The sequence below is a fragment of the Scyliorhinus canicula genome, chromosome 2 (genome assembly GCF_902713615.1).
Source record: "Scyliorhinus canicula chromosome 2, sScyCan1.1, whole genome shotgun sequence".
NCBI lineage: Eukaryota > Metazoa > Chordata > Chondrichthyes > Carcharhiniformes > Scyliorhinidae > Scyliorhinus > Scyliorhinus canicula.
The window spans coordinates 245,618,249-245,688,836 of record NC_052147.1 but is presented as its reverse complement, the minus strand read 5'-3'; the positions used below and the strand labels follow the sequence as shown (position 1 = coordinate 245,688,836).

Below are 70,588 nucleotides of genomic sequence, written 5' to 3'. Positions count from 1 at the left end.
GTGCAGTCTATTGCTTCCTGCACTCATTGGAACCCAGAGATAGTTGTGAAGCCCATGAATCCCTGAGCCTGGCTATCCCAGTCCATTGCAAATTTCACAGAATGATGGGCCCTCCTGTAAAGAGCATTCACCACCTCCTGAATGCTGTGATGTGTTGGTGACTGAGAAATTCCACACCGGTCCCCAGTTACTCGTTGGAAAGACCAAGATGCAAAGAAATTGAGTGTTGCTGTCATCTTCAGGGCAGATTTCAACAGTGCTAACAGGTGTGCATTGTGGAGAAATAGATAAACAGTCTGTGCCCTAGCCCCATAACTCAACTGTGCCCTTCACCTGTGCCAACTTAACTGGTGTCTAACTTTCTGGCCTTAAAGGTCCTAATACTACTCCCAGGTGGTTGTCCAGATGTACAGCAGGAGAGGAGGCGGCCTGCTGTGACTCCAGCTCTCCGACAGGGGTCCCCGTTGGTGCACGTCTCCTGGGGCAACCCGCCCTGGATGGGCCCGGCCGCTATTGGGCATCCCGGGTGGCGTGGTGCTGCCCTGTTCTGCCCGCTGCCCACCAGATGCACCAGGGACAGGAGGGGTGGTGTCCGAGGTGCTCCTCCTCCTCCCTCTGGGTGCCTGATGGCCCTGGGCTACTCCATGGGATGGGGGTGCAAGCGGAGCTATTCCCTGAGGCCCCTCCCCCCTCGCCACCTAGTGCTGCCAGTCCTGGAGGCTCGATCAGGATCTGCATGTTCACAGCCATGGAGCACAGGGAGTGGGCCATTTCCGTCTGGGACTGTGCCAACATCCTGAGGGTCTGTGCCACGTCAACCAGTGTCTGGGCCACCTCCCTCTGAGTCTGGGCCATGTCCCTCTGGGTGTAGGCCACCTCTCTCTGGGACTGGGCCACCTCCATCTGGGACTGGGCCAACCCGCCCAGTGTCTGCGCCACGCTGGCCAGTGCTTGGGTAATGCCGCCGACAGTCTCAGCCATGGGCGTCTGTGACTGGGCCACGCTGAGGAGCGCCGCTGCAATGCCCAGGTGGCTCTGGCATATGGCTGCCTGTGAGAGAGCAGCCTTGTATGGGCCTCAGCCCCCACCTGCACAGAATGCCCCAGGCCTTGCGCACTCTGACCCATTTCTGACACCGTCGCCCCCATTGCCTCCACCACAGACACCGTGCGGTGTCGGTCTGGGCGGCACACATGACTGGCACCACCCGGTGCTCCTGTACGTGGATGGCTCCTCCACCTGCGCCCACAGATGCTGGAAGCTGGCCGTCATCCCCTCCTGTAGTCCCTGGGCTCATATTGCATCTCCACTGGGGCTGGGACTGGATGTTCCTGGAGCCAGGACCCATCTGGTCAGCAGCTGTTTATTGTGGCCAGCCTTCACTCCGACCGTCCGGCACCTCAGCTCTGCTCCTTACCTCCCCCCTGCTGTACCGAATGCGATGTGTGGTGCGGACCATAGTGTCCCAGGAGCCTCTTCACTCATGTGCCCAACTGAGGTGATGGTGGAGTGTATTAGAGATAGATGTAACAGGGACGTCCGGCGCCAGAGAATTTGGCAGCCGGCGTCGGAGCGGCGGGGTGGGATTTATGCCACTCCCCAGGGATTCTCCAATCAGGCGGGGGGTCGGAGAATCCCGCCCCATGTGGTTCCAGTTGAAAGTGGATGTTAGGTTTGAGGTGATAACTAATATTTGACCTGTTTTTGATGTGGGTGATGATGTTGTGGGTAAGCTTGGGTCTGCGACATCATATACCTGTGTGTATATTATGACATCTCCCCCCCTTTTTAATTTAAAAACAAATGTGTATAGGTCAATAAATAGAGTGAGTGTGTGTGTAGGAGCCTTACAAAGTATGTGAACGTATTTACATGGGAAGGTGTCTAGTGCAGATAGAGGGCAGATAACAAATTAGGAAGAAACAGTATGTACAGAATGAAGATCGCACTTGCAAAATTTCAGCAACTGACCAATAATGTTATTTAGGAACTGAGTCACTGTTAGGTATACATTGATAATTTAGTGATGTTTAGTCAAAGTAGGGGCTGGTTTAGCTCACTGGGCTAAATCGCTGGCTTTTAAAGCAGACCAAGGTAGGCCAGCAGCATGGTTCAATTCCCGTACCAGCCTACCCGTACAGGCGCCGGAATGTGGCGACTACGGGCTTTTCACAGTAACTTCATTGAAGCCTACTCGTGACAATAAGTGATTTTCATTTTCAAGTTGGGAATAAAAGGCTGTAGATGCTAGTGAAGTTGTGGGTGCTGTGTTGCTACAGGAAGACAAACTTGGTATTGAGAGCCTGTGAGGTATTTTTCAAGGAAACTGAACCCTCACCAGCAGAAGTATTTTACCACTGAAAAAGGGGCATTAAAGTTTTTCATTGGCATTATAACATTTTGAAATTTATGTTGCCAGGAATTCAACAGAACCAATCATACATACAGACCATAATTACCTCAAATTTCAGGAAGAGTTCCACAATGGGAAAGCCACATTATCTAGTAGATTTGTTACTGCAATTGTTTAATTTGAAAATCATTCAGGTGGCTGGGCGAGGAAACATCATTGTTGACGCACTGTCAGGAGTGTAAAAGAGACTATTGTGAACCTTGTTAGTAAATACTTATGTCAATGCACATTTTTAATTTTTTGAAACGTTAGATAAGGTAAAACTGATAAGTAATGGTTGTGAGATGAAACCGTCTTTCAAATTATGATATTTAATTTGAAAAAAGGGAAAGGTGTTAAGAATTGAGGAAAATTAAGGTTAAAAAATGAAATAGGGATACAAAAGAGAAAGGGAATGAAAGTGGGCTGATAAGTGCAGCTGTCTGAAGGGAGAATTCACCCCCCCCCACCATCCCTCTCCACTGGCACGCGCACTCTCCAGCTCATACCCCCGCCCCCACAGGTATGGGGAAAAAAACTCCCCCAATGGAGAAAAGTTTGGCGACTGGCACTTCCCCCCTCAGTACCCCTTCTCAGTTCTGCCAGCCTGCCAGGGGCAATGCCCAACCTTGGCCCTCAACCCTGGGGCTTCCAGGTTCCTCCGTTCCCCAGTATGCTCATCACAACTGGTAAATCCCGCTGGCTTGATGACACACTGCTGGGGAGCAGGGGGTGGGGGACATCACGCAGGGCTGGAAGGTACAGCACAAAGCCTTTTAATGATATGTAAATATATTTAAATTAATGGAAATAAGCCCCATGCCCAGAAATCTGACCACGTCACTGGTGGGTTATGGGGAAGATCTCATTCGGAGATCTTGCTGGTGCAAATCATGTTATGACCCTCTTGCGAGAGTTTGTGGACGTAACAGGATTCGCGCAAGTGTTGAACCAGCCCGTTAAACCGTGCTCAATATGTTTCCATTTTTGAAGTGGAAACAAGACGTCACATAATAACGTTAATCACTAGAATTTAAACATTCTGGGCAGCACGGTAGCATGGTGGTTAGCATAAATGCTTCACAGCTCCAGGGTCCCAGGTTCGATTCCCGGCTGGGTCACTGTCTGTGTGGAGTCTGCACGTCCTCCCCGTGTGTGCGTGGGTTTCCTCCGGGTGCTCCGGTTTCCTCCCACAGTCCAAAGATGTGCGGGTTAGGTGGATTGGCCATTCTAAATTGCCCGTAGTGTCCTAAAAAGTAAGGTTGGGGGGGGGGGTTGTTGGGTTACGGGTATAGGGTGGATACGTGGGTTTGAGTAGGGTGATCATTGCTCGGCACAACATCGAGGGCCGAAGGGCCTGTTCTGTGCTGTACTGTTCTATGTTCTATTAGAAGCAATTGCTTTATGTAGAATGTGAAATTCTCTGCGCAAACCATGGAAAATAAATGATTGAAAAAGGAAAACATTAAAAGTAATGGGGAATGAGAACAAATTGAATTAAATGTGGAGTGAACCACTTGATGGGTTGAATGGTTGTGACTAAAGTCAAATACGCAACCCACAAACCAACTGCCAGAAACACATCTGGAACACCCCCGACAATTACCCACCAGGTGATCATCGCACCCTATTGATATGCAGGGGGTCTACTGTGAGTAGCCCAGATCGAGCCAGACTCTCGGGCACCCAGCGTTTCTGCTATTACGTTATATGGGAACAGGTTATGTGCAGACCACACGACCAGTGATGGGACGCTTGGGCGGGCTCAGGTGTCCTGTCAAACAGTCATCATCAGGACCATTGGGTGCTGAGACCCCCCTCCCGAGGCATTATTGGCAGAAAGCAAGAGGAAATGGCAAAAGGGCACGAAGGGAGGAGGGTCGACATTAATTCTTACCAACTTTTACAGATGCACCACAGAAAGCATCCTGTCTGGCTGCATCACAGCCTGGTATGGCAACTGCTTGGTCCAAGACCGCAAGAAACTTCAGAGAGACGTGAACACAGTACACTCCATCAGCCAAAACTGTCTCATCCACTGACTCCACCTACACCCCTCGCTGCGTGGGGAAAGCGGGCAGCATAATCAAAGACTCCTCCCACCCGGCTTACTCATTCTTCCAACTTCTTCCATTGAACAGGAGATACAAAAGTCTGAGAACATGCACAAACAGACTCAAAAACAGTTTCTTCCCCTTTGTTACCAGACTCTTAAACAATCCTATTATGGACTGACCTCATCAAGAGGACAGCCCTGTATGCTTCATCCGATGCCGATGTTTATGCAGTTACATTGTGTACCTTGTGTTGCCCTATTATGTGCTTTCTTTTGTTTTCTTTTCTTTTCATGTACTTATTGATCTGTTAAGCTGCTTGCAGAAAATTACTTTTCACTGTACCTCAGTACATGTGACAATAAACAAAATCCAAATCCAAATCCAAAATCAGGCACCAGAGGCATACGAGCAGCGAAGAATCCAGGTAGAGGAAATCGAGACATCTGAGAAGGAAGGATGGAAGAAGCTGCCAGCGAGACTCACCTTCGTGATAACGGACCAGAGGGACACAAGAATCAGACCCACAGTTCAATCAAGCCAACTCTGCAGATAGGGGCGGCATTCTCCCCTACCCGGCGTGACGGAGGGTGCCGGCATTCTCCCCACCTTTGGGGGCCAGCCCCGCGCCGGAGCGGTTTGCACCAGAAGACTGGCGCAAAAAACCGGCGCCCCCGGCAGCGGGGCTGGCCGAAAGGCTTTCAGTAACGTCAGCGGCAGCTGGCCGCTGACGTCATTGCCAACGCATGCGCGATGTGGGGTTCTCTTCCTCTTCCGCCATGGCGGAGGCCGTGGTCACCATGGGGGCACCCCCCGGGGTTCGATCGCCCCCCCCCCCCCCCCCCCCCCCCCCCAGGACCCCGGGGGCCTGCTCGCGCCGCTGATCCTGCCATTCCAGAGGTGGTTTAAACCTCGGCGGCGGGAGAGGCCTCCCAGCGGCGGGACTTCGGCCCAATCGGGTCAGAGAATCACCGCAGGGTCCTCTCCGATCGGAGTGGCGAGATTCCGCCGCCGCCACTTCCGGGTGGCGGAGAATCTCTGCCACAGCGGGGGTGGGATTTTAGGCGGCCCCAGGCGATTCTCCGACCCTGCTGGGCTCGGAGAATTTCGCCCAGTATAACCGAATTTTGGGTGTTTCTACTTTTATATATTGTGGGATAAATTTATGGATTAATTGGATGTTTAATAAAGATTATTGAATTTATACTTGTGTTTGTCCTTTGTTCTCGCTATTAAAAGACACCAAGGTAAAACCTTTGAGTCAGTAAACTGGTTGAAAGTATCTAAATTGGACAGATAGAATGGGCGGGATTCCCCCGCAATTGGCCGCATGGCATAACGCCAACGCCAAGAGCAGCGCAAACCACTGGTGGTGTTGGGCCACCTGGAAGTTGCAGAATTCGGGGGCTAGGCCGGCGCCTGAGTGTTTGGTGCTGCGTCAACCCACGCCGATGGGCCGGCGTGAGTTGGCGCATGCGCAGACCGGCCGGTGTGTTCCTGCGCATGCGCAGGGGGGTTCTTCTCCACAATCGCCATGGTAACAGAGGCCGACGCAGAAGGAAAGAGTGCCCCCATGGCACAAGCCTGCCTGCACATCGGTGGGCCTCGATCACGGGCCAGGCCACCGTGGGTGCACCCCCCTGGGGCCGGATCTCCCCGCACCCCCTGAGGACTCACCTAGCCGGTCCCCAAGCCAGGGAGTGCCGTGATGGTCCAAGTCCATTTCACTCTGGCGGGACTGGCCAGGAAATGACGGCCACTTGGCCCATTGGGGCCCGGAGAATTGCCGGGGGGGCCGCCCTGACCAGCGTAAACCCCACCCTGCCTGAAAACAGGTGCCGGAGAATACAGCAGCCGGCGTCGGAGCGGTGGGGTGGGATTCACGCCGTCCCCCATGTGGTGAATTTTAAACCTAGTAATTCACACTGTGTTGTATCATATGTATTGTGTCCTTGTGGGCTCTGTATACGAGCTGTTGCGCGGCTCTGCCCATAGGGGGAGATGAGGAGTTTGTACTGGGCTCCACCCTTGGCTCTGCCCATGGATCTGCCCATGGCTTCTCCCACTAACCGGAAGTATAAAGATCTGCAGTCGTGAGCCTGCTGCCAGTTCATCTCGTCGCAGGCAGGCTCAGTTGTAAGACTATTAAAACCACTGTTCACTTCCAATCACGTGTCTTGTGAATTGATGGTCTCATCAATTTAATAGTCTTAGGAAACTTGAAGAAAACGACTATGGAATCAGCCCTCAAACCTGACCGACTAGAACTTGATCCGCAGGCTGCAGAGGCGAAATAAATCTTTCTACACTGGCTCAGATGTTTCAAGGCCTACCTGGCTGAATCAAGCACCTCAGAAACTACGGAGGAGCAGAAACTCAGCCGACTGCATGCAAGGGTGAGCCACCATATCTCTACTCAACTTAACAGTACTACCTCATATACAGAGGCCCTGGCCATGCTCGATCGAATGTACGTGAGGCCCATCAATAAGGTCTACGTGCGCCACATTTTTACGACCCGCCACCAGCGCCCCGCGGAGTCGTTGGATGAATTCCTGCGCAATTTAAAAGCTTTAGTTCGGGACTGTAATTACCAAGCTGTATCAGCCGACCAGCATATGGAGCTCGCTGTCCGAGATGTGTACATGGCAGGGCTCAGGTCAAACTATGTGTGCCAGCGGTTGCTTGAAAAAGGGCCCCAGAACTTGGAGGACACTGTAGAGTTAGCTACAACCATGGAGGTCTCGTTCCACAGCCGCACCTCGTTGCCCGCGGACCAAGCGACCCTATCCTGGGCCCCCGACCAGCGACTGTCCCAGGCCTGCGCCACATGGCCACCCACCCACTATGCAGCTCCAGGGTGCCATTTTTGTGGGCAGCCTCAACACCCACGGCAGCACTGCCCGGCCCGCAACACGAACTGCAGCAGCTGCGGTCGCAAAGGACACTATGCCCGGGTCTGCCTGGTGAAGAAATCCCCCTCTCCAAACCCTACCGCAGCCCAGAGCACTCACTTCCAAAACGCGCAGGCCCCGAAATGCTGCGGCCTGTATGGCAACTCTGCCCCCACCCGACACGTGCGACTCATCGGGGCCGCCATCTTGGGCACCATCTTCCTCGCCGTCATCACGTGCGATCCACGGGGGCGGCCATCTTGGGATCCATCCTCTTCAAACTCTGAAACTCACCTCGAAGACTATGACCTCAGCGGACAGTCATAACGGGGCCACTCCAGCACAGCTGAATGAGCTGCCGACTACCCGCAACTCAGCGCGGTCATGTTGGACCAGTCGGGTCCGAAACACCTCCGCAACTCTATGATGACCGTTAAAATAAACAGGTACAGTACGCCGTGCCTCTTCGACTCCGGGAGCACCGAGAGCTTCGTACACCCAGATCTGGTAAGACTCTGTTTGCTCCCTATTTTCCCTGCACGGCAAACTACTCCCTCGCTTCGGGCTCACACTCTGTTCACCTCCAAGGGTGCACCGTCGCGACCCTAACGATTCAGGGTGCCAGCTACTCGAACTTCCAGCTATATGTACTCCCCGAACTCTGCGCCCCACTCTTACTGGGACTCGACTTCCAGTGCAACCTCAAAAGCCTCTCACTCAGCTTCGGCGGGCCCCTACCTCCACTCACTATCTGTAGTCTAGCGACGCTAAACATCAACCCCCCTCCACTCTTTGCTAATCTCACTCCGGACTGCAAACCCGTAGCCACTCGCCGCAGGCGGTATAGCCTGCAGGGCAGGGTGTTTATCAGAACCGAGGTCCATAGGCTTCTGCGTGAGGGGATCATAGAGGTCAGTAATAGCCCCTGGAGAGCTCAGGTCGTGGTCATCAAGACCGGGGAAAAATTCCGAATAGTAGTGAACTATAGCCAGACCATTAATCGGTTCACGCTCCTTAATGCATACCCCCTTCCCAGGATTGCAGACATGGTGAATCAAATCGCCCAGTATCGCATTTTCTCCACAGTGGATCTGAAGTCTACATACCACCAGCTCCCAATCCGCCCGGAGGACCGTCACTACACGGCGTTCGAGGCAGATGGCCGCCTCTTCCATTTCCTCCGGGTTCCCTTTGGCGTCACGAATGGGGTCTCGGTGTTCCAACGAGCAATGGACCAAATGGTGAACCAGTACGGGCTGCGGGCCACGTTTCCATACTTGGACAACGTCACCATCTGCGGCCATGATCAGTAGGACCACGACGCTAACCTCCACCGATTTCTCCAGACTGCCCAGAAACTCAACCTGACGCATAACACGGAGAAATGCGTTTGCCGCACGACCAGGCTAGCCATCCTCGGCTTTGTCGTGGAAAACGGAGTCCTGGGCCCCGACCCGGACCGTATGTCCTCTTACAACTTCCTCTCCCTCATTGTCCCAGGGCCCTCAAAAGGTGCCTGGGAGTTTTCTCATATTATGCCCAGTGGGTCCCTCAGTATGCGGACAAAGCCCGCCCACTATTTAAGGCCACACTCTTTCCTCTGTCAGATGAGGCTCGCCAGGCCTTCACCTGCATCAAGGGGGACATCGCCAAAACGGCCATGCGGGCGATGGATGAATCCATCCCCTTTCCAGGTAGAGAGCGATGCCTCAGAGTTCGCTCTCGCAGCCACACTAAATCAGGCAGGGAGGCCAGTCGCCTTTTTCTCCCGAACCCTCTCCGCTTCGGAACTTCAACACTCCTCAGTTGAAAAGGAAGCACAAGCCATCGTGGAAGCTATACGACACTGGAGCACTCCCTCGCAGGTAGGAGGTTCACCCTCATCACTGACCAAAGATCGGTTGCCTTCATGTTTGGCAACTCACAAAGGGGCAAAATTTAAAATGATAAGATACTACGGTGGAGGATCGAACTCTCCACCTACAAGTACGATATTATGTATCGACCGGGGAAGTTCAACGAGCCCCCAGATGCCCTGTCCCACGGTACGTGCGCCAGCGCACAAGACGACCGCCTGCAAGCTATCCACAATGACCTCTGCCATCCGGGGGTCACCCGGCTCGCCCACTACATCAAAGCCCGAAACCTGCCTTTCTCCACCGAGGAGGTAAAAGCCATCACCAGGCATTGCCCGATCTGTGTGGAGTGCAAACCGCACTTCTATAGACCAGACAGGGCCCACCTGGTAAAGGCCTTCCGGCCTTTCAACGCCTAAGCATCGATTTCAAAGGGCCACTCCCTCGACCAATCGGAATGTGTACTTCCTGAATGTCATCGACGAGTTCTCCCGCTTCCTTTTTGCTATCCCGTGCCCCAATATGACCTCCCACACAGTCATCAGAGCCCTTCACAGTATCTTCACCCTGTTCGGTTTCCCCAGCTACGTACACAGCGACAGGGGTTCGTCCTTTATGAGCGACGAGCTGCATCAGTACCTGCTCGACAAGGGCATCACCTCGATCAGGACTACCAGCTACAACCCCAGGGGGAACGGGCAGGTGGAGAGGGAGAACGCGACGGTCTGGAAGACCGTCCTACTAAACCTCCGGTTCAGGAATCTCCCGACCTCCCATTGGCAGGAGGTCCTCCCCGACGCGCTCCATGCAATTAGGTCCCTCCTATGTACAGCCACCAACCAGACCCCTCACGAACGGCTATTTGTTTTTTCTAGGGGCACTACCACGGGGGTTGCGCTCACAGCATGGTTGAAGACATCGGGTCCGGTTCTCCTCCGGAAGCACGTCCGGACCCACAAAACTGACCCACTCATAGAGAGAATGCTCCTACTCCACTCGAACCCCCAATACGCCTTCATCGAATACCCTGACGGCCGTCAGGACACTGTTTCCCTCCAGGACCTGGCGCCTGCAGGATCCTACTCCGACACTACTTCCGCCGAGGTACCCCTCACACTACACCCTGCACAACCCTCCGCGCCCTGCGCCCCCGCACGTACATGTTCACTGCCCGTGCTCCGCGCCCCCGCGCCTATGGGTTTCCGGCGCTCCCCATCGCCAGTCGAACCAGTCGGGTACGAAGCTCGGACCGAATCACCCCCGGAGTTGATCCCAAAGGATGACTCGGCCGCCGGGGCGGCTCAATTTGTAGACCCATCACCATCGCCGGACTTGAATTTTTTACAGGGGGTGAATGTGGTGAATCATAAACCTAGTAATTCACACTGTGTTGTATCATATGTATTGTGTCCTTGTGAGCTCTGCATACGAGCTGTTGCGCGGCTCTGCCCATAGGGGGAGATGAGGAGTTTGTACTGGGCTCCATCCTTGGCTCCTCCCATGGCTCTGCCCGTGGCTCCACCCACTAACCGGAAGTATAAAGATCTGCAGTCGTGAGCCTGCTGCCAGTTCATCTCGTTGCAGGCACGCTCAGTTGTAAGACTATTAAAACCACTGTTCACTTCCAATCAGGTGTCTTGGGAATTGATGGTCTCATCACCCCAGGGATTCTCCGACCCAGCGGGGAGTTGGAGAAATGCGCCTGATGTCCTTCACAAAAATGGCATGATTAATTTGTCCACCATATTAAAGAAGGCCTTGGCGATGTAGATCATCATGTATCTGAACAGGAAGAGGAACCTGGGCAGTCAGTTCATTTTGACAGTCTGCACTCTCCCCACCATCGTGAGTGGGAGTCGGTCCCACCTCTGAAGATCTCTTTTGACCAGAGTTGCCAGGTTCCCTTTCTGGATCCGTTTCCAGACATGGGCTGTTTGGATCCCCAGGCAGTGGAATTTTATTTTGGGCTTGTCTGAACGGTAGTCTCACCAGCCCTGCCCCCCCCCCCCCCCCCCCCCCCTCCCCACCCCACCCCCCCACCCCCACCCCCGGCCATGCAGGTTTACCGGGAAGATCTCGCTTTCGCTCAGGTTGAGTTTGTAGCTCGAAAAAGCTCCAAACTTAAAAACAGCTTCATGATTCCTTACATTCTGGCCTGAGGGCCTGAGATGTAGAGGGTAGGTCATTTGCATAGAGTGAGACCCTGTGCTCTCTGCCCTTCTCTGGATACCCCTCCAGTCTTTCGCCGATCTGAGGGTGATTGCCAGTGGATCGATTGCTGGAGCAAACAATAACGGCAACAGTGGGCATCCTGTCTCGGGCATTAGTGCAGTTGGAAGTACTTAGAGCTGGTGGTGTTACTCTGTAAGCTCGCTGTGAGAGTTCAGTATCGTAGTTTCACCAAGAAGGTGAACCCAAGCCCAAACCACTCCAGTACCTCTAATAGGTATTTCCACTCGACTCTATCAGAGGCCTATTCTCCATCCAGGTCATTATCATGTTCATCAGGCACCCTGATGATTGCCTGCTTCTTCAGCTGGTAAGCCAGCAAGTGGCTGGCTTCGTCACCAAGTTCGTAGAAAGTACCCCGTGTCTGGTGGAGTTGGTGTACTGCTTTCTACATGGACAGTCCCATCAATTGCGGAGTTGCAGCCGAAGAGCCAGAGGCTAAATGAGGAATTGTCAACTAGCATCCAGCACCTGCATGCAAGGTTGAGGACTCTAATCCCATGCAGGAGCAGGAGGTGGTGCCAGCTCTGTGTGCCACCCAGGCGAACACTGCATGGGTGGCATCCACGGTGGAGTCCTTGGGGCGAGGGTTTTGGTTATGGATCAGGCAGAGGCCAAGGACAGCGTTCCATCTCGCAGGCACCCATATGTCGGAGCCACCTGGACGTTGCAGCGGTGCTCATGACCGTGGCCCAGTCACAGCAGGCGATCGTTGAGAGCGTCAACGGCATTGCCCAGGCGCTGGCCAACATTGCACAGTCAAAGAGGAAGGTGGCCGAGTCCCACAGTCACTGGCTGATGTGGCACAGACTCAGAAGGTGGTGGCACAGTTGCAGGGTGATGTGTCAGTCCCGGATGGAGATGTTCCACTCCGTGTGCTCCATATCCGTGAGCATGCAGACCCTGGTCAAAATGGCAGAGGGCCTCCAGGACTGGCAGCATCAGGTGGCAAAAGAGCCTCCTGGGAAAGCTCCGCTCGCACCCCCATCCCATTCTAGCCAGTAAACCTCGATTAAATGTACAGTGTTAGGCCAAAGTAAAGTAAATGACAGTTCCAACTGAAAATGTATTGTAAGTTATCTTTATTTTAAAATCAAACTGATAATGTGGCAGAAATTCCAAAAGAGAGCAAATTTATTCTGTGGCAATATCAAACCCTGCTATCTGGTCTTCGATTAATCAAATTAATTACAAGAAAATTATACCCTTGACACAGGAAGAAAATGTGGTATGGAATGGTCACGTGTGTGATTCAGCAATTCACATTCAATTACATGATAAATTTATAAAGCTCCAGTACTGGACCCAAAAACTTTAATTTTTAATCTAAAAAAGAAATATTTTATAAGTTTGAGGACAATTTAGTCTATTAATTCAAAGCGCAATTACAGGGCGGAGAGGGGGCATGGTGTTCAGCACTGCTGTCTAACAACACCAGGGATCCGGATTCAATTTGGTGGGTTTCCTCCAGATGCTCTAATTTCCTCCCACAGTCCAAAGATGGGCAGGTTAGGAAGATGTACCATGATCAATGTTGTGGGGATAGGATGGGGGTGTTGGTCTAGGTAGGGTGCTTTTTGAAGGGTTGGTGAAGACTTGATGGGCCAAATGCCCTCCCTCTGCACTGTTGGGATTCTCTGCATCCTACTTATAACATCAATAAATCTGGAGCAAGGATATATAATCATTCAGAAGATTTTAACTGAAGTTTGTTGGTTAATCGTCAACTGTTTAAAATCAAATCAAGGGTCAACCACTATTGCGCACATAATCCTGTTCAAAATAATTTGCCCATTTTCCTCTTTTATGAACTGAGGTTGGCGAATTTGTTGAAGAACTGCATCCTTCTGATCTGCTGAGACAGATTTCTTGAAATGTGCGATGTGTGTGATGAAATCCAACAGATGTTCCCCATTTTCATTCCCTTCAATGAAACACTCTGTGACATCCATGCCAAAAGAAAGTTTGCAGATCTGATACTTCATTCTCAATTCATCAAGCACTTTTTGGACATCAGGCACAAAATGATCGCCGGCAAGTTCAAAACTAAGTGAACGGAATCTGGTGTAATCTGTTAAGAACAACATTTGAACAGTGTTTGTCAATAATTACTTACTTAATGAAACTGGGAGAGTGTATAATTGTTGGTGAATTATTTGTTTATGTTATGATAGTGTTTTATAAATCAATTTTGTTTTGGTGTAACATCTGTATGGCATGTTATCTAAAAAGTGTTAGTGCATATAAATCTTCACTGTTTGGAATACATTAGGGAAGTGTTTTCTATTGTTCATGGGACATGGGTGTTGCAGGCTGTGCCATCATTTATTGCCCATCCCTAAGTACCTTTCAGGGGGAAGATAAGAGTCAACCAATGTGGGTCTGGAGTCACATGTAGGCCAAAATGGGTAGGGGAGGCAGATTTCCTTCCCGAAAGGACATTACTGAACAACATGGGCTTTTCCATCAATCGACAATGGTTCCATGGTCATCAATAATTCCAGATATTTTATTGAGTCCTTCATCTGCCATGGTGGGTTTCAAATCCGGGACTCCATATCATTATGCTGGTTCTCTGGATTACTAGTCCAGCGACCATACTATTATGCCATCCACCTCCCCTGTGCCACAGTGGAATTGTTTTCCGAGTGGTGTGTTTTTGAATGATGTGGAGATGCCAGCGCTGGACTGGGTTAGGCACAGTAAGAAGTCTCACAACACCAAGTTAAAGTCCAGCAGGGTTATTTGAAATCATAAGCTTTCAGAGCACTGGTCCTTCATCAGGTGAAGTGCTGGCAGGTTCACAATCACAGCATATACTGGAGACACAATTGCAAGATAATTATAGATTGGACTGTGAAGAATGTTTGGAATGTGCATCTTTGCAGGAACAAACAGTGTGAGTGGAGTGAGTGATAATCACAGGTAATCGAGGTGTGAATTGTCTCATGCCCAGACGAGGCCGTCCTCATGCGTGTAAGCCTTGGCTACCAGGTTCTGCTCACTGATTCTACATTGTCGAGCAATGCCAGAGCAAGAGTAGGAAGGCAGTGCAGGTGTCCCCTGCGGTCAGCTCCCTGCCAAAGAGATATACCGCTTTGGATAATGTTGAGGGAGATGGCTCACCAGGAGAAGGCAGCAGCAGCCAGGTTCATGGCACTGTAGCACTGCGCAGCAGAGCAGAAAGAAGAATCGCAGGGCTACAGTGATAGGGGACTCAATCATAAGGGGAATAGACAGGCGGTTCTGCGGATGCAATCGAGACTCCAGGATGGTATGTTGCCTCCCTGGTGCAAGGGTCAAGGATGTCTTGGAGTGTCTGCAGGACATTCTGAGGGGGGGGGGGATGAAAAGCCAGCTGTCATGGTACACATAGGCACCAAGGATATAGGTAAAAAAATGGGAGGAGGTCCTACAAGCTGTATTCAGGGAATTAGGAGTTAAACTAAAAAGTAGGACCTCAAAGGTAGTAATTTCAGGATTGCTACCAGTTCCACAAGCTAGTCAGAGTAGGAATGTCAGGATATATAGGATGAATGCGTGGCTCGAGAGTTGGTGCAAGAGGAAGGGATTCAAATTCCTGGGGCATGGGAACCGGTTCTGGGGAGGTGGGACCAGTACAAACCAGATGGTCTGCACCTGGGCAGGACTAGAACAGATGTCCTAGCCCCCCTAGGTGTTTGCTAGAGCTGTTGGGGAGGGTTTAAACTATTGTGGCAGGAGGATGGGAACCGATGCAGGAAGTCAGAATGTAGTAAAACAGGGACAGAAACAAAGGGCAGTAAGGGGGAAAGTGTACGCAGAAAAGCCATAGTCAAAAATCAAAAAGGGTGACAGTGCAAGGTACATTGACTGAGAGGAGCTCAGTGAATAGGCCCAGTAATACTAAAAGGAATAAAACGGGAAATAAAAACATAAATGATAAACGACATGACAGATTGCTACATGAAGATATGGGTTCAACGACAAGGAAAATTAGGAGAAAAGTTAAGAGGAAATATAACTTAGGAGAGGTTACAGATGGAGGGTGAGAAGGTAAAATCAAACACTAGTGTTTTGTGCTTACAAAAGGGGATTACAATGGGATGACAGAAGAGCCAGCTAAGGTAGACTGGGAGCAAAGACTTTATGGTGAACAAGTTGAGGAATAGTGGAGGATCTTCCAAGCAATTTTTCACAGTGCTCAGCAAAGGTTCATACCAACAAAAGGGAAGGATGGTAGAAAGAGGGAAAATTGACCATGGATATCAAAGGAAATAAGGGAGAGTATCAATTTGAAGGAAAAAGCAGACAAAGTGGCAAAGATTAATGGGAGACTAGAGGACTGGGAAATCTTTAGGGGGCAACAGAAAGCTACTAAAAAAGCTGTAAAGAAGAGTAAGATAGATTATGAGAGTAAACTTGCTCAGAATATAAAAACAGATAGTAAAAGCTTCTACAAATATATAAAACAAAAAAGAGTGGCTAAGGTAAATATTGGTCATTTAGAGGATGAGAAGGGAGATTTAATAATAAAATGAAATGAAAAATGAAAATCGCTTATTGTCACGAGTAGGCTTCAATGAAGTTACTGTGAAAAGCCCCTAGTCGCCACATTCCGGCGCCTGTCTGGGGAGGCTGGTACGGGAATCAAACTGTGCTGCTGGCCTGCTTGGTCTGCTTTAAAAGCCAGCGGTTTAGCTGAGTGAGCTAAACCAATGGGAGATGAGGAAATGGCTGAGGAACTGAACAGGTTTTTTGGGTTGGTCTTCACAGTGGAAGACACAAATAACATGCCAGCAACTGATAGAAATTAGGCTATGACAGGTGAGGACCTTGAGAGGATTGTTATCACTAAGGAGGTAGTGATGGGCATGCTAATGGGGCTAAAGGTAGACAAGTCCCCTGGCCCTGATGGAATGCATCCCAGAGTGCTAAAAGAGATGGCTAGGGAAATTGCAAATGCACTAGTGATAATTGACCAAAATTAATGAGACTCTGGGGTGGTCCCAGCGGATTGGAAATTAGCAAACATGACACCACTGTTTAAAAAAGGAGCTAGGCAGAAAGCGGGTAATTATAGGCCAGGGAGTTTAACTTTGGGAGTAGGGAAGATGCTGGAATCTATCATCAAAGAAGAAATAACCTGGATGGAAATTGTCCCATTGGGCAGATGTAGCATGGGTTCATAAAGGGCAGGTCATGCCTAACTAATTTAGTGGAATTTTTTGAGGACATTACCAGTGCAGTAGATAATGATGAGCCAATGGATGTGGTATATCTGGATTCCAGAAAGCCTTTGACAAGGTGCCACACAAAAGGTTGCTGCATAAGATGAAAATTCATGGCATTAAGGGTAAAGTAGTAGCACGGATATAGGATTGGTTAATTTTTTTTTTTTTAATTTAGATTAGCCAATTATTTTTTCCAATTAAGGGGCAATTTAGCGTGGCCAATCCACCTACTCTGCACATTTTTGGGTTGTGGGGGCGAAACCCACGCAGACACAGGGAGAACGTGCAAACTCCACACGGACAGTGACCCAGAGCCGGGATCGAACCTGGGACCTCAGCGCCGTGAGGCGGTTGTGCTAACCACTAGGCCACCGTGCTGCCCTAGGATTGGTTAATTAATAGAAAGCAAAGATTGGGGATTAAGTGCGTTTCTCTGGTTGGCAATCAGTAGCTAGTGGTGTCCCTCAGGGATCAGTGTTGGGCCCACAGATGATTTGGCGTTGGGGACCAAGGGCAATGTGTCCAAGTTTGCAGACGACACTAAGATGAGTGGTAAAGCAAAAAGTGCAGAGGATACTGGAAGTCTGCAGAGGGATTTGGATAGGTTAAGTGAATGGGCTAGGGTCTGACAGTTGGAATACAATGTTGACAAATGTGAGGTTATCCATTTTTGTAGGAATAACAGCAAAATCTGGGATTACCCCAGTGAATCTCCTCTGCACACCCGGGACTGCACAAACAGGGGCTGGTTTTGCTCACTGGGTTAAATCGCTGGCTTTTAAAGCAGATTAAGCAGGCCAGCAGCACGGTTTGATTCCAGTACCAGCCTCCCTGGACAGGCGCTGGAATGTGGTGACTAGGGGCTTTTCAGTGTAACTTCATTGAAGCCTACTCGTGACAATAAGCGATTTTCATTTCATTTCATAGATTAGCATATCTCTTTATACTACAATAAGTTGAAGCTTCACTCCAGAAAAATAAGCAGAAAAATCTCGTGACAATAAGCGATATTCATTTCATTTCATTTCAAAAGGGGTTATTATTTAGATGATAAAATATTAAAACATACTGCTGTTGGTTTACAGGTGCAACAGGTGATTAAGAAGGCAAATGGAATTTTGTCCTTCATTGCTAGACGGATGGAGTTTAAGACTAGGGAGGTCATGCTGCAATTGTATAAGGTGTTAGGGAGGCCACACCTGCAGTATTGTGTTCAGTTTTGGTCTCCTTACCTGAGAAAGGACGTACTGGCACTGGAGGGTGTGCAGAGGAGATTCACTAGGGTAATCACAGAGCTGAAGGGGTTGGATTACGAGGACAGGTTGAATAGACTGGGACTGTACTCGTTCGAATTTAGAAGAATGAGGGGGGATCTTATAGATACATACAAAATTATGAAGGTAATAGATAGGAAAAATGCGGGCAGGTTGTTTCCACTGGCGGTTGAAAGCAGAACCTTGGGGAATAGCCTCAAAATAAGGGGAAGTAGATTTAGGACTGAGTTCAGGAGGAACTTCTTCACCCAAAGGGTTGTGAATCTATGGAATTCCTTGCCCAGTGAAGCAGTTGAGGCTCCTTCATTAAATGTTTTTAAGATGAAGATAGACCGCAAAAAATCAGCAATGATCTCATTGAATGGCAGAGCAGGCTTGAGGGGCCAGATAGTCTACTGCTGCTCCTAGTTCTTATGTGTGTCTTGAAAGCTGCCTTGGAGAATGTTGCCTGATGATCGGAGGCTGAATGTCCTTGACTGCTGAAGTGTTCCCCAGCTGGAAGGGAACACTCCTGCCTGGCAAGTGTTGCGCAGTGTCAGTTCATCCATTGTCATAGCGGCTGCATGGTCTCGCCGATGTACCACGCCTCGGGACAGCCTTCCCTGCAGCGTATGAGGTTGCCAGCGTTGGCCGTGTCATATGTACCGGGTACCTGGTGGGTGTTGTTTGCACGTGTTAAGGTAGTGTCCGTGTCGATAATCCAGCATGTCTTGCAGAGGTTGCATGGCAGAGTTGTGTGGTACCGTGGTCGCTGTTCTCTTGAAGGCTGGGTAGTTTGCTGCGAACAAAGGTCTGATTAAGTTGAGGTGGCTCTTTGAAGGCAAGTAGTGTGCGGGGCTGGCCTTGGCGAGATGTCCGTCGTTATTAATGATATGGTGAAGGCTCCAAATTAGATGTCGTAGTTTCTCTGCTCCAGGGAAGTACTGGCCGACCTCATGCACAGCAGGAAAGGATGTCCCAAGGTGGGGTACACTGGTGAGACAACAGATGAATGGGCACCGCACAACAATCGCCAGTTCCCTTCCAGTCGGGGAACACTTCAGCAGTCATGGACATTCAGCCTCCGATCTTTGGATAAACATTCTTCAAAGCGGCTTTCAAGACACACGACAACGCAGAATCGCCGATCAGAAACTGGAAGCCAAGTCCCCCATGCATGAGGACACCCTCAACCCGGATCTCGGCTTCATGTCACATTACATGCAACCCCCACCATACTGCGTAGGATTGCAGAATCCTCCAAAATGTCCAAACAATTCACGCCTTGATTACCTGTGATTATCACTCACTCCACTCACAAGACCATAAGACATAGGAGCAGAATTAGGCACTTGGCCCATCGAGTCTGCACTGCCATTCAATCATGGCTGATATTTTTCTCATCCCTATGATCCTGGCTTCTCCCCATAACCCCTGATCCTCTTATTGATCAACAACCTATCTATCTCTGTATCAAAGACACTCAGTTATTCGGCCTCCACAGCCTTCTGCGGCAAAGAGTTCCACAGATTCACCACCCTCTGGCTGAAGAAACTCCTCCTCATCTCAGTTTTAAAGGATCATTCCTTCAGTCTGAGATTGTGTCCTCTGGTTCTAGTTTTTCCTACAAGTGGAAACATCCTCCCCACTTCCACTCTCTACAGGCCTCGCAGTATCCTGTAAGTTTTAATAAGATTCCCCCTCATCTTTCTAAACTCCAATGAGTACAGACCCAGAGTCCTCAACCATTCCTCATATGACTAGCTCCTCATTCCAGGGATAATTTTTGTGAACCTCCTCTTGACCCTTATCAAGGCCAGCACATCCTTCCTTAGATACGGGGCCCAAAACTGCTCATAATACTCCAAATGGGGTCTGACCAGAGCCTTCAGCACCCTCAGAAGTACATCCCTGGTCTTGTATTCTAGCCCTCTCAACATCAATGCTAACATTGCATTTGCTTTCCTTTAAAAAAATAAATAAATTTAGAGTATCCTATTCTTTTTTTCCAATTAAGGGGCAATCCAAAGAGGGTAACTGTACACGTTTCCACATTGTATGCCACATGAAACTTCTTTGCGCACTCTCCTAGCCTGTCCAAGTCCTTCTGCAGCGCCCCCCCCCCACCCCCCCCCCACCCAGCTTCCTCAATAGTACCTGTCCCTCTGCAGATCTTTACATCATCTGCAAACTAAGCAACAGTGCCTTAATTCCTTCTTGCAGGTCATTAATATATATTGTGAAAATTTGTGGTCCCAACACAGACCACTGAGGCACACCACTAGTCACCGACTGCCATCCTGAAAATACCCCTTTATCCCCACTCTCTGCATTCTGCCAGTCAGCCAATCCTCTATCCATGCCAGGATCTGACCCTCAACATCATGGGTTCTTACCTTATTCAACAGTGTCCTATGCGGCACCCTGTCAAAGGCCTTCTTGAAACCAAAATAAATCACATCCACTGTTTCCCCTTTGTCTAACTTCCTTGTTACCCCCTCAAAGAACTCTAACAGTTTTGTCAGACATAACCTCCCCTTGACAAAGCCGTGCTGACTCAATCCTATTTTACCATGCACTTCCCAGAATTCGGCAATCTCATCTTTAATAACAGACTCTAAAATCAATGGCTGAGGTCAGACTAACCGGCCTATAATTTCCCATCTTCTGCCTCCCTCCCTTCTTAAACAGCGGTGGTACATTAGCCACTTTCCAGTCCTCTGGGACCCTTCCTGCCTCCAGTGCTTACTGAAAGATCACCATCAATGCCTCCACAATCTCCTCAGCTATCTCTTTTAGAACCCTGGGTGTAGTCCATCCAGTCCAAGTGATTTATCCACCTTCAGATCTTTCAGTTTCCCCACAACTTTCTCCTTAGTAATGGCCACTGCACTCACCTCTGTCCCCTGATTCTCCTGGAGCTCTGGCATCCCACTGGTGTCTTCCACCATGAAGACTGATGCAAAGTAATTATTCAGTTTGTCTGCCATTTCTTTGTTTCCTAATTTTACTTCTCCAGCCACATTTTCCAGTGGTCCAATGTCTATTTTTGCCTCTCTCTTGCCTTTTATATATTGAAAGAAACTCTTCCTATCTTGTTTAATATTACTCGCTAACTTGCACTCATATTTCATCTTCTCTCCTCTTATTGCTTTTTTATTTGTCTTCTGCTCGCTTTTAAAGGCTTCCCAATCCTCTGGATTCCCACTAATCTTCACCACTTTGGATGCTTCTTCTTTTGCTTTTATACTGTCGTTGTCTTCCCTCATCAGTCATGGTTGACTTATCCTCCCCTAAGCTTCTTTCCTCCTCCTTGGGATGAATTTCTGTTGTACCTCCAGAATAATCCCTATAACACCTGCCACTGTTGTTACACTGTCTTCCATGTGAGACTCTTTTTACAATCAACTCTGGCCAGCTCCTCCCTTAAGTTTTTGTCGTTACCCTTATTTAATTATAATACCGTTAACCAGCATCTCCATCTCAGACTGCAAATTCCTTTTCTTGGGATCAACTACCAACCTGATTTTCCCAGTCCGCTTGCATATTGAAGCCCCCCATGATTATTGTAATACTGCCTTTTTACAAGCATTTTCTAGCTTCTGATTTATTTTCTGCCCCACATCCTGACTACTGCTTGGGGGCCTCTACATAACTCCCATCAGGGTCTTTTTACCTTTGCGATTGCTCAACTCTACCCACAGAGATTCTATGCCTTCTGATCCTATATTGCTCCTTGCTACCAATTTAACTTAATTCCTTACTAACAATGCAATCCCACCCCTTTTGCCCATCTGCCTGTTGTTCCAATAGGACACATGTCCTTGTATATTTAATCCCAGCCTTGATCCCCTTGTGACCATGTCTCTGTGATGCCCATAACATCATACCGGCCAATTTCAATGTGTGCAACAAGCTCTTTAACCTTGTTCAGTATACTGCAGTCATTTAGGTACAACACCCTCAGTCCTGCATTGGCCACCTCCCTTCTCACACTTGTCACCTTTTTTTGCTCTACCTGAGGGTGATGTTGTTCTTTTATTTCTGTTCTGTATTTCCCCTTCAGTTATGACACCTTCTAAGCTAATGTTCTGGTCCCCACCCCACTGCCATACTAGTTTAAATCCTCCCGAGTGGCTCTGGCAATCCTCCCAGCCAGGATATTGGTGCCCCTCCAGTTTAGATGCAACTCGTCCTTCTTCTACAGGTCCCACTTTCCCCAGAAGATATCGCAATGGTCCAGCAAACAGAAACCTTTCCTCCTACACCACCAGTTCAGCCACGTGTTTAGCTGCACTATCCTCCTATTTCTAGCCTCACTGACACGTGGTACAGGAAGTAATCCCGAGATTACAACCATGGGGGTCCTGCTTTTTAGTTTACTGCCTACCTCCCTGAACTTCTGCGGGACCTCATCACACTTCCTGCCTGTGCCGTTAGTAGGACGACCTCTGGCTGCTCCCCCTCCCCCTTGAGGATGTCCTGTGTTTGTTCAGAGACATCCTTGACCCTGGCATCAGGGAGGCAACATACCATCCTCGAGTTTCTTTCACGTCCACAGAAGCACCCATCTGTGCCCCTTACAATAGAGTCCCCTATAACTATCGCCCTCCACACGGTTTATCCCTGCAAAGACCCACATCCAACTATTCATGGCATTACAATCTATAACGTGCAGACTCTGCACAGGCAGTGACCCAGCTGGGAGTCGAATCTAGGACCCTGGCACTGTAAAGCCACTGTGCTACCTCTATGCTACGATGGGATGGTGAATTGGAATGAGGAGGTATGGAGCAAGGTTCTTCACAAGGTCAACTCCACGTGCTCCTGTGCTTGACTTAGTTTGATCCAATTCAAGGTGGTGCACAGGGCTCACCTGACCAAAGTGAGGATAAATCACCTTTTTCTCAGGGTGGGCGACAGGTGTGCGTGGTGTTCTCTGGAGCAGGCTAACCGTGCTCGTATGTTCTGGTCGTGTCCCAAGTTATTAAGCTTTTGGATCGCTTTCTTCAACACCAGATCAGAGATTCTTCGTGTTGAACTGGAGCCTTGTCCGCTGGTGGCTATTTTTGGGCAATTGGGCCCGCCGGTGCTGCAGACAGGGTGAAGGTGGATGTTGCTGCCTTTGCCTCGTTAATAGCCCAGAGGCGGGTTGTGCTTGGGGGGAGGTCTCCTACTCAGCCCAGTGCCTCATCCTGGTTGGGTCACCTAATAGAGTTCCTTTATTTGGAGAAGGTCAGGTAAACCATTAGAGGAGAGCGGTAAAAGGGTACCTCAGATGGCAGATATTCTTTTCCGTTTTTAAAGAGTTAGTCACCGTCAGTTGTTAAGGGGGTTTTGGTTAAATATTGGGGGCTTAATATTGGATGCGTTCTTGATTGTTGATTGTGCCCTGTTTACATTGTAACTTGAAACATCTGTTTTATATTGTATTATTTTGTTATTATGTTATTTTGTTATAATGAAAAGGTTTTTAATAAAAATATATATATTTTTTGAAGTGTGTAGGGGACAAGCTACCCTTGGTAACATGGTAATGGGAACTGAACAGTAGGACCTTGACCAATTGAACTCTCCACTCAGCTGATTAAAGATCAGAGTTAAGTTCTCAGCAGTATCCATGGATTTGGAGCATCAGCCATTATAATCCATTGTAAATAATCTGTTCATCTCATTTGAATTCGTTGATTAATATTCATCATGAATTCATCTTCATCGAATAAATGATCCTTGTTTTGCAACGTTTAAATAGTCTGTGTGTCCCAAACTCATGTTACATGAGCCATCTCTTGTCCATTGTTATTATAGACATCCTGGAATTGCCCGAAAACTGCACTTATTATCCCAAGTGCGATTGAAGTTAGATTTTTGGTCAAATTCCACATGCTCTCTGTGAACATATTTTAGCTCGGTTACTGAGGTAGTGGGAAGTGAGTCAATGCAGGAAATTTTGGGGCTCGTAACTTCTTCAGAGTGGGAATCTCCGGCAGAATATCACTCTCAACAGACTTACCCGCGTTGGGATTCCAAAACTCCTGTCTCACCCAACCTTCCCCACTCAGGCTGGGTGAGACAGGAGCAGCGAAACGTGCTCCCAACTGCACTGGTGTGTGTAGTGATATGCATAAGCAATTGTACAAGTAAACATGTTTGACCTCCAACCACTCTGTGGCAGTCAAGTACCATGTGACACTGCAACCTCGGGGGAGTCTGGAGAAGAAATTGTCGTTGTTAGTTGTGTTTTGTGATTGTTTCAGTTGTTTTTTTAAATATAAATTTAGAGTACCCAATTCATTTTCTCCAATTAAGGGGTAATTTAGCGTGGCCAATCCACCTACCTTTCAGATCTTTGGGTTGTGGGGGGGAAACTCAGGCAAACACAGGGAGAATGTGCAAACTCCACACGGACAGTGACCCAGAGCCAGGATCAAACCTGGGACCTCGGCACCATGAGGCAACAGTTGCTAACCACTGCACCACCGTGCTGCCCTGTTGTTTCAGTTGTTAATATTTGTTTCCAACCCATGTTTTTGTTATACAATAATAGATTTGACTAGTTTAGAACTAGACATTCTTTGGTGCATTGACTCAATCATTGCCCATGCACTGGAGTAACTGGGTTACAGGGAAGAAAGACACCAGCTGCCAAAAAGGAGATGTTTAAAGGGATAATTTAGAGAGAGAAATTAAGTTTCAAAGTTAAGTAAGTCGGAACAAAGGCGCAGGAAGTGGCGGTTGGGTGTCCGGGTTAGACGGGGAACAGGAGAGTTGGATTGGAAAGGGGGGGCTGGTTGGGTAAGATTCTGGGGTGGAAGTCAGGTCAGGTCAAACTCGAATGGGGGTTGGAGCGGAGTTGGGACCAGCCAGGGAAGTGGGGGGGTCAGTCCGATAGGTATGGGTGAGGGGTATTGACCTGGGAGGAGGAGCGGGGTGAGGTGGGACCATAGGGGGTGGTTAGTCCAGGAGTGCTTGGGGGGCAGTGGGGTGGGGGCGGCCGTGGTCAGACTGGAGTGTAGGGGCTCAGATCAGGTAGCTGTATCATGCTGGGTGTCATGTGTGCGGGAGGTATGCCATGAACGGTTGGATCTGGGTTTTCTAAATCATTACTAATCATTACTCTGGAGTTAGAAGTGATTTTATTTCCTCTCACTCTTTCAGAGTAACTATGAGGGTAAAACTGGCAGAACCATTCGAAGAATGCAATTAAAATCACGTCTGTTGTTTGCTGCCCAGCTCACCGTATTTGTCCATAGAAAGTTCACACTTCTGGGCAAATGATGGGTAAACCTTTCATGGGAACCAACTCAGGGACCTGCTGAATGCGACACTGGGGATCAGGAAGTTATGCACCCATGTGTTGCTATAGTCACAAGGATCCCTCAATCGTCTATGGAAGATCCAGTCAAAAGAAAGGATATCTTCCGCCAATCAGAAGATCAGTAAACTGGGGAATGTGTGCGGCAAGACGTGACAGAACCTGTGAAAGAAACTTTCATGTATCCTTTGAAGTTACTCATTAATGCTTATTTACTCATGTAGTGTTACTTTCAGCACTATCTACAACTGCAGGAGAGTTAGGCTCTTGATACAATTTCTCTCTCCCTTGCTTTTCCTTTATTCTTTTCCCATTTTGTATGAGGTGAAACAATGTTGGTGGATCATCCTTCAAATAAAGCATTATTTTTGAATTTGGTGGCTGTTTTACAGCTGGAAGCCCTTCCCATCACTAATCCACACTCTTCAGATGCATTTATTGTTTTTAATACAGAATAAATATATATTAATGGTCAATCATTGGGGCCAATCTCTTGGGATCTTAGTTGCTGATTTACAGTGTTCAGTATTGACAGGATAATAATCTGGGGTCCCGGGCTTGAATTCCACCACAGCAGGTGATGGAATTTAAACTCAGTAAATTATCTGGAATTAAAAAGTCTCATGATGACCAAGAAGCCATTGTTGATTGTTGTAAAATCCCATCAGGTTCAGTAATGTCCTTTAGGGAAGGAAATCTGCCGTCCTTACCTGGTCTGGCTGACATGTGACTCCAGACCCACAGCAATGCGGTTAACTCAAAAATGCCCTTTGAAATGGCCTAGCAAGCCACTCAGTTGTATTCAACTGCTACAAAAAGACAATCAAGGAATTAAACCGGACAGACCACCTGGCATTGAACCGGAAATGACAATGGCAAACCCAGCCGTGCTGACCCTGCAAATCATCCTTACTAACATCTGGGGGCTTGTGTCAAAGTTGGGAGAGCTATCTCACAGATGAGTTAAGCAATAGACCGACATAGTCATACTCACAGGGCCATACCTTACAGACACCGCTATTATCATTCCTGGGTATATCCTGTCTCACTGGCAGGGCAGACCCAGCACAGTGGCGGCACAGTAGTATAACGTCGGAAGGGAGTTGCACTGGGAGTATTCAGCATCAAAACTGGACTCCATGAAGCCTCATGGCTTCAGTTTAAACATGGGCAAGGAAACCTCCTGCCGATTACCACGTACTAGCCACCATCAGGGCAGCATGGTAGCACAGTGGTTAGCACAGTTGCATCACAGCTCCAGGGTCCCAGGTTCAATTTACGGCTTGGGTCACTGTTTGTGTGGAGTCTGCACGTTCTCCCTGTGTCTGCGTGGGTTTCCTCCGGGGGCTCCGGTTTCCTCCCACAGTCCAAAGATGTGCAGTGTAGGTAGGTTGGCTATGCTAAATTTCCCTTAGTGTCCAAAAAATGTTAGGAGAGGTTACAGGGATAGGGTGAAGGGGTGGGCTTGGGTAGAGTGCTCTTTCCAAGGGCCAGTGCAGACTTGATGGGCTAAAAGGCCTCTTCTGCACTGTAAATTCTATGATTCTATGAGCAGCTGATGAATTAGTACTCCTCCATGTTTAACACCACTTGGAAGAAGCACTAAGGGTGGCAAGGGCACAGAATATGTTCTGTGTGGGGACTTCAACGTCCATCACCAAGAGTGGCTTGATAGCACCACCACAGACCTGGCTGGGTCCTAAAAGCCATAGCTGCTAGACTGGGACTGCAGCAGGTGGTGAAGGAACCAACAGGAGGGAAAAACATCCTTGACCGCATCCTCACCAATCTCCCTGCTGCAGATGTATCTGTCCATGACAGTGTCACTAGAAGTGACCACTGCAATGTCCTTGTGAGACAAAGTCTCGACTTCACATTGAAGAAACTCTCCATCGTTTGTGTGTCATTACCACGGTGCTCAATGGGATAGACTTCAAACATATCTAGCAATTAAAGACTGGGCCTCCATGAGGTCTGTGGGCTATCAGCAGCAGCAGAATTGTATTCAACCACAATCTTCATGGCCCAGCATTTACCCCACTCTACCATTACCACCAAACCAGGGGATCAATCCTTGTCAATGAAGAATGCAGGAGATCATGCCAGGAGCAACATCAATCATACCAAAAAATTAGGTGTCACCCTGGTGAAGCTACAACACAGGACTATTTGTGTGCAAATGAGCATAAGCAACAAGTAATAGACATAGCTAAACGATTCCACAACAAACTCATTAGATCTAAGCTCTGCAGTCCTGCTACATCCAGCCGTGAATGGTGGTGGACAATTAAACAACTCACTGGAGGAGGAGGCTCCACAAATATCCCCATTCTCAATAATGGAGGAGCCCAGCACATTTGTGAAAAAGACAAGGCTGAGGCATTCGCAACAATCTTCAGCCAGAAGTGCCGAGTGGATGATCCATCTCGGTCTCCTCCAGAGATTCCCAGCATCACAGATGTCAGTCTTCAACCAATACGATTCACTCCACGTGATATCAAGAAGTGGCTGAAGGCACTGGATACTGCAAAGGCTATGGGCCCTGACAATATTCCGGCAATAGTACTGAAGACTTGTGCTCTAGAAGTTGTCGCACCCCTAGCCAAGCTGTTCCAATACAGCTACAACACTGGCATCTACCCGGCAATGTGTAAAATTGCCCAGGTGTGTCCTGTACACAAGGAACAGGACAAATCCAACCCAGCCCATTGACCTTATCTCCATCATCAGCAAAGTGATGGAATGAGTCATCAACAGTGCAATCAAGCGGCACTTACTCAGCAATATCCTGCTCACAGATGCTCAGTTTGGGTTCCACCAGGGTCACTCAGCTCCTCACCTCATTACAGCCCTGGTTCAAACATGGACAAAAGAGCTGAATGCCAGCGGTGAGATGAGAGTGACTGCCCTTGAATCAAGGCAGCATTTGACCGAGTATGGCATCAAGGATCCCATCTAAACTGGAAACAATGGGAATCGGGGGAAAACTCTCCACTGGTTGGTGTCATACTTGGCACAAAGGAAGATGGTTGTGGTGTTTGGCGATCAATCTTCTTAACTGCAATAGATCACCGCAGGAGTCGCTCAGGGTAGTGTCCTAGGCCCAACCATCTTCAGCTGCTTCATCAATAACTTGCCTTCCATTATGAGGTCAGAAGTGGGGATGTTTGCGGATGACTGCACAATGTTCAGCAGCATTCGTGTCTCCTCAGATAATGAAGCAGTCCGTGTCAAAATGCAGCAAGACCTGGATAATATTCCCGTACCAACCTCCCCAAACAGCTGCCGGAATGTGGCGATTAGGGGCTTTTCACAGTAACTTCATTTGAAGCCTACTTGTGACAATCAGCGATTTTCATTTCATTTTTCATTTCATAATAACCAGGCTTGGGCTAAGAAATGGCGAATTACATTTGCGCCACACAAGTGGCAAGCAATGACCATCTCCTACAAAAGTGGATCTAACCACAGCCCCTTGACATTCAATGGCATTACCATTGCTGAATCCCCCACAATCAACATCCTGGGGGTTATCATTGATCAGAAACTGAAATGGACTAGCCACATTAATACTGTGGCTGCCAGGGCAGGCCAAAGGGTAAGAATCCTATGGCGATTAGTATTGTTTAATGAAGTGGGATTCATTAATGATCTTGTCGTAGAGGATTCTTTAGGGAAGAGAGATCATTGCCTGTTGAATTTCGAATTCAGTTTCAAGTCCATAAACTTGAATCCCACATCAGTGTTCTGGAGTTAAACCAAGGTACATAGGCATGAGATCAGGGGCGGGATTCTCCCCTACCAGGCCTGACGAGGGGTCCCGGCGTAGGGGAGTGGCGCCAACCACTCCAGGGTCGGGCCTCCCCAAAGGTGGGGAATTCTCCGCATCTTTGGGGGCTAGCCCCGCGCCGGAGCGGTTGGCACCAGAAGACTGGCACAAAAAACTGGCCCCAGCGGCCTTTCAGGCCTGCTGCCCGGCAGCGGGGCTGGCTGAAAGGCTTTCGCGGTCGGCGCATGCGCCGGCGGTGACGTCAGCAGCCAGCTGCCGCTGACATCACCACCGGTGCATGCGCAATGTGGGTTTCTCTTCCGCTTCCGCCATGGTGCAGGCCGTGGTGGCGGCGGAGGAGAAAGAGTGCACCCAGGGCACTGGCCCGGAGTCTGAGCGGGGGGCCCCGATCGCGGGCCAGGCCACCGTGGGGGCACCCCCCGGGGTCCGATCACCCTCCCCCGCCCCCCCCCCCCAGGGCCCCGGGGGCCCGGTCACAGTGCCGATCCCGCCGCCACCAGAGGTGGTTCAAACCTCGGCGGCGGGAGAGGCCTCCCAGCGACAGGACTTTCATCTGGGCCGGAGAATCGCCGCAGGGGCCTCGCCGATCGGAGTGGCGTGATTCCCGTCACCGCCACTTCCTGGGTGGCGGAGAATCTCTGCCACGGCGGGGGCAGGATTTTCGGCGACCCCAGGCGATTCTCCGCCCCTGCTGGGGGTCAGAGAATTTCGCCCCAGGTTTGTCCCGAGTAGACTGGGAAGAAAGCCTGAAAGGTAGGACAGTTGAACAGTGGAAGATGTTTCAGGAGGTTTTCAATTCCTCCCAACTAAAATATATTCTGGAGAGGAAGAAAGATTGTAAGAGGGAAAAATGCATTTATGGCCATGCAAGGAGGTTGAAGATAACATAAAGGCAAAATCTAAGACATACCATATTGCAAAGGTAAGTGGCAGGATGAAGGATTGGGAAACTTCTAAAGACCAATAGAGGGTTACTTCACTCAAAGGGTCATGAATCTATAGAATTCTCTACCCCGGAATACTAAACACATTTAAGGAGGAGATTGATCTATTTTTCATTAGTAGTGGGGTGTAGGGTTATGGAGAATGGGCAGAAAGGTGGAGATGAGGCTGAGATAAAATCAGCCATAATTGTATTGAATGGCGAAGCAGGCTCTCGGACCTGAATTTCCTAGTTCTTATGTACCTGGATTATAGATTATTAACAGCTTGCCATTAGTTTCCAGAAGGCTATGGAAGTACTTGATGGTGTCATGAATACTTTCCACGTAATACACCATCTAGACAAAGAAAACAACATTATGAGAAATACACATATATTCTCAAATCATCAACATCCTTATCTCAAAATAAATTATGATATGCCTTTTAGAGTATCTCAAGTCAATGGCCTTTGTGGAACGCGTGTTCACGTGATGATGCGGCTACTAAATGGGACATTTGACAGGAGCATGGGAGTTCTCCCTGGAGTGCAGGCAGAGTACAAACATGGAGTAGCTTTTCAGCTAGTAAATAAAGTATTGTTCGTTACAAGTCCTTCAACACCAGCACTTGTAAATGGTGTCAGGAGTTGGCAGTATGGCATAAGGGCTTTGCACATAAAACTGCTCATGGCCTATGAAAACACTGTGGGAAGTTGAGCAAATGAGTGGCATATTTATTGCGATGTTGGATTGTCTGGCAAATCAAAAAAGGTAAAAGGTTAAACCTTGCTCCCCCTAGGAGGCACCGAGACAGTTAAAAAGTTCCAATCGTTTGTTTTCAAATGGAGGAGGAGAAAGAGGACCCCAAAATAATCCTAAAATAGTTTGAAAACATTTGCCTTCCAGTGAAGGATATAATGCTTGAAAGGCATGCATTTAACTCAACAAACCAAATAGCAGATTAATCAATATAACCCGATAAGGCAAACTTAAAAATCTCAGAAAAGAAATGTACGATTGCTAACCTTACCGATGAGTTTGCCCGCGATCCAATAGAATGTGGAGTACACAGCACTCTTGTCTGCAAGCAACTGCTGCGAGAGAAAGGTTTAACTATACAGATAGCCATTAGCATCTGCATGCTGAACAAACAGTCCAAAAATGGCAGTAAAGATATTAGGTGGGAACCAAAGGTTTGCACAGTACTGGGCAGGCCCTGCATCAACTGTGATGGCTTAATCACCCTCAGAAAAGTACAGCATGTTTGGCATGTTGCAAATGATGCAAGAAATGTGGCAAATTGAATCATTCTGCAAAATTCGAACAGGGCAAAAGAAAAGAATATTGGGAGCAAGAGAAAAATGTGAAAAAGACAAACATAAAGGCTCTGTGCCTTAATGCATGGAGCATTTTCAATAAAGTGGATAAACTAAATGCGTAGATGGATATAAATGGGTATGATTTAATTGGGATTATGGAGTCATGTCTGCAAGGTGACCAGGGATTGGAACTGAATGTCCCAGAGTATTTAGTATTATGGAAATACAGACATAAAAGACAAGGTGGTGGTGTGGGACTGCTGGTTAAAGAGGAAATTAACACAATACCAGTCTAATGAAAGTGAAAAAATGAAAATCGCTTATTGTCACAAGTAGGCTTCAAATGAAGTTACTGTGAAAAAAACCCTAGTCGCCACATTCCGGTGCCTGTTTGGGGAGGCTGGTGCGGGAATTGAACCGTATCATTAGGTCTGATAACGTGGACCCTGTTTGGTGTAGCTGAGAAATACCAAGGGCCAAAAAACATTAGTGGGTGTCATATATGGACCCCAAACTGCACTGGTGAGGTTGGGAATGGCATTAAATACAAAATTAGAGATGTATGTAATAAAGGAATATCGGTGATCATGGGTGATTTTAATCTTCACATCGATTGGGCAAATCAAATTAGCCACAATGCCACAGAGGATGAATTATTGGAGTGTATACGGGATGGTTTTCTTGATCAAAATGTGGAGGAACCAGATAGAGAGCAGGCCTAAACCAGGGACTGGTTTAGCACAGGGCTAAAGACCTGGCTTTTAAAGCAGATCAAAGCAGGCCAGCAACACAGTTCAATTCCCATATCAGCCTCCCCGAACAGGTGCCAGAATGTGGCGACTAGGGTTTTTTCACAGTAACTTCATTTGAAGCCTACTTGTGACAATAAGCGATTTTCATTTTTTCATTTTCATTGGACTGGTACTGTGTAATGAGAAGGGAATCATTGTCAATCTAGCTGTGCAAAACCCCTTGGGGATGAGTGACCATAACATTATAGAATTTTTTATCAAGATGGAGAGTGAAGTAGTTGATTCGGAGACTAGGGTGCTGAATCTTAATAAAGGAAACTATCAAGATATGAGGCGTAAGTTGGCCTTGATAGATTGGGGAGAGTTACTTAAAGGGATGGCATGTGAAGATATGTGAAGAGAAAGAGATTGGTAAAGACAAATGTTGGCCCCCGATAGACAGAAACAGGGGAATACATAATAAGGGACAAAGAAATGGCTGAGCAATTCAATACATACTTTGGTTCTGTCTTCACAAAAGGGGACACAAATCAGATACCGGAAATTTTGGAGAATGAAAGGTTTCGTGAGAGGGAAGAACTGAGGGAGATCAGTATTAGTAGAGAAATGGATCTGGGAAAATTGATGGGATTGAATGTGGAGAAATCCACAAGGCCTGATAATCTGCATCCCAGAGTGCTTAAGGAGGTGGCTTTGTAAATAGTGGATGCATTAGTGGTCCTCTTCTGGGATTATATAGACCCTGGAACTGTCCCTGCAGATTGGAGGGTAGCTAATGTCGTTCCAATATTCAAAAAGGGAAGTAGAGAGAAATCAGGGAATTATAGACCAGGAAACCTAATATTGGTAATGGGGAAAATTCTTGAAACTATTATCAAGGACTTTATAGTGGAATTAGAATTAGAATTAGAACAGTACAGCACAGAACAGGCCCTTCGGCCCTCGATGTTGTGCCGAGCATTGATCACCCTACTCAAGCCCACGTATCCACCCCATACCAGTAACCCAACAACCCCCATTAACCTTATTTTTTTTTTAGGACACTAAGGGCAATTTAGCCTGGCCAATCCACCTAACCCGCACATCTTTGGACTGTGGGAGGAAACCGGAGCACCCGGAGGAAACCCACGCACACACGGGGAGGACGTGCAGACTCCGCACAGACAGTGACCCAGCCGGGAATCGAACCTGGGACCCTGGAGCTGTGAAGCATTTATGCTAACCACCATGCTACCGTGCTGCCCCCATTATGTATTTCCATAATACTAAATACTCTGGGACATTCAGTTCCAATCCCTGGTCACCTTGCAGCCATGACTCCATAATCCCAATTAAATCATACCCATTTATATCCATCTACGCGATTAGTTTATGGAACATTTAGAAAGCAGTGGCAGGATCAGTCAGAGTCAGCATGGATTTATGAAGGGGTAAATCATGCTTGACAAACCTGTTGGACATCTTTGAAGAGGTGACCAGTACAGTTGACAAGGGGAGCCAGTCGATGTGGTATATTTGGACTTTCAGAAGGTGTTTGACAAAGTCCCGCATAAAAGATTATTGTGCAAGGTTAAAACTCATGGGATTGGGGGAAGTGCATTGTGAGAAATAGAAAAATGATTGGCAGAGAGGAAACAATAAGTAGGGTTTAATGGGTCGTTTTAAAATTGGTAGGCAGTAACTAGTAGGGATCGGTGCTGGGACCTCAGCTATTCACAATATATATTAATGATTTGGATGAGGGAATAAAATGTAACATCTCAAAGTTTGCAGATGATACCAAGTCAGGTGGGAAGGTGAACTGTGATGAGGATGCAGAGATCCTATAGCAGGATCTGGACAGGTTGGGTGAGTATGCAAATCAATGGCAGATGCTGTATAATTTGGATAAGAGTGAGGTTATTCACTTTGGAAGCAAAAACAGGAAGGCAGATTACTGCCTGAATGGTTGTAAATTGGGAGAAGGGAGTATGCGGCAGGACCTGGGTGGTCTTATGCACTAGTCACTGAAGGTAAGCATGCAGGTGCAGCAGGCGGTAATGAAGGTTAATGGTATGTTGGCCTTCACTGCGAAAGATTTTGAGTCCAGAAGCAAGGATGTGTTGTTGCAATTGTACAGGGCCTTGGTGAGGCCACACCTAGAATATTGTGTGCAGTTTCGGTCTCCTTTTCTGAGGAAGAATGTTCTTGCTCTTGAGGGAGTGCAGCGAGTGCACCAGGGGTCACAGTCTGAGATTCAAGGTAAACCATTTCGGACAGAGATGAGAAGACATTTCTTCACCCAAAGAGTAGTGAGTCTGTGGAATTCATTACCACAGAAGTAGTTGATGCTAAAAGACCGAATATATTCAAGAGGAGGCTAGGTATAGCACTTGGGGTGAATGAGATCAAAGGAAGAAAGCAAATTAGGTTATTGAGATGGATGCTCAACCATGATTGTGATGAATGGCGGAGCAGGCTCGAAGGGCCAAAAGGCCTCCTCCTGCTCCTATCTTCTACATATCTATGTAAAATGCCGCAAATCAAAACCACAGCATCATTCCTGTGCCACCAGCCACATTCTAGCCAGTCAGTCTTCCAAGGATAGGAGTGTCAACAAGGTGAAAAAAACTGGAGCTCGGCCAAAGCAAGCAAATCATTGAACCTCCAACTGTGCAAGTGTCAACACCATCACAAAAAAGGGCGCGATCTTCACCACCCTGAACATGACTTGCAACGATGCAAATCTAAAGGTAAAGATTGGTACTGGAGCAAAGTGTAATGTTTTGCCCAGCTGACTGATAGGGGAACTAGAGCCATGTGCAACACCACAACCCAATATCCAGATGGACATCATGGCTTAGGGCAGGAAAACATTGAAAGCGTGGCCAGTCTCCACTGTACACAAAACAGCTCCATGCTTCATACAGTTGACCAGAACATAAGGCCACTGCTAGGTCTTTGGAACAGCATTGCACTGTGGCTCATCCAATTTGGTCGAGAGGTGCATGCTTTACAACACCAGACTCCAGAAATTATGGAGTGTGCTATGTCATTGGTGAGCTACCATAATATATAGCGCATGAGACTAAATGACTTGGATCACAAATAGTTTGTGCTTCAAGAAAAATACCAATAGGCATGGAGCAGAAAGTAGTCAATGAACCGCATTAGATGATGATACTAGGTGCATAACTCCCTTGGATGAGGCGGCAGAATGGGTTTCAGCAATGGTGGTTGCAGTAATAAAAGCTGGCATGGTCAGGGTATGGATTGACCTAATGCACTTGGTCAAGGTGCTTCTCAGACCTCATCAACCTAAGAAGACAGTGGGACAAGTGACAGCAAAGACACTCAAAGCTCATGTTTTCAGCATTCTGGACGTGAAATGTAGGTTCTGGCAGATGCCACGAGATGACGGATCCTTAAAACTTACCACATTCATGTTTCAGGTAGGCAGGTATCATTTTCTTCGTTTGACAGATGGGATCACTACTGGCAGCTATGTCTTCCATCAGTGCATGGAGCAACTCTTTGCAGGCCAACCCTGCAAAATCATTGTCAGTCACATCCTGGTTTGGGGTCATTTTACGCAAGAACTTGATGCACATCTTTGTCTTATACTCAGTGGCATCAGGAAAATACAGTAGGAGTTTAACCATGCAAAATGTAGATTCAGGCTCAACCAAGTTCCTGAGATGGATCACTCACTCACAGCAGATGGTGAGAAGCCAGAACCAGACAAACCAGCGGTTATATGACAGATGGCCATCTCTGTGGGCATGCACGCCTTACATCGCTTTTTGATATGCAAGTTATCTTCCGAAATTCATTCTTTCTTACACTGAGGACACTGGACCTCTTTGTCAGCTTCTCCACAGGCCATTCGAATGCTGCTGGCAAGAGCACCACACAGCGGTATTCAACGTATTCAAACATGCACTCTCAGTCAGAGGCAGATTTGCAGTTCGCGGGACACTATACTCAGTTTCATTTTCGGGGACCCCCTACTCAGGATCGGAAGGTTGAATCCCACCCCTCACACACACTCTCACGTTTTACACACTGTGGAGATTAGGCCAAAAATATCCCAGTGAGGCCTCAACAGAGATAAGCTATGTTCTCTTATAGCCATAAGACTATGAAGATAGGAGCAGAATTAGGACATTCGGCCCAACGAGTCTGCTTCGCCATTCAATCATGGCTGATATGTTTCTCATTCCCATTCTCCTGCCTTGTCACAGCATCAAGAACTAGGTCTTCAATCCAAGGAAATGAATCCCAGAGAGAATCACAAACTTAGTCCCAATCTCCTAAAAAGGCTGAAGGTGACTTAATTGAGGTGGACAAAATGAGGAGAAGAGATAGGGTGGACAGGATAAAATTGTGTCCCTTGGTGGAGAATTCTAGAATTAGAGGACATAGATTCAAGATAAATGGCAGAAGATGAAAAGGGGACATGAGGAAGAACTTTTTTACCAAAGGGTGGTGCAAGTCTGGAATTCTCTGCCCAAGATGGTGGTGGAGGCAGAGACCCTAAACTCTTTTAAAACTTACCTGCATCTGGACCTTAAGTGCTCTAAGCTAAATGGCTATGGACCGGGTGCAGGAAGGTGGGATTAGAAAGGGCACCTGGATGACCTCGGGCTGGAATGGACAAGATGGGCCAAATGTCCTCCTTCTGTGTTGCAACTTTTCTATGATTCTATGATTTGCAGTTCTTTTTTCCAATGCGCTGCAGGGATTCCCTTTGTTTGGGGGCCATCCAAGATGGCCGTTTTCAATGCCCTTGTTCTTGCTGTTGCCATGTATGACCTGTCGTACCCAACGTTCAGCTCCATCCTAACCCATAGCCCCCAACTCCAGATTCCCCCCTGGGCCTGTCTTCCCCTCTTGTCTCCCCTTTCCCATGCCCCTGTGGGTCTCCCCCCATCCTCTTCCCTCCTGTTTCCCCAATTCTTCCACCTGGCTGAGGGTTTTACAACCCCCCCCCCCCCCCCGCTTCCCCCCTCCCTCTGCATCCCCCCCCCCCTCCATGTTTCTCAGTGCTAGCCTGCTCGCTAGTTTGGAGACCCCCACCAACCCCCCTTTCCAGGAGCACTCTTCACCTCACCCTGCCCACTGCTTTCCTCCCCACCCCCCTCTTTCCTTTCTCGTTTCTGCACCTTTTTGCTCTCTCCCCTTCCTTCCTGGGATTTGCACTGGTTTCAAACCAATTTTATGCCACACGATTTTTCATTAAAGTTCATTCTCATTGTTGTTGCTGTTGATTTCCTAGTCTATGCCTGCACACCAACATGCCAATTGAGTGCCCTTCTCAGCTGCAGGACCCCAGTGTCTTAACCAGTTCAGGATTTGCTCTCTACTTTGGATGCCGTGTAGCTTGGCAATGATGGCCTGAGGTTGCCCCCATTTTTGGCCTCGGCCCAGAGTGACCTGTCAGACCTGTCTGTTTCAGTGAACTTGGGGAGGTTCTCCCCGCCCCCCCCCCCCCCCCCCCCCAACCCCGACCAGCTTGCCCATCGTCTAAACCATGTACTCTGTGGAGTTTCTGCCCACAATGCCCTCTGGCAGGCTTACAATGCAGAGGTTCTGTCGGCACAATCAGTTTTCCAGGTCCTCCACTTTCCCCTCGAGTGTTCCCATCAACCTTGCCACCTCTCCTTCAAATGAGGCAATTCGGTCCCCCTGGTTGGTTGCCGTTTTTTCGAGCTCCCGTACCGTCTCTTCCCGTGCCACCAATTGCCACTCCATCTTTTCAAGTGACTCCTTGAAGGGGCCAGGGCATCTGCAACTGCCGCTTTCACTCTCGCCATCATTTCCAGCTTGATTGCGTCCCTGTGCTTCAGGAGGTCATGCGTTAGGAACTCCATCCACTGACTTATTGGCGGGTAGTCTGAAGTGAGTGTCGGCAACCTGGCTTGGTCAGCGATGTCCAGCTCTACCTCGCCCTGCGTGTCCGCCGCCCTGGCTTTCCTCTCCTGCCTTCTGCTAATTTTACCGTCTCTTCGGCGTCTTGGATGTTTTGAGGGCATCTCTGTCAATCTATGATGATCTTGGAGGAAGGTGGGGTGGGGGGTGGGGGGAGGGGGGGGAAATTTTGCTAGCTTAGTGACCTATTTTCGGGCTAAATTCGGACTGAATTCCCACTCTGCTCCAAATTCCTGATACCCACACTCACTCTGGCTGTGTACTCACTTTGGATGTGGACTCTCCCACTGTGAGTCCGGAAATCTCACTGTGATTGCACTTTGGAGCTCTTTTCTTCGATAGAGCTGAGATGGGCTGAGGTGTCTCAGGATGATTCACACGCCAGTTAAACTTCAAAAGTCTGTAATGAACAGGAAGGTGGGGTGGGGGGAGGGGGGGAAATTTTGCTAGCTTAGTGACCTATTTTCGGGTTGGGGGGGGGGGGGGCGGGGAGAACCTCCCCAAGTTCACTTGCCTCCAAATCAGGCTTCAGGCGATTGACAGATAGCTGCCACTCAGCTATCTGAGTGGGGCAATTTCTTATTCACCTTTTAACTGGACTAAACTGATATAAAAGTGTTGTAGTTATTTCCAACACAACAGAAGTTCATGGGCATTGTCTGAAGTCTAGCAATGATCTAGCTATGTACCCATTTGCTACCAGAGGTGTCAAGGGCACCTAAAAATAAGTAGGAAGGAATATAGGACATATATAAATATGTCAAAAATTACGATGGTACTGACAGCTGTCAGTACTGTGATACTAAATGACAGTTGGCTAGAATTGGGTTCACATTCCATGCTCACTGACAGATTGAATATGCCTCCTATCTAATAGCTGTAAGGTTCACCATAACTGCAGTTACCTGGATCATGTGAATGAAATCAAACTTTTTGCTTTCCTTTCTCTCCTTGTTTTGCTTTACATATTCTTCTGAGCTCAACTGGTTCCAAATGAAGGAAATGTTAAGTCCTTGACCCTTTTCTTTCACAAGATCTGAAACAGAGGGAGAAATAGGATAAATTTACTTTGTTAATTTAGTGATTGGAAACTGCAGGCGTGATTTTCTGTTTCAGAGAGTAGGGGCTATGTCCGCAGGATCCATCTAGTCTTACGACCAAAAGGTCGGCGACGCCCGGCATCGGCTAGCACCGCGCTACGTGAAGCCCCCGGCTTTACCTACCAATGCAGACACAGAATTGCCGGGTCCGTAGTGGCACATGTGGATGGAGGCGGCCTACGGCAGCCACGTCGTACAACATGGCGCCGGCCTGCCAAAAACTGCTCCCTGTAACCCTTTTCATCACCCCCGGACCACCCCGCACCAGTCCCCCTCAGACCCCACTGAAGCTCCCCCTGCCATCGGAACAGCTGCCCCCCCCTTCCCCCTACCCCCGACAGCCGCCACGCGAGGTTGAGGAAAACTCAGAGCACACTTATCCCACGCCGTCGGGAAGTCGACCCAGCGGGGGTGGAACATCGGGGGAGGGCCTTCAGGTGACATTCTGAGGCCGTCCTGAGACCGTGCGGCGCACTCAGCAATGATGCATTTTGGAGGGGGCGGAGCATGCGAAAACAGGTGCCACCCCCGATTTCGGCGTCAAAGGGGATTCTCCGCCCGATCGCCGAATACGATTTCGGCATCGGGCAATGGTGAATCCCGCCCTAAATGTTGAGGCCGGGGCTGAATTGGTGGACTTCTACAACAGCAAAATTGGTACCGGTCCCGGAGCAATTCCAGAACCGTTAATGGGCTAGCACTGGTGCCATGTGTAACATGACAATTCCAATAAAAAATGGTGTCGGATTTACTGGGGTCGGGAATGGCACGCGAGAGGCTGACAAGCTGGAGCCGCATATTAGCACTCCAATCCCCACACACTTATCCCAGCCAACATGTTGTCCCTGGTTGTGCATGAGCGCACCCATCCCATTGATGGGTTGGCAGGGGCCAGAGGATACCTTGAGGGGTGGTCTGGGGGGACACCCATATGACCCGTGTTCACAGTGGGCAGTCAACGTTATGCGCAGCCACATGGCTGCCTTGCAGGCGACAGCAATGGCGTTCCATGCTCGTCCACCCCGACCCCCGGCAGAAGCCCCGCAGCCAGTGGCCCAACGCTAAGCACACTGTGGCGTAGCCCCTTTCTTTCCCTCATCAGTCACGGCGCCTGCTTCCTGATTTTTGAAACCACAAGTGAAACACGCCATCAGTAATTCCTCCTGTTGGAGGTGGAGCATCGAGGAGGTCCCAGGGAATACCTGGTCAGGCCCGCTAATGATATGCCAATGGCATTTACTGAACGTGCGGAGTAGAACGCATTGGCGCTGCTGTCGAGGCACCGGAACATGGCAATCTGGTGGGCGCCCGGCGCCTTCCACGATTTTACCCTCACACGCTATTCTCCCCTCAATCACCTTTCCCGATTCAAGCGTCGGCCAATCATCTTTCCCGATTCCAGCGTCGGCCAATGGAGGATCCCATCCAACTTTTATTGTTTATATCATAACGTCCAGTTTTGTGGAACTCAAATATAGCCACATATTTCATTATCTTTTGGTTTAGGTATGATGGAGTTTGCTGAATTCACATTTATTTAAGCACTGAATCAATTTATCGCACTTCCATGTGTTACACTTTCTGTTGAAAATCATTAATTATTTTGTCATATATGGTAAACATTAATCAGTAAATCTCTCAACAAGTGCTGGAAATCACCATTAAATTAATAAATAGATTTTAAGTAAACCAAAATATTACCAGAGGCACTTCCTTATTTTCTCATGGGAAGTTGGTGCCATGGGAAAAGATAGGATTTGTTTACTATCCCTATTTCGAACAAAGAACAAAGAAAATTACAGCACAGGAACAGGCCCTTCGGCCCTCCCAGCCTGCGCCGATCCAGATCCTTTACCTAAACCTGTCTCCTATTTTCCAAGGTCTACTTCCCTATGTTCCCGCCCGTTCATATACCTGTCTAGATGCCTCTTAAATTATGCTATCGTGCCCGCCTCTACCACCTCCGCTGGTAAAGCGTTCCAGGCACCCACCACCCTCTGCGTAAAAAACTTTCCACACACATCTCCCTTAAACTTTCCCCCTCTCACCTTGAAATTTGTCTTGTGTTGTCTTTGCCTTTGTCTTTGCGTTGTGCCCCTGGCTGAGGGGCTTCTGCCAGGGCCGGGGGTTGGGTTGGACGAGCACAGAACACCATATTTGTCTTTCAGAAGTTAGTTCCGAGGTGCCTTCCTGAACCATAACAGTCACCCTGGTGCAGGTACTTCTACAATGCTGTTACAAAGGGAAAATTAGGATTTTGATCCTGCCACTGGGAAGGAATGGCGATGTGATTCCAAAGCAGGATGGTGTGAGGTTTGGAGGGGAATTCACAGGTGGTGATGTTCCCACTCATCTGCTCACCTTGCCTTTCCAGCTCGTAGATGTTGAAGGTTAGGAAGGTACTGTTGAAGGAGGCTTGGCGGGTGTCTGCAGTCCATCTTGTATATGGTACACAATACTACCACTGTGCATCAGATCTGCAGTGGGTGTATGTTGAAAGTGGTTGATGGGACCAAATAACTGGGTTGCTTTGTCCTTCTGGGTGTTGAACTTCATGAATACTGTTGGAGCCATGCTCATCCAAACATTTTGTGAGTATTTCATCACACTCCTGACTTGCACCTTGTCGATCATGGACCGAGTTTGTCGAGGTGAGTAACTTTTTGCAGAATTCCCAACATCTGAAGTGCTTTGGTAGCCACATTCTTTATGCATCCTAGGCAGGATTCTCTGCTTTGAGATTCCCGAAGCCCGAATCTTGATCAGGCAGAGAATCATGCAAAATTGAAAATTTGAGGCTTGCACCTAACGCTGTCAGGTCTAAGCAAAACTGTTATTTGCATGGATTTAAATATCATTGGCAGGTTGAACACAGTATGCTCCACACTTCTGCTACGCTCCTTCTCTCCTTTGTGGAAGGCACGCAGCCTTGAATTGGTGAGAGTATTTACAAGAGAGGTCTGCACCATGGCTGCTGAGGGAGAATGAGAGGCATCCCAGGTCAGAGAGCAAGAGATGCAGCAGGTTGATCCTACGTGTGATGTGCTGCCTGGGGTGACACCCAGAAGGAGTATTCCGGCATGGGACACTTAGCTTAGTGTGGGTGTAGCACATATGTGATAATTAGGGGTCAGTGAATAACAATGCATATAGTCAAGAGTGGGTGCCCATAGGGGGATGTGTGTCACCAATCACCCCTTGGACTTGGGGCATACTGGCGATGGTGGCACATCCTGATGCCCAGGCACCCTGGTGTGCTTGGTCCAGACTGAAGGTTATATACAGTATCCGTGACAGTGCGGATGCACCTGTGCGCAGATGCCTGCGAGATGGCAGATCCCCGCTCGGACCCCATCCACCGTGATGGCCACCAGGAGTGGGTGTCCCCCTCCGAACCCCTGCGGTGCCAGGTGTGCTACCAGCTGGAACAGGTGGCGTACAATCTCACTGGTTAGCCGAAGTCAACGACAGCACATGCTGTCCGGCGGCTCCTCAAAGACCAGACTCCGACGGTACATATGTACGAAGGTTTCCTCCTTCGCACATCCTCCTCAGCATATTGGACAGTTTGCACTCTCAGGTCTGGTGTGCCCCTACCGGTTTTCAGCTGCTTCCGGCGATTCTGGGCCACCTTGCCCTGGGGGTCACATAAAGGACATAGTGGTGGGTTCTACAGAGGGTCTGTAGCTGGTGGCATAAGTGTGCAAGGTACCTGGCCAAAGAGGAAAATACAGGTGTTGGGGTTTGGTGTAGGGTGGGATGTAGGGGCGATGCAGACAGGTGGGTTCTGCTTTCTTATTTTTCACCTGCAGTATTTCCCTCGTGGCTGGCCACTTCTTCAGCTGGTGAGGTAGCAGGCGTCTAGCCTTGGCTCCATGTTCATAGAAGGTCATCTGGGACTGGCTGAGAGCTGGTGTACTACTTTCCCAGTGGAGAGCCGGTCAAATTCCATTTATAATTTTTTCCTCTCCACCGTACTTCCACAGACGGGGCCGTGGGATACTGCCACTCCACCTCCAATATGGAGTCAACCAACCCTTGCCTCTCCACCCTCGCCTTTCTGTCCCTGTGTGCCCTATACACTATTATTTCCCCCCTTCTCACCACCTTCAATGCCCCTCAGGATGTGGAGGGTGAGACCTCCCCATTCTGGTTACAGTAACCATATCCATCGATGGCTTGTGATAGTCTATTGCAGAATGCCTTGTTGTCAAGGAAGGCTGTGTCCAGCCTCCATGGGGGGCACTGGACCCAGTCTGTTTCTAACCTCACATCCACATGGTGTGGAGTATGGTCAGAGATTACTATTGTGGTGTATGCCACTCCTACTACCCCTGGAAGTACCGATTTACCATCGGCAATTACCGAGGCGATTTGTGGAAATAGATAGTGTATACACAATGCTGTTAATATCAGAAAAGACACAAAATGGCTGTTAGCTATTTTGTGTTGTTAAAGACAAAATGGCTGAACAAGCCACATTTCCTATAAACTGTCTCATAAGACCCAACCGTGGGTATGTATAGGGAGTGTCCCAACAGCCGCTGATAACAGCTTCACAGAACAAGACATGCAATGTATCCTTAATAAAACTCAAGGACTACAGCTGTAGACAGGGCAGATCATTATGTTAGTTTTGAAAGACTTGTGTATGAAGCTAGGGGCGGGTAAGAGAACACCCACTTTAACCATATATGTGATAGCTGGGATGCTAGGAAAATTGATTGGCTGCATGTAATAAGTGTGACGCGAATATAGTTGATTGATTGTATGTAAATGTGGGTACAACTAATTCCGCCCTTGAATCTGTATATTAACCCATGTGAGCCTTAGCTCAAGTTAGAAAAGGTGCTGTCAAAGGCTGCGGAGTCTCAGACCTTGTCTCCCAGAATTCTGACATAATAAACTACTTTCTTTACTTACACTCAGGCCTTCTGTTAATATTTTCACCTCTAACAAGGAATATCCCTTGTGGACTTGGGAGAAGTAGGCCTTCTCCCTCGGGTGTGTGAACCACCATGGTCCAACCCCCACCCCCCATCTGCTTCACAAAGGCTATACCCTTGCCATAGCTGATTGCTTCCTTGATTTGGAGGTGGCTTTGTCCGTCAGTGGGTCCTGTACACAATTGAAATCCCCCCCGCATGTTGAGTCAGTGGGTGTCTAGGTCAGGGATGTCACCATGGGTATTTTGAAAAGTCGATGTTGTTGCAGTTTGGGGCATCCACATTCACAAGCACCACTGGTGCTCTCCCAGGACTCCATTGACCATGGCAAACCGTCACCCTGGGTCTGTCTGCATAGTCATCACCATAAATACCATCCTTTTATTAAGCAGTATGCCCACCTCCCTAGCCCTTGCCTTGTAACACACTTGATAGGTCTGTCCAATCAAGCTTTTTCTGACCATCAGTTGGTCCTTCTCCCTCAGATGTCCCTCAGGGACTGGTTTAGCTCACCAGGCTAAATCGTTGGTTTTTAAAGCAGACCAAGCAGGCCAGCAGCATGGTTTGATTCCCGTACCAGCCTCCCCGGACAGGCGCCGGAAAGTGGCGACTAGGGGCTTTTCACAGTAACTTCATTGAAGCCTACTCGTGACAATAAGCGATTTTCATTTTCATTTCATGTGTCTCTTGGACGAAGACTATGTCGGCCCTCAGGCTTTTCAGATGGGCAAAGACTCTGGATCTTTTCACCAAGCCAGGCGATTATCCTAATTTGCATTTGCTTCCCTCCCACCTTGCGGGGTCACCCATGCTCACCTGGTGGATGTGCCTATGCACTCCAGGATTTCCCTTTGCTTGGGGTGCATTAGAGATGGCCGCTGTTGCCTTCTTTGTTCCAGGCACCTCCATGTGTAACCTGTTGTAACCAGCATTCTACAATCCCACCCCTCCCCCCACCTATTCCCCCCACTCCACTCCAGACCCACCCTCCCTTACTATCACCCCACCCAGTGCTTCTGTGCATGTTCCCCCCCCCCCCCCCCCCCCCCCCCCCCCCGTGCCTCATCCCTCCTTGCCCCTCTCTCCCCAGGCTATTTGTTCTATCACCCCCTTCTGCCAGGCACTCCCTCCCTTTCAGGAGCTGCGGCACTCCCTCCCCTCTTACTTCCATGTACCAGCATATTCACCAGTACAGTAGCATGGTGACTCCCCCTGGGGAGCATCCCCTTTTACCCTTCATCCGTTTCACCCTCCCAGCCCTCCCCTTCTCGGCTCGGTGCATCACTCTGTCCGCGACAAAGAGGCAAGAGATAAATAATAATAAAAAGGAAAAAATAAACAGAAAAAGAAAATCTGGAGAGATCATGTTGTTCGTGGTCTGTATCGGCATGGGCGTAACGGTCACACAGTGGTTAGCACTGCTGCTTCACAGCGCCAGAGTCCCAGGTTCGATTCCTGGTTTGGGACACTGTGTGCGGAGTCTGCACGTTCTACCGAGTCTGCGTGGGTTTCCTCTGGGTGCTCCGGTTTCCACCCACAAGTCCTGAAAGACGTGCTGTTAGGTAATTTGGACATTCAAAATTCTCCCTCAGCGTACCTGAACAGGTGCCAAAGTGTGGCGACTAGGGAATTTTCACAGTAACCTCATTGCAGTGTTAATGTAAGCTTACTTGTGACACTAATAAAGATTATTATTATTAGTAGTAGTATGGGTCCATCACTGCTGTACTCCTAGTCTGTTTTTCTGGATGAATTTGTCTGCTTCTTCTGGCTGATTCTCCATTGGCCGTCGCCAAAATCAGTAAAGGAGATTGAACGGAGAATCGGCTGTGAAACCAAAATCGTGGCATGTGCCGGGCGCCCTCCAGAATGCCATGGGCAGTGCATTGACAGTGGCGTCATGTTCCAGAGAAACAGGAGGCAACTGGTGAGAATGGGGAGTTGGCCGTCCAGCAGGCTGAGGAGAGGGAGATGCAAAGGAGGTGCCGCATGAGGCATCGGGTGTACCGGCAGCCCCTGTCATTCAAGGATCTGCCAGACGGGGCACGCAGTCAAAGACTCCGGCTGAGCAGGACAGTGTGATTTATCTACCAGATCATGGCGCACCTGGCATCGCGGGGGTATGGGGAAGGACTCCCACTCCTGGTGACCATCAAGGTGATGGTTGCCCTGAACCTGTATGCCACGGGGTCCTTCCAGATGCCGAGTGAAGCCATGTCCGGACTAACACAGATCTCGGTGACAGACGACCTATATGCCCAGCTGGCATGAGAGATCAAATTCAGTATGAACCAAGCTCATCAGGATGCCCAGATAGTGGGATTAGGCATCATTGCCGAGATCCCACAGGTCCAGAGGGTGATCGTCGGGATACATGTCCCCCTAAGAGCACCAGCGCATGACAGGCCGGTCTTCAGTAACCGAAAGGAGTTCCACTAATGAACGTGAAATTTGTGTGTGACCATGAGATGCACATTATGCACGTCTGCGCCAGATGCCCGGGCAGTGTGCAAGGTGCTTCCATCCTGGAACATGCGACAGCTCCTGACCTCTTCAACGTGCACCCCCAGGTGAGGGGTTTGCTCCTGGGTTATCTGCTGTGGCCGTGGCTGATGACACCAATCCAAGGCCACAGACTGACGCAGAGACTGAATACAATGACGCCCATGCCGCAACTAGGGGCATGATTGAGCTGTGCTTCAGCATCCTGAGGATGTGGTTCAGGTGCCTGGACCACTCGGGAGAGGCCCTCTTGTATAGCGCTGGACACCCTCCCACATCGTGGTGGCGTGCTGCGTCCCCCACACCAGTGTGCAGCAAACAGCTGACGTGCTGGAGGAGGAGGATGAATGCCACGCCTCGTCCGACAAGGAGGTTGCGGAGCAAAGCCAGGATGGGCAGGAAATGGGGTCCGCCAGGCACGGGAGTCCACACAACATGTGCAGCAGGGCCGACGAGCATGGAATGCTATAATTACCTCCAGGGGGCCTGGCCGGCAGCATGGACAACCCACCTCATTTCCACCCCCCCACCCCCGGTCAACCCTCTGTGTATACCCCCTCGCTGAATGCCCACCCCCTCCTCGCAACTCCCTCCATGATTCCTACCTGCCTTATTAGTGGTGTTGACCCTGGGTTGGCAGTAACAGCATGCCTGAACCATGGGATGGAGGATGATGACCATAAGACCATAAAACATAGGAGCAGAATTACGCCACTTGGCCAATCGATTCCATTCCGCAATTCAACATGACTGATATTTTTCTAATCTTAATTCTTATGCCATCTCTCCAACCCCCTGATCCCCTTATTAATCAAGAAACGATCTCCCTCTGTCTTAAAAGACACTCAGTGATTTGGCTTCAACAACCTTCTGCGGTAAAGAGTTCCACAGATTCACCACCCTCTGGCTGAAGAAATTCCTCCTCACCTCTGTTTTAAAGGATCGTCCATTTAGTCTGAGATTGTGTCCTCTGCTTCTAGTTTTTCCTACAAGTGGAAACATCCTCTCCACATCCACTCTATCCAGGCCTCGCAGTATCCTGTAGGTTTCAATAAGATCCCCTCTCATCCTTCTAAACACCAATAAGCACAGACCCAGAGTCCTCAACCGTTCCTCATACGACCCATTCTGTGATGTGCTCAGGTTCTCCGCATTATTTGACAAGATCTGACTCCTGCCACCCATTCACCTGGGTGATCCCTGCATGCAAGCTGGTCATTCATCATGCGGTTCCAGCAAACGCCTGGGGTAGTAGCGGTGGGGACGGTTGGGAGGGATGGGGTGGGCTGGTATAGGAGTGTGACACCAGAGCGGTGATCGTTTGAAAAACTGGGGTCCCTGTCCCTTGCCCACCCACAATGTCCACCCATCTCCCCCCACCCCTCTCCCAGCGCACCCTCAGCATTCAGCCTCAAAGCCTTCTGATAGAGCGCCAAGGCAGGATGAAACATTGTGAACATGTGTTTATTGTGCAGCTGTGAACATTTATGTTTAGGTTTGTGCCCTAGCCCCTGATGCTAATATGTGTGCTGCACCTGCGCCAACTTAACTGGTGTCTTCATTCCTGACCTTATGGGCCCTAACTCTATACTTAGGTGAATCCCCAGGCAGTACATCAGGATTGGAGGCGGCCTGCTGCAGTTCCCACCCTGGGACCTGGGTCTCTTTGGTGGTCATCTTCTGGGGTGACAGGGTCTGGATGGACTTGGCTGCTGCTCAGGTGTCAAAGGTGAAGTGGTGCTAACCTGTTCTGCCCACTGCCCAGCAGATGTGCAAGGGACAGGAGGCGCTGTGGTGTTCCGGCACCTCCACTGCAAGAACACCAACATGGACCTAATCAGCTCCTTCTCCCTTAGTGTCCTCAATCGTCCTCGGGCTACTCCAAGGATCTAGTGGTGCTAGCAGAGTTGACCCTTGGGGCTTGCCCGCCATCTGGCACTGCCAGTCCTGCTCTGGTCTTGAGCAGGGTCTCGATACTCGCGGCCATGAAGCACAGGGAGCAGATCACCTCTCTCTGGGACTGTGTTACATCATCCAGTGAATACACCACTTCCCTCTGGATTTGTGCCATGGCAGCCTGGGAAATGCCGCCTCTGCCCTCAGCCATGGCTCACTCTGTGACTGGGCTACACTCTGCAACGCCACTGAAATGTCTAGGTGGCCCTGACACATGGCTGCATGTGATAGAGCAGCCCTGTCCTGGGCCTTGCCCACCGCCCACACAGAGTGCCCCCGGCCTTGGACATCCTGACCTGTGTCCAAAACATTTATCTCCAAGGCCTCCACGTGCGGTCGGTGGTTCCTCTCCTCCAACCTCACCTGTAGGTGCTGGATGGTTGCCAAATGCCCTTGACTCTGCAACTGCATGGGACCGCGTATCCAGAAGGCCGGCCGCTAGTACCTGCGGTCGGGCTGCCAACCGACCTTGGTGACACATATGCCATGGGCAACCACAACTGAGCGAGGTCTCACTTGTTCTCCCAATGCCGACCTCCCCCTTGGTGACTGCCTCTCTCTGGACCCACCAATCAGATTCTACTGTGATGCGGGGCGGGGCGCAGGTTTGGCGGTCCCCTTGCAGTCTTTGCCCTCTTCTGGCGGTTGTGGGCCACCTTCTCCTGGGAGGAGATAGGGGAGAGAAAAGACAGTGTTAGACAGTTGGACACATGCAGCAGGGGCGGTAGGCAGCTGGTGGCCTCCGTGCCCAGTGCAGCCGGCCAATGTATGGGTGCTGGCATGTGGTTTAGGGTGGGGGTTTGGTCACCCTCCGTAGGAATCCACCTATTCAGTCCCGGCGTCAGCACTTAGTTTCCAAAGCAGAGAATCCCACCGATGTCCTTTGTTGACCTATGTCACCCAAAGTCTTGCCAGGCACAACATCCCAAACCGTACCTTGCTCTTGAAGAGGGCTGCCTTGACCCATGAACTCTGCATGGTACTTGGCCAGGTTGGCCCTAATGTCTCCGTGCATTCTGATTGTGTGTCCTTCTGTTTGCAGGACTGCGTGGTCCTTGTCAAATTCAGGATTCTCTCCTTATCCTGGAATCTGTGGAGTTTAGTGAGGATCTCACTCAGTGATTCTCCTGTTTTTGGCATTTAGCAAGTGACCTATGGGCCATGTCTATTTCTGGGGGCTTGGGGAAGTTTCTCCTCTCCCCTCCCCTGCACACAACAAGTTTTACCAGCATCCGTGCTCTGTACGTTGTTGCGTTTCTGCCCTCCGTGTCCTCTGCTAGCCAGACAATCCTGAGATCCTGGCAACGAGACACGTTCTTTTGGTCTTCTACCTTCTGCTTGAGCGCTCCATGGGCCGCCACCAACCTTGCCACTTCTGTCCCAAATGATTTTTCCAGTTCCTGGACCATCATCTCTTGAGCCTTCAATCACCGTTCTGTCCTCTCCAATGCCTCTTTGAAAGCGTCCAATGTAATCACCATTGCCACCTTCATGGTCATTATGAGGTCCTCCTTAAAGGTGTCCTTATGTTTCAGGCACTCTTGCATTCGGAGCTCCATCCACTGTCCTATCGATGGATGGGCTGGCATCTGTGTCAGCACTCACTCTTGATCGGTCATGCCCTGCTCTGCTTTACTCCTCGTGACTGCGGTTGGGGATTTCCTCTCTTGGCTCTAGCTACTTTTGCTGCCTTTTCAGCTTCCCTGATGATTTGAGGACATTTCCTCGTGTGGTAGTTGGTTTTGGGCCTGGTTTTTTGCTGGCTTTGTGGCTGATTTTCAAGTTAAAATGTCCGAAGTTGTAGTTTCTAGGTGATAACCACCTTTCATGCAACTGGTCAGCACATTGCCACCACCGGAAGCAATCTACAAGTCGGTTTCTAGTGGCTGCCTGAATCAGGAAACATTGCAAACTGCTCGGACATGACTTTCTATTACAAAATTCCTTCCCTCCTTAGGGTAGCCACAGAAATCTTCACTTCTTCCCAAGATTTATCTCAGAAATAGGGCCTGAACCAATTTTGATCCTTCATTTTCAGTTGAGTTTTAATGCTCCTCACACAACATTGTTCTCTCCTAATCTGTTATGTTAGTGTTGTGGCCATGGTAAAGATGCAGAAATAACAGCTAGTTCTTTGATTCATAAGATAGCCTCTTAACAAAATGAACACGTGGAAAGATAAATAATGAACCATAATACAAATGGAAAAGAATAAGTGCATTCTCCTGGAGCTACGTTTAATGTTACTGTCTTCTAGTACGACTTACTACCAACTGCCCGATCTCTCGAATCAAATGGAGCATCCCTGTTGCCACCTGCTGGTCAGAGGTCGTATCGATAACTATATACATTAATAGATAACTATATATATTGCTATGAAATGAAATGAAATGAAATGAAAATCGCTTATTGTCACGAGTAGGCTTCAATGAAGTTACTGTGAAAAGCCCCTAGTCGCCACATTCCGGCGCCTGTCCGGGGAGGCTGGTACGGGAATCGAACCGTGCTGCTGGTCTGCTTGGTCTGCTTTAAAAGCCAGCGATTTAGCTGAGTGAGCGCACATGCATATCACCACACAATCTGCTGTATTTCTCAGACCACCGAACATAAAATCTTATCTAAACGAACAAGCTCCCATCACTAATAATAATAATAATAAGATAATCATGAAAATAGTTATCAGTCATCTTTAGTGGGCTTGTGATCAATCAGAAGAATAATTAAACCTTTTCCACTCGTGATCATCACCAGAAACAGATCAAAGCTTCTGCTTTCACCTGAAATCAAGTAGTGTACATGAATATTTAAGTTGAAAACAATACCTTTGTATTTTGAGATTTGTTGAGGAAGAGGCTCCACCACTTCATTATGAATAGGAAGGCCTGGATGTTGGGATTGAATTTTGCTGAGAATTGCAAGGTCCATTTCACCTGAATAGGAAAGCAGAACAATTCTAAATGCTTCTTTCCATGACTTAGTCATCTTTGATTCATAAGATAGTAGCAAATCATAGCAAATCTACGATTGAAATAATTTAGCTTCATTAAAGCTGCTCGGATTTTGCTTGACCTTTCAAATCAATTTCCACTGAGCTTCAAACAATTCTATTTTTCCAACATTTCCTAATTTTATTTTGATGTGGAGATGCCGGCGTTGGACTGGGTTGAGCACAGTAAGAAGTCTTGCAACACCAAGTTAAAGTCCAACAGGCTTGTTTCAAACACTAGCTTTCGGAGCCCTGCTCCTTCCTCAGGTGGTTGAAGAGATATGTTCCATATATACAGAAAAAGTCAAAGATGCAAGACAATGCTTTGAATTTGAGCATTTGCAGGTAATTAAGTCTTTGCAGATCCAGAGATAGGGGTAACCCCAGGTTAAAAAGGTGTGAATTGTCTCAAGCCAGGACTGTGAAAATGAATGAAATGAAAGTCGCTTATTGTCACAAGTAGGCTTCAAATGAAGTCAATGTGAAAAGCCCCTAGTCACCACATTCCTGTTCGGGGAGGCTGGTATGGGTATTGCACCATGCTGCTGGCCTGCCTTGGTCTGCTTTAAAAGCCACGCTTTTGCCCAGTGTGCTAAACCAGCCCCTGAAATGAAATGAAAATAGCTTATTGTCACAAGTAGGCTTCAAATTAAGTTACTGTGTAAAGCTCACATTCCGGCGATAGAGGTTTGCAAGCCCAGGCCAGATGGTGAGGGATGAATGTAATGCGGCATTTTATTTCAATTCAATTATGTGATTCGAACACAAGTCTATTATTCGTTTCCACATAAGGAAGTATGATGAATACATTGAAATAAGGTCACACATATGAGGTAGAATAATAATCATGGGGGATTAAAATTACCCCCATGTTAATTGGACATTAGAGGCATCTCAAGTTATAAGAGAATGGAGCTCATGCATGTGTATAGGGCTTCTTTCTAACTCGGTTATAAAATCTGCATAAAGAATAATTCTGAAGAAGAACCTTGGCCGGGATTCTCCCCTACCCGACGTAGCGGAATGGCGCCAACCACTCCGGCGTCGAACCTTCCCAAAGGTGCGGAATTCTCCACACCTTTAGGGGCTAGGCCTGCGCCAGAGTGGTTTCCGCTATGCCGACTGGCGCCAAAACCGGCGCCAATGGCCTTTGGCCCCCGCCGGCTGGCATCAGGGCTGGCCGAAAGGCCTTCGACGGTCCGCGCATGTGCTGGTGCGTCAGCGGCCATTGCCGTCACCACCGGCGCATGCGCGGTAGGGGGTTTCTCTTCCGCCTCCGCCATGGTGGAGGCCGTGGCGGCGGCGGAAGAAAAAGAGTGCCCCACGGTACTGGCCCGCTCGTTGGGGCCCGATCGCGGGCCAGGCCACCGTGGGGGCACCACCCGGGGGTCGATTGCCGCACACCGCCCCCAGGACCCCGCTCGCGCTGCCAATCCCACTGGCAGCAGAGGTGGTTTAAACCACGTCGGCGGGATTAGCCTGTCAGCGGCGGGACTTCGGCCCATCGTGGGCTGGAGAATCGCCGTGGGGGGCACGCCGGTTGGCGGGCCATGATTGCCGCTCCCGCCGATTCCCGGGTAGTGGAGAATTCCGGCCACGGCAGGGGCAGGACTTACGCCGGCCCCGGGCGATTCCCCGACCCTGCGGAGAATTCTGCCCCTTATTTAATTTGAAACATTATGAAGGGAGGATTCCCCCAATTGATTAATTATGAATCATTATTGCCAGGAGTAGGCTTACATTAACACTGATGTGGAGATGCCGCGTTGGACTGGGGTGAGCACAGTAAGAAGTCTTACAACACCAGGTTAAAGTCCAACAAACCTATTGGACTTTAACCTGGTGTTGTAAGACTTCTTACTGTACATTAACACTGTAATGAAGTTACTGTAAAGAGTAGGGCCAGGCAAGGACAGCAGTGGGAAGTTGTGCGTGGAGTCCGAGGAGATAGGAGAGGTGCTAAATGAGTATTTTTCATCCATATTCACACAGGAAAAAGACGATGTTGTCGAGGAGAATACTGAGATACAGGCTACTAGACTAGAAGGGCTTGAGGTACATAAGGAGGAGGTGTTAGTAATTGTGGAAAGTGTTAAAACAGATAAGTCCCCTGGGCCGGATGTGATTTACCCTAGGATTCTCTGAGAAGCTAGGGAGGAGATTGCAGAGCCTTTGGCTTTGATCTTTAAGTCAACTTTGTCTTCAGGAATAGTGCCAGAAGACTGGAGGATAGCAAATGTTGTCCCCTTGTTCAAGAAGGGGAGTAGAGACAACCCCGCTAACTATAGACCAGTGAGCCTTACTTCTGTTGTGGGCAAAGTCTTGGAAAGGTCTATAAGAGATAAGGGTCGGAATTCTCCGCAACGGCCGACGCCATCGTGAAACCCGGAGTGTTTCACGATGGCGTCGGAGGCCGCTCCTCGCCCCCTATTCTCCCCCCCCGGGGGGCTAGGAGCGGTGTCGCGGAGAACCCGGCCGCCAGGCATTGACGCTGGTATCAAGGCCCGGCGCGGCGAGAATGACGCGGCCGACGGCACCTAATGACATCAACAGCGCATGCACAGGTTGGCCGCGCCAACCCATGGATGCGCAGTTGCTGTCTTCCCCTCCGCTGCCCCGCAAGGCGTGGTGGCTTGATCTTGCGGGGTGGCAGAGGGGAAAGAGTGCGTCTCTTGGAGACGCCGGCCTGACGATCGGTGGGCACCGATCGCGGGCCAGTCCCCTCCCGAGCACGGCTGTGGTGCTCAATCCCCTCTCCGCCCCCCACAGGCCCCAAACTCACCTTGCGCAATATGTCCACGCCGGCAGTGACCAGGTGCGGTTGCCGCCAGCGTGAACAGGTCAGGAACGGCAGGCCGCTCGGCCCATCTGGGCCGGAGAATGGGGGTGTGAGAGAATCATGGGGGGTGCCACAGCGGCCCTCCTGTGATTCTCCCACCCGGCCTGAGCAGCGGAGAATCGTGCCCAAGTTTCCACACGGTAGGCTATTGCAGAAAATATGGAGGCACGGGATTGAGGGTGATTTAGCAGTTTGGAGCAGAAATTGGCTAGCTGGAAGAAGACAAAGAGTGGTGGTTGATGGGAAATGTTCAGACTGGTGTCAAGTTAATACTTGTGGTGCACCACAAGGATCTGTTTTGGGACTGCTGCTGTTTGTCATTTTTATAAATGACCTGGAGGAGGGCATAGAAGGATGGGTGAGTAAATTTGCAGATTACACTAAAGTCGGTGGAGTTGTGGACAGTGCAATTGTTACAAGTTACAGAGGGACATAGGTAAGCTGCAGAGCTGGGCTGACAGGTGGCAAATGGAGTTTAATGCAGAAAAGTGTGAGGTGATTCATTTTGGAAGGAATAACAGGATGACAGAGTACTGGGTTAATGGTAAGATTCTTAGTAGTGTGGATGAGCAGAGAGATATCGGTGTCCATGTCCATAGATCCCTGAAAGTTGCCACCCAGGTTGAGAGGGTTGTTAAGAAGGTGTTCAGTGTGTTAGCTTTTATTGGTAGAGGAATTGAGTTTCGGAGCCATGAGGTCTTGTTGCAGTTGTACAAAACTCTCGCCGCGGCCGCATTTGGAGTATTGCGTGAAGTTTTGGACGCCGCATTATAGGAAGAATGTGGAAGCATTGGAAAGGGTACAGAGGAGATTTACCAGGATGTTGCCTGGTATGGAGGGCAGATCTTACAAGGAAAGGCTGAGGGACTTGAGGCTGTTTTCGTTGGTTAAGAGGTGACTTAATTGAGGCAGACAAGATGATCAGAGGATTAGATAGGGTGGACAGTGAGAGCCTTTTTCCTCGGATGGTGATGTCCAGTACGCGGGACATCGCATTAAATTGACGGGAGATAGATATAGGACAGATGTCAGAGGTAGGTTCTTTACTCAGAGAGTAGTAAGGGCATGGAATGCCCTGCCTGCAACAGTAGTGGACTCGCCAACACTAAACGCATTCAAATGGTCATTGGATGGGCATATGGACGATAAGGGAATAGTGTAGATGGGCTTTAGAGTGGTTTCACAGGTCGGCGCAACATCGAGGACCGCAGGGCCTGTACTGCGCTGTAATGTTCTATGTTCTATGTTACTTTGAAAAGTCCCTTGGACTAAGAGCTGGGAAACGAACCAAATCAGGTAAGAAAATTAAGAGTCGGACAACATCGAGGCAAAAGTGAAAAAGTGACCAGAAGAAGAATGAAATTAGATTGATAATAGATGTATTTTAAAAATATATATATTTTTTTAAATTTCAACTAAGTGGCAATTTAACGTTGCCAATCCACCTACCCTGCATATTGTTGGGTTGTGGGTGTGAGACCCACGCAGAGACAAGGAGAATGTGCAAACTCCGCACGGACAGTGACCCGGGGCCACGTTTCTGCCTGGAGGCATTTCTAAGTATGATGAAAATCACGTTATGAGGTTGGCGAAAAGCTGATCTTTAGCAGATGAGAATAGATTTTGGGAAAATAACCGGCAACATCATTGCCAAATGATGTAGAACAAATGGGAAATATTTGAAATGGTGTTTAACAGGTGAAAGTGTATTCAATTGGAAATAAAGAACATCGAAACTCTCGGGGACTTCCATGCATAAAGAAAGACATAAGGGAACAATTGTGGATTAAGAAAGAGACATATGGTAAGTGTGTGGACAGCAAAAGAATGTACATTAGAAGAACATACAAAGAGATTAGGAGAGAAGACAAAGAGGCAGGATGAAATAAAATTATCAAGCAACATAAAACAAATAGTAAGATATTTGAAAGGCACATTCAATTAGAATGGTAATAGTATCATTCGGAGGTAGACAATGTAATGTCACAAATAATAACAGGGATGACAGGAACATGAAATAATTATTTTCCTTTGTTATTTAACAGGGACACAGAACAGGTCGATGCCGAGATAAGTGGATTCACAATTTAAAAGCATTAAAGGAAAATAAAAATTGAGTAGTCTAATCGAACATATAAAAGACAAAACCCCTGATCCAAATGGATTGTATCCATTCATTTTAAAATAATCTGGGTTAGTGAGAGCAGAGATATTACTGCATAAATTTAATCATTTGTTGGAAGCATTTAGTGCTGGAGGACAGGTGCACAATTACTATATTTAAGAAATTGGACAAAATATGCCATCTGAACCAAAAACAATCTGATGTCAGTGTTAGGAAAAATAATGGGATCCCGATTAAATGACGGAATGGAAGAATATCTAGGAAAGAAAAATAGTGGGCGGATCCTCCATTGGCCGAGGCCAAAATCGCATTTGGTGTTTGGACGCAGAATCTCTTTTGACACTGAAATCGGGGCAGCGCCACTTTTCAGATGCACCGCCCCCTCAAAAACGGCACCATCGCATTGTGTGTTGCGCGCTGTTGAAAGAGCATTGCCGCATCATCAAAAGACCCTCCCTTGATGCTCCGCCCCCTTGGCCCGAGTTCCGACGGCGCGGAACACTTATGGTTTTATTTCTCGTGAACCCGGCTCGGCTGCTGCAGACTATGTCCGGTGCCGCCACAGTCAGGGAGGAGCTGTGCCACTGGCCGGGTGGGAGAGGTGGGGCTTGGTTGGGGTTAGGGAGACTGCTTGGGGGTGGCCCAGGGCTGACGAGGAGGGGGTCCAGGGGGTCACAGTTCGCCAACGCCGGAATCGAGTTCGGCAATTCGCCGGAGATTCCAGGTTTACGCCAGAATCGGAAGCAGCCCCATCATTACAATGCTCCACCCCCTTAAAAATGGTGTATTTGGGAGTATGCCAAACGCCATAAGGACAGCCTCAGGACGTCTCCTGCGACCCTCCCCCGATACTCCATCCCCAATGGGCCGAGTCCTCCACGTGAGGGAACAAGTGTGCTCACATCGTTTGGGGACCTTGTGTGGCGGCTGCCGACTCAGGCCAGCGCCGCCACAGTCAGGAGGGGGAACTGTTCAGCTGGCGGGGGGGGGGAGGGGGGGGGGGGGGGTTTAGACAGGGGCTGGGGGTCTGGTGGGGGGTGGTCCAGGGGAGGCGAGGCTGGTTAAAGGGGGGCAGTTCAAGGCAGGTCGGATCCGCAGGTAAAGCCGGGGGCTTTACGCTGTGTGGCTCCTCGTCCCCACCAGTGAACAGCAGGGAGGAAGAGGAGACGGACAGCGACAGGAGCACTTAAATGGTGAGCCAGATATACCATGGTGCACCAGTCTGGGGGCAACACTCACTTTCCATCACAGCTGTCTCTAAAACCCCCAGCATCCCAAAGACACTCACCTCGGTTGGGCATTATAGTGAAGAGGCTCCTGGGACACTATCTGGTACGCATCACACATGTGCTGCAGTACATCAGGTGCAGGTAGGAACCCCCGAGGAGGCGGATGGCCGTAGGGTGACCCTACCTCAGGGACTAGCTGCCATCTGGACAGATTTCAGCCTTCTTGAAAGGGCGGTGCCATCATCGATAGAAATGCAGTCAAAAAGCCAGGGACTGCATGAGGGATTGTCAGCAACCACCAGTGCCTGCAGGTGAGTTGGCGGAGTCCAAACGCCTACAGGGGCAAAAGGCGGATCTAACCATGCATGTCACGCAGGCCAACACCGCATGAGTGGTGTCCATGGTGGAGGCCTGAGGGGCAAAGGTACCAGCCATGGGTCAGGATGTCCAAGGTCTGAATCACTCTGTGTTAGCAGTGGCCAAGGCAGAGGACAGGGGCGAGATGGGCTGATGTTGTTGGTGGGCACGGCCAAGGACAACGGTTCAGCCGGTGCTCACACTCCAGTGTCCCACCCCAATCCCTCTCCACCCCATGGAGACTCCCCCCCCCCCCCCCCCATCCGCACCTCCGCAACTTAAGGGTTTGTTGGGACCGTGTGATGGAATGGCCAGATTGAATGCACAGATAACACATGTGAATGTGAGAAAGTGCTACCGTGGGCAGGAGTGAGATGTTGTCAGACGAAATGAAAAATGAAATGAAAATCGCTTATTGTCACGAGTAACTTCAATGAAGTTAATGTGAAAAGCCCCTAGTCGCCACATTCCGGCGCCTGTCCGGGCAGGCTGGTACAGGAGTCGAACTGTGCTGCTGGCCTGCTTGATTTGCTTGAAAAGCCAGTGATTTAACCGAGTGAGCTAAACCAGCCCCTGGTTTAGGGGGATGATGCTGAGCTTCAGAGCTCATCGCAGAATGGTCAATGGTGTTTCCCATTGTGGGGCAGGAAACTCCCGGGCGCCGGCACAACGGAGAATCATGCCGGCGGAGAACCCCGGCTGTGCTTGTTAGGTCATTTGGACATTCTGAATTCTCCCTCAGTGCACCTGAACAGGCGCCGGAATGTGGTGACACGGGGATTTTCACAGTAACTTCATTGCAGTGTTGCAGTGTTAATGTAAGCCGATTTGTGACATTAATAAAGATTATTAGTAAAAGAAATCCCTATCTGGAAGCTAGAGATTTGATGTGGTTAGGGGGTCTCTGTGCGGGTTCCTTCAGTTTGGGGTCGGTGTGGGGGAGGGGGCATGTGCGGGGTGTCTGGTAGAGGTGGGGTGGGTGTGCAGTGCATTGTCGGGGTAGGAGGGTGGCCCTCAGATGGTCTTTGGGGGTAAATCCCTTTTGGGGTCCACTGTGAGGACCATCACGTCAGGGTTATGCTTGGTGAGACGTGCTGTATTCCCCACCCATGTGAGCCCCAGCACAGGGGACCAGGTAATCATGGAAGGCCTGCTAAGTGGATCTATTTCCTCCCGTTGGGCTGTGAGTGTGAACCTCTATCCCACCGCCAGCGGGAGGTCGGAGCATCGTGATTGGATCGGCATCGAGTGCCGATCCTGATTTTTGAATTCTCCGTCCCATTGGGAAATGCGCTTCAGGCTTCCCGGTACAGAGAATTCACCCCTCAGTGTCCCATGCAGAGAATCCGGCCCATGTCTTTGACAGAGGCCAGGTCATCATCACATGTTTGATTTGAGTCTTAAATTAATGGTTAGACAATATTAGTTTTTCTAATATAATCATTATCCTAGCCCCTTTTGTGTTTTCTGCTTATTCCCTTGTAATTATACTATTTTTGCTATTCTTATAAAATGGGCTTTTCACAGTAACTTCATTGACACCTACTTGTGACAATAAGCGATTATTATTATTATTATTATTATTAAATGATTATTATTATTTAAAAGACTCCATTTGGCCCAATTCTTTAAAATGCCCATTGCCAGGAAATATCTGTTCAAGAGGCCTTTTGTTCTCAGTGATTTTAGCTTACTAAACAAAATGCAAATTTTATTTATTTTAATTGAATTGAAATGAAAATGATACTTGCTTATTGTCACAAGTAGGCTTCAAATTGAGTTATGTGAAAAGTCCCTAGTCGCCACATTCCGGCACCTGTTCGGGGAGGCTGCTGCAGGAATTGAACTGTGCTGCTGGCCAGCCTTGGTCTGCTTCAGTGTTTGATCCCTGTGCTCAACCAGCACCTAATTGCAGTAAGTGCTATCATGGCAGGGTGTAATATTTGTGTTTGTATGATATGGGTGCATGTTACATATGCACTAATACAGGAAATATTCACTGTTTTAGACAAATGATTGTTTGATTTTATGTTATACTGGAGATAAAGTCAATAACACTTTAGCATAGACAGTAAAGCTCTATTCTATTCCCGTAACAGCCTCCCCGAACAGGCGCCTGAATGTGGCGACTAGGGGCTTTTCACAGTAACTTCATTTGAAGCCTACTTGTGACAATAAGCAATATTCATTATTTATTCATGAATTCATTATTAATTAATTCATTCATTCTATTCTATTCTGCATTGGGATGATCCAGGGCTGAATTTCATGGTCACTGCCCGCTGCCCCCTCCCAATATCCAGAATACTGGGGGCAACATCTCCAAGATTATTTCTGGGAGCCTACATGCAATTGCATGTCCATTTGACAATTAATTGTCTGTTCCCGGGCCTTCTATTCCTTCAAATTACACAGTGTGCATTATTCTTGTATTTTCTACTGTAAAAATTACAGGCATCAACATTTAATACTTCACCCTTTTTTTCACATGTCAAAGAAAAGCGAGATTTGATTAAATAGCCTGTTTAGGATGATAAAGTACAACAGATACACCATTAATTACAGAACAATGGACAGGGCAGGACTTACCTGAGCCACTTCCTAATCCCAGGACATTTAGACAGGAAGCTCCCTTTTTCCCAATGCTACAAAAAAAAGAAAGATTTTATTTTGAAAGGATATGAATCAATCTGAAATTACATTTGTAACAAAAGGGTTCACTGAACAACGGTTGTGTAAATCTTAATTTAATATGCAAAACGATAGCAGTTCATTTGTAAACCTGCAAAGTAAAATTTATCCCCGAAAACGACAGAGACCCCACGTGAGGACCTGAATGTGCCGAAAGGAAAGGCAGACTCATCCTCGCGGAACCCTGGGTCCCGACCGGATCGCAATCATGGCACTCCCCCACCCCCTGCAACCCCAAAATTGCAACCAGCGCCAAGGACCCCACCAGACGTAACCTCAAAATCACAACCAGCGCCTGGGACCCCGCCAGACGCAACCACTTACCTTCCACAGGTTAGTTTTCTCCCACCGGATCACGGCACCATCAAGAAGCAACCGCCAACCGAGGAAGCGAGATAAACGCAATGGTCTGCAGCTGAGACTGAAGCAACGTAGTGTCAGGTTTCCTCTTCACAGCGTACTCCTGGAAAAATTCCAAGCGATCATTCAGCTGGATGAGCTTAACGCTGGACTTATCTCTCAGAGGGAAGTTAGAGACTGCTGTGTGCTCTGTTTCACAGAGACATGGCTCACTCCTGCCTCATCGGACTGTGCCATACAACCTGACGGCTTCTCAATACACCGAATTGCCGTCCGGCATCATCGGGCAAAGCGAAGGGAGGGGGTTGGTTTGCCTCCTCATCAACTCCTCCTGGTGTTCGGACGTGGTGACCCTGGCAAACTACTGTTCCTCAGATCTGGAATACCTGACTGTGAAGTGCCGCCCGTACTACCTTCCAAGGAAGTTCACTTCTGCCATCATCATGACCGTCCACATCCCAATCCAACCAAAAGTGAAGAAGGCGTGTGATGAATTTTACACTGCTAAAAATAACAATGAAACAGAACACCTGGAGGCCTTGTTCATTGTGGCCGAGGACTTCAACCAAGCCAACCTCAAGAGGATACCAAAATTCCAGCAATACATCTCCTGTCCCACCAAGAGTTCCAACATCCTTGACCACTGCTACAGAAACATCAAGGATCCCTACCGATCCATCCTACAACCGCACTTCAGAAAATCAGACCATAAGATGGTGCTCCTTCTCCTGGCAAACATGCAGAAATTTAAGCAGGAGAAACCAGTTAAGAAGGTCATGCAATGCTGGTCTGAGGCAACAGAAGAGCTCCTACGCGACTGCTTGGAGTCAGTGGACAGGTCCATATTCAAGAGCTCAGCACCCAACCTAAACGGGTATGCCACCATCGTCACAAACATCATCAGCAAGAGCGTGGAAGATTGGGTGCCAAAGAAGGCAGTATATGTTCCCAAACGGGAAACCATGGTGCAATCAGGAGATTCACGCCCTACTGAAGGCCAGGTCTGAGGCATTCAAGACGAACTACCCTGACCTATACAATAAATCCAGGTACGACCTCCGCAAAGCCATCAGGGATGCCGAGAGACAATACCAAACTGAGCTATAGCCACAGACGAACAATACTGACTCATTTGTTGTGGAAAGGCTTAAACAACACAATGGGCTACAAAGGAAAGCCGAGTAGAATCTCCGGCAGCAGCACCCCCCTCCCCGATAAACTCAATGCATTCTATGCTCGTTTCAAGCAGGAAACCAGAAAATTGCCCCAGTAGCCTCGGACACACTTATACCCACCGTCACAGCTTCTGAAGTCAGGTCAGCCTTCTTGATGGGGAACACTCAGAAAACAACAGATCCTGACGGAGTCCCTGGTCATGAACTCCGATTTTGTGCGCACTAACTGGCAGGTATGCTCGCGGACATCTTCAATTTCCCCCTATTCCGTTCCAAGGTTCCCACCTGCTTCAAGACAACAACCACCATACCGGTACCAAAGAAGGATTAGCAACTTGCCCCAATGACAATCATCTGGTGCCCTTGACATTGATAATTATGAAGTGCTTCGAAAGGTTGGTCTTGAGGCACATCAACTCCATACTCTCAGAATGCCTTGATCCACTGCAATTCGCATACCATCAGAACCGATCCACAGCAGATATAATCTCCCTGGCCCTCCACTCATCACTGGAGCATCTCGCCAACAAGGACTTGTACGTCACAGTCCAATTCATTGACTACAGCTCCGCCTTCAACATCATTATCCCGTCCAAGCTCACATCATAACTCCAAAACCTAGGACTTGGCTCCTCTCTCTGCAAATGGATCCTCAGCTTTCTGACCTATAGAACACAATCAGTAAGGATAAACAACAACACCTCTTCCATGATAGTCCTCAATACTGGGACCCTGCAAGGCTGCGTATTATAGCCCCCTACTATACTCCCTATACACACACAACTGTCTGGAAAAATTTGACTCCAACTCCGTCTACAATTTTGCTGATGGTAGTAGCCATGATGTGGAGATGCAGGCGTTGGACTGGGGTGAGCACAGTAAGAAGTCTTATAAACCAGGTTAAAGTCCAACAGGTTTGTTTCAAACATGAGCTTTCGGAGCGCAGCTCCTTCCTCAGGTCAATTTTGCTGATGACACGATCGTAGTGGGTCGGATCTCGAACAACTCTATCGAATACAGGAGGGAGATGGTGAACCTCGTGGTGTAGTCTAGCTATAACAATCTCTCCCTCAGCATCAGCAAAACTACAGAGCTGGTCATTGACTTCAGGAAGCAAAGTATCTGTTGCATCAATGGTTCTGAGGTGGAGAAGGTTGACAGCTTCAAATTCTTAGGTGTGCACATCACCAACAATCTGAGCTGGTCCATCCATGTTGATGTTACGACCAAGAAAGCACAACAGCGCCTATATTTCCTCAGGAAACAAAGGAAATTCAGCATTCCAACATTGACTCTTACTAATTTTTACAGATGAACCATAGAAAGCATCCTATCAGACTGAATCACAGCCTGATACAGCAACTGCTCGGCCCAAGACTAAGAAACTAGAGAGTCATGGACACAACACAGTTCATCACGCAAATCCACCTCCCAACCATTGACTCTGCCCACACCTCCCGCTGCCTTGGGAAAGCGGGCAGCAAAATGAAAAGACACCTCCCATGCGGCTTATTCTCTCTTCCAACTTCTTTCATCGGGCAGGAGATACAAAAGTCAGAGAACAAGCACTAACGGATTCAAAAGAAGCTTCTTCCCCACTGTTATCAGACTCCTGAATTACCCTTTTGTCGGCTGAACTGATTTCTCCCCGCACCTTCTCTACTGAGTAATACTACACTCTGTATGGTTCACCCAATGTCTGTGTTTATGTATTTACATTGTGTATTTATCATATGTCCCATGTTTTTTCATGTACGGAAAACATTGACGTTGCGCAGAACGATACTTTTTGCTGTACCTCAGTACATGTGACAATAAATCAAATCAATCAATCAATCGAATTGTTTGAACTAATATTGAAGAAGTAAGTGACCTGAAATTCACAGTAACGCTGATAGAAACATGGAAAAAATAGGTGGAGGAAGAGGCCATTCGGCCCTTCAAGCCTGCTCTACTATTCATTATGATCATGGCTGATCATCCAACTCAATAGCCTAATCCCGCTTTCCCCCATATCTTTTGATCCCCTTCGCTATAAATGCTATATTTAATACTTGAAACCATACAATTGACTCAACTACTTCCTGTGATAAAGAATTCCACAGGCTGGGGCAGCACAGTGGCACAGAGGTTAGCACTGCTGCCTCACGGTACCAAGCTCCCAGGTTTGATCACGGCTCTGAGTTCACACTGTCCGTGTGGAGTTTGCACATTTTCCCCCTGTTTGCATGGGATTCGCCCACCCCCACAACCCAAAGATGTGCAAGCTAGGTGGATTGGCCATGCTAAATTACCCCATAATGGAAAAAATGAATTGTGTACTCTAAATTTATATTAAAAAAAGAATTCCACAGGCTGATCACTCCCTGAATGAAGAAATTTCTCCTCATCTCTGTCCTAAATGGTTTACCCGGTTTCCTCAGTCTGTGACCCCTGGTTCTGGACACACCCACCATCAGGAATATCCTCCTGCATCTACCCTGTCCAGATGATGGTGCAACAGTCAGCATTTCCTCTCACTACTCTTCTGAAATTAATGGCAACTTTTGGAGTCCAAATAGTTCATAAGAAAGACATTTATTCAGCATATCAGTAGTGTTTACACAGGACCCAGTTACACATCGCCTTTCTGTCAGCTGTTACAGCAGCTGACCTGTTATTCTAATGCTGGTTAAATCATAACCCAATCAGCACGAGGGAACAATCATCCCCAGCTGGATGTGTCCCATGCAGGGTTATAACAGGAACATAAAGGGCTGGATTCTCTGTCGGCGGGATGCTCCATTTTGCCGACAGCACGGGGGTTTCCCGATGGCATGGAGCTGCCCCACAATGGGGAACCCCATTGACCAGACGGCGTAAAGGAGCATCCCGCCGGTAGGGTGAAACAGAAATTTGCCATGGCGGGGCGGAGAATCCAGCCCAGGAACTAGGAGCAGGAACAGGTAATTCAGCCCCTTGAGCCGCTCCACCATTCAATACTGTAATGACCTGTATGGAACACACAGAGCTGGCTTAATTGTTTTCCCTGTGTGGCTTGAACTTAGGGTCGTTCCTGCGTGTTAGTTTAGAGTGCAACTTGTATGTGTGTGTTGACTGTGTGTGAGTGTAATAAACTATGACTGTATTGAGCAACTTGTGGTCATTTGTCCACTGTATACGGGTTACAGACACACACTGTGGTTTAGAGGATACAGCAGGGGTCAGCGGCGTGACGGCTGTGGGGGTTTCTTTGGTTGGTTTGGGGGGGGCATGTGGTGAATTATAAACCTAGTAATTCACACTGTGTTGTATCATATGTATTGTGTCCTTGTGAGCTCTGTATACGAGCCGTTGCGTGGCTCTGCCCATAGGGGGAGATGAGGAGTTTGTACTGGGCGCCACCCTTGGCTCCGCCCTTGGCTCCACCCATGGCCCCTCCCACTAACCGGAAGTATAAAGATCTGCAGTCGTGAGCCTGCTGCCAGTTCATCTCGTCGCAGGCAGGCTCAGTTGTAAGACTATTAAAACCACTGTTCACTTCCAATCACGTGTCTTGTGAATTGATGGTCTCATCAGGCCACTCATATATCATGCGGATCCGCAACTAAGCAGGGGGTCTCACTTGTTCTCCCGCTCCCGACCTCCACCTTGGTGACCTCCCTTTCCCCCTGGGCCGCCGATCACGTCCACTGCCTTTTGCTCGGACATGGTCAGGGGCCCAGGTCTGGTGGTCCCCATCTGGTCATCTCCCGCTCCCGGCGGTTGTGCGTGGGCTTCTCCTGGGGGGTAGGGAGGGGGCTTGGTGGGGGCATGTCGGGGGGATAGGGTTACGGGTATGTGGATGGGCGTGAATGGTGCCAGGGGCATGGAGCAGCCAAATCACTCTGGCTGCCCCAAGGAGGTTGTGCAGTATCTCCTGGCACTGCTGGCCAATCCGGACGACGTTGCCCACAGCGTTGACCGTCTCTGCCACCTGCTCACAGGCGTAGTGAATGCCGGTGTCAGATGGCCTTCCTCCTGGGCCGTGGTACAGGGTCATCCGCCTCGCCTCCCTGGTGTCCAGGAGGGTCTCTTGCTCAGCATCACTGAACAGGTGCTGCTCCCCTTGCAACCATCTTGACTGGGATGGTGTGTGTGTGGGGAATGATCGTGAAGTGCGGCTGCGGCGGATAAGCCTCATGTGTGGCAATCACGGACTCGCCTAATCCGCTGCCAGTTGGCTTGGAAGCAGTTGTGTTCCATGTGGCGATGGTGCGAGCCCAGTTGGACTGCTGAATCGGTACACCTGGGGCGGGATTCTCCGATAATCGGTGCGATGGCCGGGGCCCGGTGCCAAAAATGGCGTGGATCACTCCGGCGTTGGGCCTCCCCAAATGTCGCAAAGTCTCCGAGCCCGAATGGGCTAGCAGCGGTATGACGCCATTCGCGTCGGCGTCACCCGCTCTGGACGCGGTGCGTCACTTGATGAAAATGAAAATCGCTTATTGTCACGAGTAGGCTTCAATGAATTTACTGTGAAAAGCCCCTAGTCGCCACATTCCGGCGCCTGTCCGGGGAGGCTCGTATGGGAATCGAACCGTGCTGCTGGCCTACTTGGTCTGCTTTAAAAGCCAGCGATTTAGCCCAGTGAGCTAAACCAGCCCCTAGCTAAACCAGCCCCTGATGCCGGGCAGCGTAATGAATGCCGCACAGCGTCACAGCACAAAAGATGGTGTCTCGCCCCCGGGAGATCTGCAAACATGTCCAGCCGGTCCACAAAATCGAGGCGCTCCTGGACGCTGTACGAGAGGAGGGATGCCGTGTACCCTGGACATGGCCATAGGGTCGCCCGACGTCTCAGCCTGCGCCTGTGCAGGGAGGTGGCAGAGCCCGTCAGCGCTGTGGCTGTGACACCGAGGACAGGCACCCAGTGCCACAAGAAGGTCAACGACCTCATCAGGGCAGCCAGGGTGAGTCACCCCCCGATGAGTGGCACACCCCCACGTGCACCCTAACCCTAACCCAGTGCCACAAGAAGGTCAACGACCTCGTCAGGGCAGCCAGGGCCGTTCCTCGCCCCGAATTCACCCCCACCTAGGCTAGGACTCGCTTATTGTCACGAGTAGGCTTCAATGACCGTACGAGCCTCCCCGGACAGGCGCCGGATCGGCGGTCCATAACTCTCCGCCGCCGGGCGGCGCGCCGAGAGTGACTCGACGGTGGCGCCTATGTGACGTCACCTGGTCGCGGCCGTCGTGAACCGGGTGTGAGATGCCCGTTTGGGGCTTGTAGGGGACCTAGTGGGGAATGAGCACCACGACTGTGTTCGGGAGGGGACAGGCCCGCGATCGTTGGGCCGGTGTCTCTATCGGACGCACCCCCAGCGGCCGAGAGTTACGGAGCGCCGATCCTAGCTCCGCGGGTGAGTTCGCACTTGGCCGAGTTCACAACGGCCTTCATGATTTTCCGCGGGAGGGGAGAACCGCGCCCATCATGTGCAACTAGCCTTAACCCTAACCCTAACTCTAATGTGCTGCGACCTCTGCCAATATATGCGCAACCGCTGTCATGCAGTCATATACCTGTCTAACACTGTTGCCCTTTACCCCTGCCACCCACCCACCCAACCCCCACAGGAGAAGCGTGCACACAACAGGGAGCGTCAGAGGACTGGAGGGGGCACAGCTGATGGCCACTCTCCGTCCATGAGGAAAGGGCCCTGGAACTGGCAGGCGGACCTGAGGACCGGGAGGTTGCCTATGCAAAGGTCGGGGGCCCGCCAGCAAGTTAGCCACCCACGGCCCTTCTCCCTCCCCCATATCCCCCCTGCCCATATCTCTCATATCCCCCATTTCCCCTCTCCCCATATCCCCTCTCCCCATATCCCCCCTCCACCATATCCCCCCTCCACCATATCCCCCATATCCCCCTCCCCATATCCCCCGATCACTGCCTGTGTGTCTAACCATGCTGCTGTATTGTGTATTGCAGGACCAAACGTCGAGGCACCCATCCCCCCGGATGCCAACTGCCCGCGGGATGCCCCAGGGCGGCCACGAGAGAGGGAGACACCCGGGCCCTCTGGTGTGTGACGCACGCAGGACCCCCCCAGGGCGGCCACGAGAGTGGGAGTGACATTGAGCACCACGGAGATGATGCCCCTGTCTTGTGCGGGTGCGGCGACGCAGGTGTGACACCCAGTGACAAGGGGAGCAGACGCAGGCACCCATCGCAGCCGAGCCAGGACACCCTTACCCAGGACACCCTTACCCAGGACACCCTTACCCAGGACACCCTTACCCAGGACACTCCTACCCAGGACACCCTTACCCAGGACACCCCTTCCCAGGACACTCCTCCCAGGACACTTCTACCCAGGACACCCTTACCCAGGACACCCCTACCCAAGACATCTGCTGCCCAGACGGGTCCCGGGGCCCTGGAGTTACCACACCCACCAAGAGACCCGATGCAGCCACCAAACCTGGGATGAAGGAAGAGGATGCTGGCTGGCTTGCAGCGTCTACAGACGCAGGTGGAGGAGTCCACCCACGTCCAGGAGCTGGGAGCGGTGCCGGTCATGCATGCCACCCAGGCCGAAACCGCACGGGTGGCGTCCGCGGTGGAGGCAATGGGTGGGACAGTGTCAGACGTGGGGGGCAGGATGCGAGACCATGGGCATTCCGTGAGGACGGCGTATGTGACCCAGGACATGGCTTCCCTCTCACAGGAAGCCATGAGCCAGAGCCAGTTGCAGATGGCAGAGGCGCTCAACGTCGTGGCCCAGTCTCAGCAGACCATGGCCCAGTCGCTGCAGGCAATGGCTCAGTCTCAGCAGGCCATCGCTGATGGCATTGGCGCCATTGCCCAGGTGCTGGCCGGTGTCGCCCAGACACAGACAGGGATGGCCAACTCGCTCAGCTCCATGGCTGCAACCCTGCAAACCCTTGTCGATACCAGCACGGGCCTCCAGGCAGCGGCAGGTGTCGGGGGGGTGTCGGATCGCTGGTCCGTTCGCACCCCTGATCCATGTAGAGGCCCGGGGGCCATCGGGCACCCCGAGGGAGGAGGAGGTGCTGGGGCCCATCCCGGGTCCCCCTGTAGGGGAGGTGCCGGAACACTTCTGCCCCAGGTGTATTTGGTGGGCAGTGGGCAGGACAGGCTGGCAGCTCGCCATCCTAGTTGCCCGAGCCGCAGCCTTATCCAGCTAGGCCGGGCTGCCCCAGGAAACGGCTGCCAAATGGATCCCGAATCACAGGGCAGGAATCACAGGAGTCCACCTCCATCGCTGTGGCACCACAATGTCCTCCACCCTCTCCTCATGCTCCTCCACTTCGTGCTCCCCCTCCTCCTCCTCCTTTTCCTTCACGTCCTGTCGGGCGGGTGGCCTTCCAGCCTGGGCACCTGCCGCCTGCCACTCTGCGGCATACTCCTCTGCGGCAGCCTGCGCCGCATCTCTGCTGCGCTCATCCTCCTCCTCCTCCAGGGCAACTTGTGGAATAGCGGCTCCCGCCACGGTGGCCCCCCCCCCCCCCCACCCCCCACCCTCGAGCAGCCAGGTGCCATGGGCTGCTTGGGCGCAACTGCGGGAAGATGGCACCTGACCAGGCGGACGACCTCCCTTCCCCTCCCCCCCCTCCCTTCACCCTCTCCGGCACTCGCACCTACCCCCCCCCCCCCACCCCCCCCCCACCCCCCCAGCACTCTCCCCTCCCCCCTCCCCGGCACTCCCCCCCCTTCCCTGGCACTCGCACTCCCCCCCCCCCCCCCCCCCCCCGGCCCTCGCAATCTCCCCCCCCTCTCCGGCACTCACTCTCTCCCCCCCTCCCCAGCACTGTCGCCACCCCCCCCCCAACACGGCACTCGCTCTCGCCATCCCCACAACTCCCCCACCCCCTCTGCCCCCTCTCCCCCCACCCACAGACCGCGGCCACGCTGTCAGAACAAGTAAGAGATTATGTAGCTCAGGGTCTTCTCAGATTCCTCAGGTTTCAACTTGTACCAAAACATGCCTTACCTGGTTACTAAATCTGACAGATTCTCGTCAATGAACTTTTTTGTGCACTGATGTTGAGTGGAGCGTTCTATGTAGACTTCAAATGTCTTTACATACAGACCAAAGTCTGAGAAGAGGAGGTTTACAGGTGCCTCCATTTCAGAATCCTGTTGTTCAACAAAAGGAATGTTTTTATTCACCTTGAGCTTTTAGCTGTGTTAAAACATGTTTGGAACTTGACCCTGACTTGGATTGTGAAATTTTGAAAATTTCCAGTTGGATCTGCACCCATAAGATATTAACTCCCTCCTGTATGCTCTGCTCAACTCTATTCCTCAGCCATCACCTCCTCGAACCTCAACTCATCGTGATCTTTCACTGCCCCACTTAATCTTTCCCTCCATCAAAACTCCCCAGACTATATTCATGTCTACCCCTTGAACTTGAATCTCATATTGCCTTGCT

General features: G+C 49.6%; 1 protein-coding gene across 1 annotated transcript; it reads right to left on the bottom strand.

Moving 5' to 3' along the window:
• Window positions 1–12,490: 12,490 nt before the first annotated feature.
• On the bottom strand, window positions 12,491–70,341 carry LOC119962082 (histamine N-methyltransferase-like). The gene is made up of 6 exons (XM_038789933.1): window positions 70,145–70,341; window positions 60,530–60,585; window positions 51,227–51,334; window positions 38,806–38,936; window positions 30,183–30,276; window positions 12,491–13,496 (listed from the first exon to the last, which is right to left on the bottom strand). The coding sequence occupies exons 1-6, from the start codon at window positions 70,279–70,281 to the stop codon at window positions 13,168–13,170; spliced, it is 855 nt and encodes a 284-aa protein (XP_038645861.1). The 5' UTR covers window positions 70,282–70,341; the 3' UTR covers window positions 12,491–13,167.
• Window positions 70,342–70,588: the final 247 nt, after the last annotated feature.

What these genes read in the sequence shown, in the direction of transcription:
- LOC119962082 (XM_038789933.1), bottom strand. Translation starts at nt 70,281, where the DNA reads ATGGAGGCACCTGTAAACCTCCTCTTCTCAGACTTTGGTCTGTATGTA. An exon ending in CTGTCAGATTTAGTAACCAG is followed by an intron (nt 60,586 to 70,144) that starts GTAAGGCATGTT and finishes TTTTTTTTGTAG; the next exon opens with CATTGGGAAAAAGGGAGCTT. An exon ending in GGGATTAGGAAGTGGCTCAG is followed by an intron (nt 51,335 to 60,529) that starts GTAAGTCCTGCC and finishes TTTCCTATTCAG; the next exon opens with GTGAAATGGACCTTGCAATT.